The sequence below is a fragment of the Bidens hawaiensis genome, unplaced genomic scaffold, assembly GCF_021521415.1.
Source record: "Bidens hawaiensis isolate Kalapana, Puna unplaced genomic scaffold, B.hawaiensis_p1.1 tig00036186_1, whole genome shotgun sequence".
In the NCBI taxonomy this organism is placed as follows: domain Eukaryota; kingdom Viridiplantae; phylum Streptophyta; class Magnoliopsida; order Asterales; family Asteraceae; genus Bidens; species Bidens hawaiensis.
The window spans coordinates 1-72089 of record NW_027505398.1 but is presented as its reverse complement, the minus strand read 5'-3'; the positions used below and the strand labels follow the sequence as shown (position 1 = coordinate 72089).

Below are 72089 nucleotides of genomic sequence, written 5' to 3'. Positions count from 1 at the left end.
TTGATCCGCCACTATTTTAAACGTAACATAATTGTGAATAATACTACCAACTAAACTTGTAATTTAGATTATATAATACAAGCTAAACGGTGTAATTTGGAGTTTTAATAATGATAATCGTAATTACAAGTTATTAATTTATTGTAGTTTGTATTTGCATATTGAGGACAGCCGTTTACACTTTTACAGTTAATACATTCACATGGGACTTTAGAAAGAGACAAAGGGGAAGGTTAAAAATTAAAATAAGGTTAATTGGGATGCTACAAAAAAATTTAAATTATGTTTTAATTTATATATATTTAGTTAATCCGCGTGAGGTTAAATAGTTAAAAAGTTTAAAATTATTTTTAATTCCCATGTGATTTGATCCGTTAACATATAAAATGTTCAAACATATGTAATGTGGTTAGCACATGATAAGTAATGTTAGTTGTTTTACTAGGGTTCTCGTACATCCAATTAAAGTGGATTAAAAAAATGGTGTATAATATCAGTTGGAATAAGTTATGAAGCATTTGAAGAAACACGAGTTCAACTTGGGTCGAATGTGTCTTTCCATAGGTGGCAGTTGCCTTAGCCTTGAGCCCATCGATGAGTGTAAGACGGATTATTTGCATAAATCACGCCAGGCAATACCCTGAACCAACTTTGATATTTTGTTTTGCCAAAGAGGACAAACCCGATATCCTATCTAACTCCACTCTCCACATCAAAATTCCAGCTTAACGGGGACCTAGTTATTCCACTATAATTTATATTCAACCGGATTAAAACTAAATATAGAATATTTATTTCCTTTTAGACCCGAGACGGAGAAACCTGACATACCAACCCCCACACGTCCCTAAAATTTGGAGTTTATATAATGTCTCGCTTTTTTTTTTACCAAAGTATTTCAACGAGGGTATAAAATTGTCATACTTGTGAAATTATTAGCATACACATACCAAATTATGTGTATTTTCTTAACAACGTTTGGAACCAACTCAATATATGGGTGAGTCTTTGTGAGACTGAAAGTCACCCGTTTACACTGATTTTAACGCTTCAGTTAGATTAAAACCATAAAATTTCAAGCCTTAACCATTACCTCATACTGTTGAACCGAAAAACCTACTGTGTTTATGTGCATTAATTAGAAGATAATGGGAAAATTTTAGTTCGGTGGGAAAACCGGAAAAGTTTTGTTAATAATTGTCTTTTGGAATAATAAAATAAATCGCAAAAATAATAGGCAAAGTTGGAGGGTAGAGAGTGTAAACTAAAAAACTTCTGGAGCTGTGAAGTGAAAATGTGATATTTCGAGAACAAATGACACTTATCGCAAAGCAATTAATACGGCTGTTAAAAAGAAATTAATTAACTAATACGGCTGAACAAATTAAAAGTGAAAATACAATATTATAAACTATGATTTAATGAGAAAATTAACGTACAAATTAAATTAATGTGTTAAATATGAGAATCAAACAATATAATATAGTAATAAATAATTGAATTATGTAATTACATCGTGGGGTCATTACACTATGCTGTAATAGTTAAAGTGTTACACTATATTATAATTACACTACGTTTTCTATATAATTATTCTACTTGATTCTCACAGTTAACACGTTAATTTAATTTGTATTTGATTTACATCCATGATTTATTTATATAAGAAAATTGAGAATTGTATCAAAATTGATTAGCGTTTATTCGTGGTGTATTCCTGCGTCGCAAAGTAAATATAAACAAATTTGATTCTTATAAGGAATTATACGGTGCGTTGTTGCGTATTTTATAAAATACTTTTATATTTATAGTTTCTCTAATATATATACATTCTAGAAAACTTTAAAATATTTTTTTAGATTTTCTAAATGAAACTCGTGAGAATAATAATAAAGAAGAACGTAAACAAATATTCGACGGTGACGGTGACGTTATAATAATGTCAAATGTAACTTGAAAACGGGAAGAAGGAGATCATTAGTCAATGCGACTATACTTTATGATATCATCCCCATTGCAACTCTTGGTTACGCACGCTAAATCTTTTATTTTAAAGTTCTTTTTAATCAATAATTCTAAGATAAAAATAGAACAGCTTTTATCGAACCCCCAACTTTTTAATTATAGGACATTTAGCCATCAGTCCGGATGTCCAATTGAAGACCAATGTTTTATTTTTTCAACACCAATTTTGACCATAATGAGCATTCTTTTTCATTAAGTTGTGATTCGCCTAGCTAAGACGGAAATTTATAAGTATAAATTATAAACACGTTTTTAATTTCGAAGTAATTATAAAGTTTTCATGAACACAACATTAAGCGGACATGTAGTTATTAAGCATGTATAACTGAAAAAAGAGTATTAATTCACAAGCAAAGACTATATACTGATTTGAATGAATTGTTCAAAATATCTACAATAGTTGATATGCTATATCAATCATTTGTAAGTATTCTAAAGAGACTTTGGTCCTTTAGGGGAAAGTTTACTCGTCAGCCACCACTGAAACACCTAGAAAATTGACCTCTAAAAGTTTCATTAATAAATAATAAATTCCATACCAAGATTTACTTTCAGAAAGCTTGACACTTATTACTTTCATATACACAAATCTTTCTTTTCTCACAGTTTATATACATGCTCTTTTAATATTACTATGTTTAGGCCATCCAATATACATTATTGAGCCTCACAGGGTGGGTTACATGATGCAGACGTGATGAATGATAGAGAATGAAAGGAATAACTCATAACGGATGGTGTTAGTATAATCAAAAGACAACTTTATTCTATCATGTTACATTTGATACAGAATCTTTGTTAATTTGCAAAAATGTTGCTTTTAAAATTAATATCAGTTCTATCATAGCTTCTATGCATATATTCCGTAGCTTTTTTAGGGCCTGAAAGCCCAATATTATGAAAACTACGTCGCCGTGATAACAGGTTAGAAAATATAAATAATATCAAGATATCTGTTATATGCATGTCAAGGGAGGCCGGTGGCCATAAGTAGGGGTGTACATAACTGGGTTTTTCTCAAACTAGTCCGGTTTCTAAACCGGTCCAGTTTAGTCAAACATGGTCAAAACCGGTTTGACCCGAATTGGTTTAGGATTAAAACATGTTCAAACCAATCAAGCCGGCTTGGTTCGGTTTATAAATCGGTCAATAGCTAAAAACCGGTTTTAGGCAAAAGAAAAAAAACTTCAGTGTTCCTAAACCGGTTTTGTTATAAAATGTCCAAACTGCTATAAGAACCGATGGTTTGGGTCGGTTTGGGAACTGATTTAGGTTCGACTGGTTCACCGGCTCCAAATTAACTAGTTTTTCTACACATCTCTAGCCATAGGGGATGTTTTGAAATAGATCAATAATAGCATAAACAAGGTTTTCATTGTACATAAAGAATTGTGCTTAGTGGTTATTTATATGATTATTGGATATAAGGTTAGTAATGTTCTTGAAGAATGTTTTGCGATGGCCAAATAATCTTAAGTAAAGAAGAATAAGATATTGATGCTTAAAATGGTATATTTATAATGAAAATATTAAGAAAATAATTTAACAGAAGCTTGTCTCACAAAGAAGAATGTATAAACCCTGAAGTGATTTACGAGTAAGAATCTAACATGCTTGGTTAACATATTTAGTTAGATCAAATCGTATTAATCCATTCTAGGTAAAGTTTTAGGTGTGATATCAAACTCTAAAATAAATTCTAACTTTACACACTGCTCCGACTATTCTATCTAAAAGTGATGAATGTCTTTTAAGTCATGCAAGCTTAATAAACTCGATAGCTAAGGTAATTAGGGTATCGTATCTACAATGAACATGTGGTTGTATACTTGTATAATATGACTTGTTTGATTATAAAAGCAAAATGCAAAAACTTTAATCAAAGAGATAATTGAACTAAAACTAAACTTATTCCTAATTAAATATGAAAAAACAAGAAATATACAAGACATTAAGAGTCGAAATCCGTTACGAAGATAAGAAACAAACAATCACTTTCGATTTTCAGGTTTATTTACTTAGTTGCAAGATTTAATCGTTAATGATAATGCTTAATAGGCTACATAGACATAACTTATATTAATCCTACTTATCTTATTAATGAGAGAACTGAAAATACACTTAGCCATAATGATCTTGATCCACTAAATAAACACAAGCCAAATCCTACTATACTATTAAAACAAATTAGTTTGTCTTCACATTCCCCTTTTCTATTGGATTATTTCATTTCTTTCCAAATATTTCTTGCACTTCTCTATTTTTCTTACCAATTAAATAAATCAAAAATAAAATCAATCTATTCAATTGACTTTCTTGCCAACTCATCCTCTAACCTATATTTAAACAATAACATTTCTTAATTTTTTACCCTAATAATGTTTTTCTTTCTTTCTCTAATAGCCGGATCTTCTTTCATCCTCTCCCATATTCCGGCCAATCCAAATCTATATCTTTATTAATTATTTTCCGGTAAGTTTATATTATATATTAAATTCCGATTGTTGATATATGTATTTCCGGCAATATTATATTTCTTCCGGGTATTGTTTCCTCTAATCTTTTTATGTTTCTTTTAATTGTTAACTAATTTTATTAAAATCAGTTTAGGTTTTTAATAAAGAAAGGCGATGTCTACGGACGTGTTTACGTTTTTCCGGTAAGTATTGTCGCTAATTTTCTCCGGTTATGTGTTATACTTATAACAATGATGATTGTTTTATATTTATTAGTAATTTTTAATTTTTCGTGTTCTTTTGTTTAACATGTTATTAATCTATGTTCTAGATCAAAATTATGTTCATCCATCGACGGTATCAAAATCGGAGATTCCATGGTTAAAAACCATATTTCTTATTTTCAGGTAAGACATTCAATTTTTCCGCTTACAAATTAAAAATCAAATATTTCATAATATCAACATTAATATTCTACTTTCTAATTTCAGGTCAATGCCGAGACTAATAGATATTCATTTCTCTAGAAATTCTACAAAAAAAAAAAATCCGACATACCATGGTCATTGTCACAATATCGTTTTTCCGGTTACATCTTTTAAATTTTCCGGTTATTAACTATAATTCAAAAAACCATAATATCAATATTAATTTTCGATTTTATTATTTCAGGTTATTTTCCGACTCATATAATATGATTTCACGATTGATCAAGACTTTATAAGATGTATTTTTATTATATAATCATGTATAGATTTTCTTTTTTGAATATTCATGTATTTCAATATTTCAATTTCATAAATTTTAGTTAAAGCTAAATATTAATCTATACCTTGATGTATATTTTGTTTTCCGGCACCTTAATAAATGACACAATTAACTATTCCATTAATTCGAATTATTTAGTTTGACTTTCCTAATTTATAGTCATAACAGGATTCCCATTTTATATGTATTGAATTTCTCAATTAACTATTTCCTAATTTTGTTGCTTAATACAATTTATTTCATTCACATTTTATACACAATTTATTTCCTTAATTTTTAAAGAAAACCGATTTTACAAATTAACTTCATTTTTTTTCTCATTTACTATTTGGTCATATCAATGATAATTATAAAATAACATTTACACACACATATAACTTTGTTACTACCATTTATAATATAATTATTGTATCCCCTTTTATATAAAAATTTAAATCTTAACGAAATACAAATTAATTTGCAATCATTCACGCAACTCAAAGTTAATATGAATTTACCGTAATTGTATATAGTTTTGGTGTATCATAAAACTTAATTTTAAATTAATTATCCATAATTTACATAATAATAATTTATCTAACATTAAATATCCATAATCTATAAATAATAATACATAATAACAGGCTTACTAATTTACATAAATAAGTAAATCAAGATATCGAATTTATTTATGGTATCTCTCTACATTTTTAGTATATTATTTAAATTTAAATTTGAATTTCTAATTAATGTCCATACTAATTATTTGACTAACATTTAAACGAAATATTAACATGTTTCATATTTAACAGGTTTCGTTTAATTGTTTGACTAACATTTGAATTTCTAATTAATGTTTATTCGTTCCTTCATTTTGTATATATAACCGAATTAACATCAATATTGTAATTTATATACTTTAATACTTCTTTAATTATACATAATTTACATAATAATAAGTTCCTATAAATTTGAATTTCTAATTAATGTTCATAATAATGGTTTGACCAACATTTACATGGAATATATACCAACATTCAGATTATGTTTATGGTAACATATTAAAATTATACTTTACAAGTTTGTTATTATTTTTATTTTTGTTAAAAGATTACAAGTTACCATTCATACCATTATAAATTCAAAATTCGTTCTAAATGTTAAAACAACTCATAACTTCAATTATTTATTTTTGTTTACCGTAATTGTTTATAGTTTTGGTATATCATAAAAAATTAATTTGAAATTAATTATCCATAATTTACATAATAATAAGTTCTCTAAATTTAATGGTCCATAATCGGTAGATAATAATAAGTTTACTATTTTACATAAATAATTAATGAAGATCTCGATTTTCTCTGTAGTATTTCTCTAAATTTTTGGTATATGATTTAAATTTGAATTTCTATTTAATGTCCATAATAATTGTTTGTCAAACATAATTGTTTCTATATATGTTTTCCATTATTATATTGACTATAACCGTATCTTAATAATTACCAAAAACTATAATTCAGATTATGTTAAATTATTAAAATTATACTTTACAAGTATGTTATTACTTTTACTATTTTTTGTTCTAGATATTTCAAAAAGTACTACCTTAGAAAGTTACCATTCAGACTATTATTTTTATTTTTGTTATAAAATTACAAGTTACCGTTCACACTATTACAAATTCAAATTTGTAATCAATGTTAAAACAACTCAGAACTTCAATTCTTTATTTTTGTTTACCCTAATTGTATATAGTTTTTAATTTTTTTTCCACTTTTATAAACTCATTCCTTAATATGTTTGACCGAAATAATACCATAATTATCTCATTATTACAATTTATATGGTTTGACTTTCTTTATTTGTTAAAAAAACCCGAATGACGAAGTTATAAACTAAATAATTTTCTGACCAATTTAAGTATTTGACCATTCACATTAAATCATTTTCGACCATTCATATTAAATCGTTTTAAATTTTAAATAACATTTACATAGTAAATATAACTTTCTTGAAATATATCAACATGATTTAAGTACTTTTAAATTTAAGATTTGCACTCATAAATTATGTCCATATAAAAATTAACATACTTTTATTTTGACTATCGTAAAATTTTTAATTATATATTCTCTTAAAATCCATTATTATGTTATTACGAGTTACTATTAATTGTATTAAGTTTGCTTTTAGCAAAAGAGAAAACTTATTTTTTATTACACTTTCACTCTTTAACATACAATTGTAACTTTTTAAATTTATGTATGTATTATAAGTTAACATTAATTATAATATTATTAGCATAAATAATCGACTTTATTTAGCTTCATACCATTAAATACTACATTACACTTTATGGTGAAAGCCACTAATAATTATCTAACAACCACACATAACAAAACACATAATTTTACAAAATTTGATGAAAGCCATTAATAATATATAATTTAATGTTACAAAAATTTTAAAAGGAAATGATGTATTTCTTATAACCATATGTATTAGTTACCAAATAAGTTGAAAGAAATAAAAGTAAGTCAAATAATATTTATTACAATACTTATATGCAACACCAACGTTTATGTACGAGATTGTAGGTTCCCAGCCAGATCTACACGGAATATCTCGTTCTACGTAGGTGCGGAATCCCTACGTAAGACGTTACGAGTGTAGAAGACTATACGAGCTAACACGATTAAACACACGTTACAATAAACAAAGACACGTTGTATATTGCAACTGGAAACACGTGATATCAATCACCGATTACAGGACTCGTAAACTCGATACAATGATAACTGAAAAACTTATTGATTATCTAATCTGTCGTAACCTAGCTGATTATATAGGCGACAACTTCGCCTAGCATGTTCAGGCGAAGTTGTCCCTAACTTCGCTTGTTCCACAAGTTCGCCTATATCAAGCGAACTTGTGATAACTTCGCTTACATACATAACACAAATCCAACTAACACGATTACAGACACTTGACACTGAACTACTGACATCATGCACCAACAGACTCCCCCTTGGCAGTAGCTTCATATCTTTATCTTCAAACACGTGTCTCGTAATCTTCAACAATCTTGCGTCTTTCATCTTCAAGCATGAACTCCTTCGCGTACACAAACCGAAACAACTCTTTGATATTTCCTCGCTTCTTCTTTCCAAGCAGGAATATAAAATATCTTCTTCTCATTCAGCACCTGCAGATCAGCTTGAGACAAGTTCACTAGATGCATTGGATCATATACTCTCAGCAGCTCTTGTTCATCTTCGTCCTCCATTACTGCTTCAGCTGTCTCACAATCTACATACCACCACTTCAGATCTTTCAGCACATCCTTGGGCATTTGTTTCATCGGCACTTCTTTTAAACACCGGATCGGCTTATACTTCATAATCATCCAAGGCTTGCCATCTGTTCTCATCCCTCTATCTTTGTCTTCAATAAGTTTTCCCTTTTGTGGTTTTAACAGCTCGAACTTCTTTTCTTTTATACTTTCCTTCCAAACCATCTTCCCAATGACTCTAGCCATATTATCATCACTTCTGTTTATTAACCCCAATCTGGCTAAGTCTTTCACTTCACACTCAGGAAATTTATTCAACGATCTCAACAGCCTTTTGAAGTACTGAACACCATCATACCTTTTAATCACAAAGAGCCTCAACTGCTCATCATATATCCAGCAAATAATCCCATTTCTCGATTCAGCATAACCTCTAATGTTGTAACTCTTCTTAAACATAGTAGGGACCACCGGTTTCTTCGTTTTTACGAACCACTGAGCGTAGCCTTCTTTCCATCTAGGCTGCTCTTCCCATTCCGTCTCATCATTTCCCATATCTTTACTCATATCTGCCTTATCAACATCCGGAATCTCATGCTCCACATTCTCCTCTACAATCTCTCCCTCTTCTATCTCATTATTAATAACAATCTCTGCACCAATCTTCTCTATCTCATCAACTGGTAATACATCATCATCTCCTACAAACTCATCATCCATCTCCTCAACATCCACGACCACCACCTCATCACCTGTACCTCCAGCCGCACTTGTTGACTCCCCCTGAGATGTGGAAGTCCCAAGAGCTTGTTCAGTTCTTGGCAACTCTCCACCTGCACCTTTCGATGCATTGGGATCATCGTCTCTATCATTTCGCTTCTTAGTCCTCAACTCATCGCCTTTACAGCTCGTCTCCCTCTGAGATGCCAAGAACTCCTTCAAAGCATCAAACATTTTGCCATGTTCTATCAGCAGGGACGACTGTATCTGATTCTCTGCAACGAGGCGCTGAATAGCATGGGTCTGGATAAGATTCACCATTGATTGTTCTGCCACGACCCATTCAAGCGCTGCTATTCGTTCCGAGTCTGATAAGGTTGCATCGAAATCAAACCTCAGATGAGATATATCTTGAGTGTACTGAAGAGGGATTTCCAATGTAACCGGGACCTCAGAAGTAGGCGTAAACGTAACCGCAGGTGGCAACGTAACTGATAATCCTGCAGTCGCTACAACCGTCGACTCAATAAATCTTGCCACGACCTCCGTTGGAGTAAGAGTTGGAGGCGGCAACGATACAATCTCAGGAGTCGAAAGTTGGAATGTAGTGGGTGGGAGGCCGAATGCAGATGAGGTAGCCACCACGGGAACATTCGTGGCGCTTGGCCTTGTAACTTGCAATGATGAAGGGACCATTGTCATACCGGACAGTGCGGGTGGGGTGAAACGGACCATCCTTGAGCTCTCACCAGCTCCCGATCCTGCAATTGCCCGTTCCCTTCTTGATCTGCGAATCAACTGATGTACTTCTTCTTCATAATCTGACTCGCTGTCATCATCAGTTCTCTTTCTTTTCCCATGAATACGTTCTTGATTTACCAAAATTCGTCTCGCTTCATTCACATCATCATCAGAATCAGAATCAGCTACCGTTGTAGCTGTCCTAGTCACATTCACACTCGAGACTTGTGCAATCGAGACTTGTACATTTTCCTCTGGATCCACCCTCTCCATGTCAAAGAAGCCTTGACCACCAAATTCAGCATCAAGGTCTACATTCTCCTCCGGTGACACAACAGGAGCAGCAGGTATACCTTGAGGTGCTCCAGCCTGTTGTGGTTGAGGATCCCGAAACTCGTCCCCACGAGCTGGAACATACTCCGGGTTGATCAAGTACCCAAATAGTGGAGTATGTCGAGGACGGAGCTCAGGTTTACTCCTCGCAATGGAAGATCTGCACTGGGCGAAGATCCGTTTACTCACACTTTCTACATATCTGATTGGGCGGCGCTGAGGTAGCGTTGGAGCAACATGATTCAAGATCACTTGTAAGAATCTTGGATACATGAGAAATCTCTCACGCGCCACCGCTCTTCTCTGTCGATCTATCTCGTAGAAGACCATCTGACTAAAGCTGTAACGCTTATTATAAGTCAGAGCAGTCATCGCCGACTGCATGGTCGCTCCCATCCCATCAGTGCCAGCCTTTCTCCCTGACATGCACACTATCATCACATGCATGAGAAAGCGCCACTGGTCTAGCAAAAACCCCTTCCGTCTCTGAGTATCTCCCAAGGGACCAGAATATCCCATCCTCAGAAACACACCATCTCGGAATGGAGCCACAAAATCTGTCGGATCGTCTCTCGTTTCTTCTCCAAACCGCAAAGCCGCCCGGATTTGTTTAGATGAGAACTGAACAATCTGATTGTTGACCGTTGCTCGCATCACCGGGGGCTCGACGCGATAGTCATACTCCACGGTCTGCCAAAAATCCTCAATGTTTGGCAAGGATATCGGCAGTGTTGTGGTAATCGCGTGGAATATACGCGAGCGTAGTAAGAACGTGATGATCTCGCGGAAATCATCAACACCACTCGCGTCAGGGTCTAATGTTATGTACATGTTATGACCCGGGAAAAACTGTCTTTGGTTGTCTCCTCCATCATCACCACCTGCGCCTCCTACTCCAGCTACAACAGCCATTTCTGCAACAAACAGACTAAGTTAGATAAACGTCAAGGCAAATCACAAGTTCGCCTGTTACCATGAGCGAAGTTGTGATTTATTCTGTATAGGCGAAGTTAGTGGTGGGGCGAAGTTGGGAACAACTTCGCATCAACTTGAACTTCGCCGGATAACAGTTAAGTAAAAAGGGCTAGACGAAGTTAATGTTAACTTCGCCTAACCACAACATCGCCTCAAATACTGTTACATAATTAATTATAAGGCGAAGTTAAACCTCAGGCGAAGTTACGGATAACTTCGCTTAAACTGTAACTTCGCCGAATTCGAATCGGCAACAGTTAGTCTTTCAATTCGACGTGTAGTTGGTGAATTTGGAGATTGCGGATCTCGAAAAAACATGTTTTAAGATGATCTAGACGTCCAAGTTGATTACGACCACGTAATAACAAGTTTAAAATCGGATGTTAAGGTTTCGAAGGTCCGAGGTCACGAAACGGGTCGAAACGACCGTTGATTAACCATCAATGAAATCGATTATAAGTTTATAAGGACATTACACACCTATAAGTCGGATTAGAAACTGAGATGAAAATAAAACAGATGAGAATCGAAGGATAAGTTCGCCTAGGTTTCTGGAAGATATCTTCGCTTAGGGTTTCCGAAGATAAGTTCGCTGGTTTTGAAATAATGAATAGTTTGACCATTAAAATCCTTATATATAGGGTCAAAGTTATACAGGCGAAGTTATGGATAACTTCGCCTATTGCAGGCGGAGTTAAGGATAAGTTCGCCGATATATTAAACTTTACAAAACAAACCCCTATAATTTGAACAATTTGCAATTAAGTTTGAAAACATCATTTAAAGAGTTAAATGATACGATCAAGACCAAGTAACCAGGTATAAAATCAAACAACTACATAAGTAGAAAAATATTTTAACGATAAAGTACACGGGATCAAATTTCAGTCTCGACAGGGACTACTACATTTTAGAAAAGATCCGAACAGGAATCATACTTATTACGTGACTGTCACTCAGATCCGTGTTCAGCTGTATTATGACATAAAGAAACAGGTTGTAGGCAGGTAAATGACTTAAAATGGTTTTCATCGTTTCTGTGATACGGGTTAGGTTCAATTAAGCTCAAAATTTAAATGGGCAACAACTCAGAGATTATGATGCCTCCTATCTATTCTCAAAGCGTATTTGGCTTTCCCCAAGTCACCCCGAGTTGACCTCGACCCGTAGTGTCTGATGACATAGTAATTACTCTTCGAACTTCAGACTCTTCTTCCCGTTATCTTTCTTACATCTTGATTGAGAAGTATTAACATTATGTACTCTAGAATGTCTCAATAACACACACACATTTTTTTTTTAAGTATTTACACAACTTCAGAGTAGTAAACAACTGCAAGTCCCGAATCTGGATCATTGCAGTTTCTTGACAAGCTATCTTCACGGTAATTAGAACACTCACGGGCTCGTGTATGACTGGGTAATCGCTTTTCTGCCTATCATACGGAAAGAGATATATATGGAGACATGCACAACTCTTAAGGAGTTTCCACGTAAAATCGAGTAGATTTAGTTAGTATCACTTCTACTTTTACGCACCATAAAAAGCTACCATGACATACAATGACTGTTCTAAAGTCTTTTAGGCCTAATAACTTCACTAGTTAAGCACACAGAATCAGTATATCTATCACTTTCCAAGGTTGGATCAATTTTCTGTTAAACATAGTAAAGGAACTTCTTACGAAGTAGTAGACTTGAAAAATAATTTCATCTCCCACAAAAAAATTTTTTTTAACTTCAATCGCCCCGATCAAATTGAAGTTTTCAGGTAAACGGCTATCCTGAAGATTCAATGGATCAGCTGGACCGACCACATACAAGTATGTGTCCTTCTAACTAAGTATGATCGACTAATTTTCAGCGAAAGAATAAAAACTCATCATAAACCGCCCCGGTCACTTTCAGTCATCTGGTTAATGGCTCTCCTCATATTCTACAAGTAGAAATGAGGACCAAACATATCCGAAGATATGTCCTTCAAACTGAGGCAATCGACATAATTCTAAGCGATAGTGACGTTTTTTTTTTTTTTTTTTTTTTTTTTTTTTTTTTAATAAAGACAAAAACACGGTTACTCGGGATTGATCATCCCATTCAGCTCAACAAGGTTTTGAAAAAGATTTTTGTCAAACGTTTTAGTAAACAAGTCAGCGAAATTATCTAACGTATCAACCTTTTCGAGCACAATCAGTTTATTCTCAGCACAATCCTGTATAAAATGATGACGGATGTCAATATGTTTAGTTTTACTGTGCTTTACGGGATTGTTAGTTACCGAGATAGCAGCAGTGTTATCAATGCAAATAGGAGTATGAGTGAAATTCAGACCTTAATCGCGCAACTGTTGTTGAATCCAAAGAACCTGGGAGTAGCAGTTTGATGCTGCCATGTATTCTGCTTCACAGGTTGAAATGGCGACTGAGGTCTGCTTCTTGCACTGCCATGACACTAATCTGTCTCCAAGAAACTGACAACCACCTGTTGTTGACTTCTGATTCTGATTGCACCCTCCATAATCAGAATCCGTGTAGGCGACCAACTCCAAGTCTCCTCCTTTCGTGTACCACAACCCCAGCTTAGGCTTGCCTTTGAGATATCGCAATATCCTCTTCGCACTCTTCAAGTGAGATTCCTTTGGGTTTGCCTGAAAGCGTGCACAAAGACAAACTGCAAACATAATATCAGGTCTAGAAGCAGTTAAGTACAATAAAGAACCTATTATTGCCCGATATTGGGTTGGGTTCACGTCTGCATCGTTGTCTGAATCAGCACCCAATTTATGGTTGACGCAGACTGGAGTATCAAATGGAGTGCTTTGATACCAATTGTAGGTTCCCAGCCGGATCTACACGGAATATCTCGTTCTACGTAGGTGCGGAATCCCTACGTAAGACGTTACGAGTGTAGAAGACGATACGAGCTAACACGATTAAACACACGTTACAATAAACAAAGACACGTTGTATATTGCAACTGGAAACACGTGATATCAATCACCGATTACAGGACTCGTAAACTCGATACAATGATAACTGAAAAACTTATTGATTATCTAATCTGCCGTAACCTAGCTGATTATATAGGCGACAACTTCGCCTAGCATGTTCAGGCGAAGTTGTCCCTAACTTCGCTTGTTCCACAAGTTCGCCTATATCAAGCGAACTTGTGATAACTTCGCTTACATACATAACACAAATCCAACTAACACGATTACAGACACTTGACACTGAACTACTGACATCATGCACCAACATAGATATAACTATTTGTTTATTTACTTTTTTTCAAACTTATTAACATTAATATAACTATATGTTTATTAATCCTTTAATATTATAAAAAAATAAAGTTTTAACTTATCAATATTTAAACATCTTTACTTTACTAAAACTATTTTGATTGTAAAAATGTAACATTTAGATTTATAAAACCAACAAAAACGCGTGTTTTTTCACCACCGACTTCCTGTTTTTTGAAACTTAACATTATCAAACTACAAATTTACAAACGAGTTATAAATTTGAGATGTCTTTTTGAACTGTTTTTACTTTAAACGGTAAACAAACATATAACAATACCGACAATTATAAATGTTTCATAAAAACAAACTACTTAATTTTAAAAACGTCATATCATAAAAAAATATCTCATCGTATACGAAAATATACAATCTATATTTGTAATTCATATTAAATAATTTCTTACAAATTAAAGTCTAGAAAGTTAATATAATAATATTATAATATTACTATAATAAATTTATAACCATACTATTTAATGTCAACTCCTCAATTTTCAAGATCCCTTTCATCTTCTTCGACAGGCGGTGTTTACACATGGTCAGCTATATGTGGCTTTATCACGAGTGAAGAGTAGAGCCGGTGTTAAAATGCTTATATTAGATAAGGAGGATAATGTTACAAATAAAACTGTTTTACAAATGCGGTTTATAAGGAACTATTTAGTTATTTATGAAATTTTAATTTTCAAGGTTTTTTTATCTATCAAATAATTGTATGTTTATGAAAAGTATTATGTATATAGTAATTGTAGAACCAATGTTATTTTGGTTGTACTTATGTTGAAGCAACTTTTTGTTTATAATACGTTATAATAACAACTATATATCATGTTATTGTCTCATCGAGTGTTATTGTTAAACGTTTTATATATTTCCACCCGTATCGTACACGGGTCAATAACCTAGTAAATATACAAACCCAACTCATAATGATCTTAATCCACTAGATAAACATAAGCCAAATAAATATACAAACCCAACATAAAACTCTTAACTAATTCAACAATAAATACTAATAATTACATTGACTCTATTACCCTTAACACATCCGAACTCACATTTATTTCACATGTGAACAAACATTGATTAGTCTAACACAAGATGTGTAAGTATTTATAAAAAAAAAACATTACATACTTTACATGTTTCGTTCTATCTTGTTTGAAAGTTCAAAATCCTAAGGAAGGTGGCGTAAAGCAAAGCATAGAACACACAAAAGCCAACAAGAACAGCAGCAACAGGACCCATGAAATCCAATTCAAAACCATAGTAGTCCTTAATATAACTTGTCATGGTTGGGTTAGTTGTCATACCAGGCACCAAGATTTCGTGATTCGCATCATGATATTGCGAAACAATGCACCCGTACACTGTCCACGCAACTGGACATATCCAGTAGTACCAAATCCACCATCCGGGAATTTTCTAAAGTTTCAAATATATAAAATTATTGGAAAATACTATATTAAAAAAAATACAAGAATAAGTAACTAAGGTTGAAATTTTTACCGGACGTGGGATATAAAACCCTGCGAAGGTATTGCAAAGCAAGTAAAAGCCGGCAGCGAATATAGTTGCTACTTGCTCATTTGGTGAGATGGAAACAGTCATCATTCCGTAGTATGTGAAGTAGAGAAATGAAAAGAAGGTGATGAAGAAAAACCAAAAGAATTTAGGTACTGTCCATTCAAATGACACCATGGAGTATACAATCCCAGTGTAATATATTGCTTGAAGTAATACATATGGTATCTCCACAAACACCTAAAACATATTTCATAATAAGTTCCATTAGAATTTGTGAATATGTTGTAAATATGGTTTGGATCAAATACACATTCAATTAATATGCTAATTGTGAGAACCAAGTAGTGTAATAATATACACAACATAGTATAATTATAGTGTAGTTTAATTATAGCATAGCGTAATTACACTACGATGTAATTACATAATTACACTGCTTGTAGATATACACTACTTGATTCTCACAGTTAACACGTTAAATTAATTTGTATGCTAACTTTCTCCGTTGTAAACATACGTGTCTTTTGGAATTAAAACAGACCTGTGCCATGGCATATGGTAACGAAGAGTACATCCCTGCTGCTCGTTCACGATAGAAGACCGTTCTTTCCGTTGCCACAACCGGCTGGACTGTCTGGGAGTTATTAATACCAACAAAAAATACTGAAGAGTACATGGCCCCAATCACAATGCCCAAATCAGTGCTAGTGGATCTGAAAATGTAACACAAGAATCATGAAACTATGTTTATAAATAACTTTATATTTTTAATACTTACTTCTTGTTGCCAATTTTCCAAAATAAAGTCCCGAACATGAGCGCACAGAGTAACGTGAAGCAGAAACGTACAAGGTTATAATCAGGATTTCTCCAGTAACTCCACCACATCTTCCATAAACAAGACTTGAATTGTCCCCAAGAAGATTGAGCATATTGTGTTTCAAAGTGAAGATCAACGGCGCCAGGAGCGGGTACGCTTAACTCCTTCACCAAAGCCTTGTTCCTTCTAAGATTTTTATTTTAAATAATAACTATTCTTGTATAAAGTTATAACATTTATTTTTAATGTACCCTTATTATAATGCATAGGACTTACTTATGTAAAGATGAGGCAATGTAATGATCAGCAAAATCTATTCCTAACCGCATCTCTGCAACACTAGAGCTCACTTCCAACATCCATGTTGCTGGATTGTATTTCTCGGGAATCTTTGGAACTCCACGAACTGCCTGATAATACAGATAACCAAAAAAAAAAAAAAAACGATAAGTATTTCATTGATCTAAGTTATCTTTATTCGTTGATGGGGGTAAAACACGCAATATACACCTCAAAGTACTCGATAACTTGTTGTGAATGTTTTCCAAGAGGACCTGAATAGATAACTTGCCCCCCTCTTTTTAGTAGTAACAACTCATCGAAAGATTCAAAGATATCAATGCTAGGTTGATGAATGGTGCAAACAACTGTTCTTCCTGTATCAACCGTGTTTCTCACAGCTCTCATAACAATGGCAGCTGCTCTTGCATCAAGCCCAGAAGTTGGTTCATCCATAAAAATAATTGAAGGGTTAGCAACAAGCTCAACCGCAATCGTTAACCTTTTTCTTTGCTCCGTTGATAATCCGCTAACTCCTGGAAGTCCCACTATCGCATCTTTGATATTGTCTAGTTCAACAAGCTCCATAACTTCACTTACAAATATCTGTAATTAATCATAAAGCGAATTCCTATTATTATTAGTAATATAGTATCATACTAAATTAATAAATAACATCTATGTTATTTTACCATTTTGTCTTCCTTGCTAACTTCAATTGAGAGACGGAGAAAAGCCGAGTAAATCAAAGATTCATGAACGGTGATAGTAGGAGAGTGGATATCGTTTTGTTCACAATATCCTGAAATTCTAGCGAACGTTTCTTGTTTTTTCGGGAATCCTGATATTCTAATATCTCCTACAATATAACCACCGGTTTTTCTTCCTGCCAAAACATCCATCAAAGTAGTTTTTCCAGCACCACTTACTCCCATCAACGCAGTTAAGACTCCAGGTCTAAAATTACCGGTTACATCACGAAGTAATTGCAACCTAGTATCCGTCACCCCATGTTCTCTCATTTCCTATTTCGAAAAATCATCGTAGGATTGTATAAATATATACATATTATGGATAATATCTTAAATAGGAGCTTACACTAGGCATATCAACATAATAGTTCATGTCATTGAATGACATGGCGAGTGGAGTAAATGGAAGAACCATCCCTTTCTTTGATACACGATTAGCATCTAAAATGGAAGAACGAATTTGACGTAGTTTCTTCTTTCCATCTACAAAGTTTATCATTAGGTTGAAAAGCTGTTAAATCATTTGTGTGTTAATTACAAAACTAGTATTGATATTGAAATCTACATTACTCTACTCATCAATGTTTAGCATCACATATACAAAGATAAAAGTAAGAGTTAGGCTAAGCGTACTTCATTCTCCACTTGTCATACGACCTCACCTCTCCAGAACATTTAATTTCTCTAACAATTTTATTTGACATATTAATCCCTTGTAACATTTTTTTGTGTTTTATGGTCTTCTAAAATATTAAATAAAAAACTATAAAGTTTCTATTTTTCTATCTTTTTGTGTTTATTGTTCTTGATCATAATAATAATATTTATTATAATTATCAGTGTCATAATCATATACACACACACGCACACACACTAATAAAACAAATTAATAATAATAGCTTAATAGTTTATAATTTGATATATTTAATGAGACTATTAGACTGCACGCTATGGGCTTGGTCGATGGCGGCTTAGGGGCGGTAAAGAGGGGGAACACCGAATAGGGGCAGTAAGGGTGGGGTCGGTGTGGTGAAGACCGGCAGTAAAAGGGAAAATGGTGGGGGCCATGTGATTAATGAAACTACATAAGTTCAGGGCAGAGAATACATTCTGTAAAAATGGTATAGAGAGTGGTACAGTTAGCGGCACCCAGCTAAAAGTAAATGCTACTATCAACTACTACATGTACTACCCACCAAAATGTAATTAATGAAACTACATATATTAATACTACTCTAGTTCTTTGATGAGTAGATTTAATGTTTAGCTTGACAAACGATATGATACAAGGGTTGTTAGTAGTTGTCTTTTTGGCTTGTGTATTCTTCTATGTACACACAATAATAACCAACTACTACCAGCCAAAAACAGTTAAAGGGAGCTACCCAATATTCTTTGTTATTCTTCTTCCACATTATAGATTAATATTGATTTGTGTTGAGTTGTTAAAACCTCACCGGATATTAAAATATATAAGTGAATGCTACTACCCACCACGTTGTAATTAGCAAACTAAATAAATTCTACTTCAATTTTAGGAAGATTGACATCCTTAACAAATGGTAACTTTTGGGAATATGAATTTCATACTTGAACTCGCTCCTTCCTGAGTAGCATGACCATCTAAGGCTGCAACTTCTTCCTTAGAGATAATTGCTTGTGGTTTTCCAGGGGCTAGTTAGTAAATAAAAGAATCATCATATTTAGTTATTGAATTTGTGAAATCAAAACAACTAACTAACTTACCTTCTAAATACATGAGAGCCAACGTGAAAAGGATATTGAAGATAAACATATAACCAAGAAGAGCACCAATACCAATCCAATACGAGCTTTCTGAAGTTGGGATATCCAAGTTCCTTAACACAGAAAACCCTAGGTTTGTTGAATTGTCGGTACTCTGCCAAAATAATAGTGCTATTGAATTTTAATAATCGCAACTTTGACCTATTGGTCTGGATTAATCCCAACTGAAAAAATATTTTATGACAGTCCCAACTTTCAACATATTTTCCTCCGGTAATCCCATATTAACTCAAAAGTAACCTCGTTAGCTTTTTGATGATATGGAAAATACGTCTTAGATTGCTAGAAGAAAATAGGTTGATCAAAGTTGTGACTGCTAGAAAATATTTCTTTAGTTGAGATTAATTTCGGCCAATAGGTCTAATTAAGGTTATTAAAATCAAATAGCTAGCCCAAAATAATATCAAATATACCAACTTATTATTCCTATTAAATAAAAAGTTTAAGATTATAGCAAATTAAAGAGCTAGTGGCATACTCTTCGACTAGTCCACCTAGAACCAAGGAATTCATTGATGGCAACAGATTTGTAGCTATAAGACAGAGGTGATATCCAATAAGCCCATTCCCACCAGTTTGGAATTTTGGATTTAGGTAGAATAAAGCCACCTAATAGAAATATAAGCATAAGTACAACAGATCCACCGGTGTTTGCAATGTTCATTGTTTTACAAACTCCGGCAATCAACCTAAAAAGTCCTGCTGCCACATTCTGTATCAGAAACACCAACAGAAGATGCTTGAAGAACCTGTATTACACCATATACATTGGGGTGAGCAAACCATTAACTGTTAACTGAAATTAACTGATAACCGAACCGTCACCAAACCAAATTAACCGATAATTGAGATTAACCGACAGTTATGGTTAAGGTTATTTGATTAATCTATTCTAGTTATGGTTAACGGCGTCTCGTAACCAAATATTAACCGAACCGAAAATAATTAAGACATGCTTACACCAAGATGAATATATATGTACATGTATAGATTGGATATAAGTGTCAATTTTATAAGACCATGGGAATATGTATATATGTATATATTAACATTCATTCAATTCTCATTTGATGCATGCCACTAGTTTTTTTACAATGCTCATTTAATTCAAATTTATTTCAACCTTGCTTGATTAATTAACCGAAATCTAGCTAACCATAACGAAAGTTCAATTATGGTTTTGGGAATCCCATATCGAAGCTAGCGATTATGGTTATAGTTAAGGGTAATAACCAAACGGAACCACAATTTGCACACCTATAATACACACTAATATATATATATAGCATAAATTACAGAAAGTTTTATTTAATTATATTATAGAGAAATAGAATATAGTTAACATAATACCTGCTAGCATCTGGGGCAAGGCCAACACCCCAGTAGAGAATAATGGTCCACAGAATACTTTCTATCAACGATATCGGTATACGAAGCAAGAAAGCTGGAAGTGTGAAAGCCCATGGAGGGTGGAACATGAGGTCTCTTTGTTTGTAAACAACAGGAAGTCTCATAATAATGAGTGACAAGTCGGCAAACCCGTTAAACATGTTAACAAGCACACTACTCAATAGCGCACCCATGAGAATGAAACCATCTATTTCATTCCGGTGGTGCATTATGGTCCTAAGATATAGAGTCGTGGTAATAAATGATATAAACACGATTTGTATGGTTTTAAAAACATAAACAAACGCGTTTCTTTTCATCAACAACACTTCTTTATCCCATGAAGCCTTAAGTAGTTCCATTTTGGGCACCAAGTATTTCTTATACACTAAAGCGGCTTTGTGACTTTGGTTTTTGTCATACGGGACTGATAATTCGTGTTGCAACTTTTCGCCTACGTGGAAACTTTTGAACCGTTGACTAAATTCGCTCACTGGGATATATCTGTATGCTGTGTTTCTATCTGCCCAATATTGCTCTTGGTCCTTTTTAGATGTCACCTATGATTAAAAATACTATCAGTGATTTATGATCAAATTTAACAATATTGCATAGTACACAATAGTTGTGTTAGTTTGTACCTCTTGCAAGAAGTCAGCAGTACCCTTTCTTTCGGGGCATTTGAACCCACAACTCTCAAAGAACTCGACAACGTGTTCTCGTGGGCCCTGATACACAATCTGGCCCTCGGATAGCAAGAATATGTCATCAAAAAGATCAAAGGTCTCGGGGGCAGGTTGTAAAAGGGACATGAAGATTGTCGAGTCGGTGAGGTGTGCTACTTGTTGCATACATTTCACTATCTGAAATGTAGTTGAGCTATCTAGACCTGTTGATATTTCATCCATAAACAACGTTTTCGCGGGGCCCACAAGCATTTCTCCCGTGGTTACACGCTTCTTTTGTCCCCCTGAGATACCTCTTCGCATTTGGTCTCCAACGAGGGTGTCACAACATATATCAAGGCCCAATATCTGATTTTTGGTGTAACAAACGCATCGATTTAGGAAAGATTATACTAAAAGTATTAAAAACCGAACGGGTAATACTTACTCTAAGAGTGTAGTAAGTAATCAAATTACTTTCATCTCCTTCAATGGCAGTCGCCTTCATGAAGAGATCAACTTCTGCTTCTGGGAAGATCCCTGCTTCTTTTTCTCTTCTTGCAAGCTCCGTTAAGAGTTCTATATATCTCAATATATATAGTTATTATCTTGTTAAGTATAGAGTAGTTTCCATAATAAATTTTGTAGTATCGGTTAATTAGTATGTTCTCTATGTAGTAGCAAGTTAGTAGTTACTAGTAGTTAGTATGCAAATTATGTGTATTTTATAGTATAAAGTTGATGCTAGTCACAATATTTATGGAGACAAACACATTACAATTTTAACACAACTTCATAATGTGGGTTTTAATTTAAAGCTATGTTACCTAACCGAGATCCAACTCCTTGACATCTTGCTGAGAAATCTAGAGTTTCTTAACGGTCATTTCGCCGGCATGAATATCATACTGACTAATGTAGGCTGAAGTCCTTCGAGGTTCAAATTCGTTGAGTTTATGACCGTTGTATGTTATCTCTCCATCAACTCTTAAGCTTGGATCTAACCTTCCCGCCAAAGCCAGTAGAAGTGTTGTCTTACCAGAAGATGGTGGCCCCAATAGAAGAGTCATCCTGTGAATAATGTTTAACATGAAATTTTGGAAGACTTGTGTGTTTGATTACAAAACACATTTAGAATAAGCAAGACGTACTCCTAGAAATCTAAAATCTTATATCTTATCATATATCTAATAAATATAGAAATAATGAATGTCATGTGTTTGGTTTTTAAGTTAATCTAAAAGTTGGTTTTTTCGAATGTCTCAATGTTAAATATTAGATGTCATGTGCCAACTTTGATGAAATCTATTTTTTTATTTCTCGTCTCTCTCTTCTATTAAATAATAATGAACTTTTTTAATTTGATAATTAATATGATTACATCATAAGTCATATGTTTTAATTTTTTATAGAACGTTTTTGGGAAATATTTGACATTTTGTTTAAAATAAATATTTTTTATAAATATTTATTCAACCAGTGTGATATATATGTTTCTAACATAGTATTAACATATTAATATGCATACCTTCCGGGTCTGATAATTCCAGATGTATCTTTAAGAATCCGAAGCTTAGCTTTCTCAGAGAAACTGATGCCCAAAGTAGCTAGAAACAAATCAATAATATTCCGAGCGGTATTTATCAGTGTTGGAAGTGCCCTCTCTCCGACGTGGCAATCCGCTTCCACTGACAAATTCTGAAACCGAACTTCTACGGTTGGAAGGGAGATCTCAACCCTGATATCATCATTTCATATGATATATAACATGTTTTATTAGTAACATGAACAAGTTGAAACAAACGATAATAAACACAAACACTTACTTGTCAATCCTATTTCTAAACTTCCTCAAGAATATTTCATTATCTTCTTCAGCAACTTTAAAAACCTTATCAATAAAGTTTTGTCGAGTTTGTGGATCGAGAGCTCGAACATCTAACAACATCTGTTCAGTATGTGTTTCTTCTTGATCCTCTTGAACATATTGCTGAAAGATGGTGGTTCTTAATCGACTATACGTAGGTAGTTTCTCCAAAGCAGCCCATCGTAAGGCCTCTTCATCTTCCATCGAGTGACGGCTGTTACCACGGCTGTGAGCAAACACGTCTTCCATTCGCCAACTCGTGGCAGCTCTGCCGATACTTCTCCCCACACTCCGGCTAAAATTCATCTTTGGTTCTTTCTCCATTTTTGAAACTCCAAAGTGTCAACTTCTTAGAGTTCTATGTTATTTATAAAGTTGGATCATTTGTTAAACTATATATTACGAATGATATTATACTCGTCACAAGGTGAAGGTGGCCATGGTAAATTTGTCAAAATCTGTTTGATTTTCATGGTACATGTTAATATTAAATCCCTCAAAACAACCTTCTTATTGTCTTATTATGTTTTTTTAAGTGTCAGTAGACTAATATGGTCATTAATTTATTAGATTAGTACTATCAAGCTCTTAATTTAAGTATATATTCCATGCAATCATATAACAAAACAGAAATTTAGCACTTTTAACAGTTCTAGTTTGTTTGTTTATTTGTTTGAACTGGTTTTTAAGAATCGTCAGTATTAAAAATTATAAAATAAAAACGATGGTCTTTGAATATATATATATATGGAAAATTCTTAAAATAGTCCAATGGATGAGAGAAAAGAACAAAATAGTCTAAAAGTTGTTGAAATTACAATTTTAATCCAACTAAATCTATCTTCGTCATGACATTTAGATTCCCGCCGATAGTTTGTTCTGACGCAAACCGATGGTTTTCCAATGAAATTCATATGCCCCTTAAAGGGTTTGAACAACGAACACCCGACCTTCAATTTGTTATTAAATTACCTTTACCACCACACCAGATGGTATGGGGTCCTTGTATTTTTTAAAAGGTCCTTTAAAACATGAGAAATTTTCCAAATAGCCATATTTGACCAAAATTTTCTAATTCTAGCCCAACACCAAACCAAATTCCCAAATTAGCCATATTATTCCGTTGGATCCGACCAAAACAGTACCTGATCCGATGGAATTTGTAGCCTATCACGACGCACCACGTTGCCTGATGATCAGTCATATCCGATGTTTTAAGGTTTTGGCCGACCGATTAGCCGAATGAACCATCGGAGAAAAGACATTCGGATCCAACGGTTTAGTTCATGCTTCCATCGGATTCAACTGTTTAATTTGTCCGACGAACCTAGATTTTTCAATTAAGGGGATTTTGATTTTGAGTTCTAGAGTGAAATTGAACACTATGGTTGTGTGATCTCCTCGAAAAACTAAGCAATTTGCACTATTGATTTGCTTGATTTTGAGAAGAAATAAGAAAGATGGAGATGGAGGTTGGTTATGGAGGTTTAGGGTTTGAGAGGTAGAAGATGAATAATTTAGTCGGACTCACAAAAATTCAGTCGGACCCGACGGAATTTTAAGAAATTTGGTCGCATCCATTAAAACGTTGAAACATGGCACGATTTTAAAGGTCCAAAAATTCAGTCGGATCAGAATTGGTTTAGTCGAATCCGACGGAATTTTTTGATTAGTTTAGGTATTTAATTTGTTTGGTGTTGGGTTATTTTTGGAAAACCTTGGTAAAAAATGGCTATCTTGGAAAATTTCCCTTAAAACATTCTTAGTTGTAATGCGTTTCAAAATACTATTATATTAATTAAAAGCGATTAAGAAATTATATTAATTAAAAGTTTATTAGATTTTAATAATTCGTATTAAATAGTACTGCCTGATAATAGTCTCTATTCATTTTATCATCAACGATTCCAAATTTAAAAAATTTGGCCCCAAATGGTCTCTTATTAAAAAAAAATTAACGGCATTATACTTTTTCTCCTATTCATAATATCATCACTAGTGGTTCTAAATTTAAAAAAGTTTCCCCCTAATAGTCTCTTGTTAAAAAGGAATTAACGACATTATACATTTTTCTGAATTTCAAACTAATAGTTTATCGGAAGGGAGATACGAATCGATTGATGTAAAACTTAGCTCGAAACGTTGATTCAAACGACTTGATTTTTGTTAATTGTAAGTTTAAACACCCGAATTGAAGCATTGTTTCATCGTTTTGGAGCACCGTTTCGAACTAAGTTTTACATTAATCGACTCGTATCCTCCTTCCGATCAAAATCCCTAAAACATTAGTTTGAAGTTCGGAAAAAAGTATAATGCCGTTAAATCTTTTTTAATAGGGTTGTCTTTTTAATAGGGGCCACTGGGGGCAACTTATTTAAATTTGGGATCAAAAGTGATAACAAAACAAATAAAGATTATTATCGGCCAATACCATTCACTAGAGATAATTAAAATCCAATAACATTAATTAAAAGGTGTGAAAGCATTCTCCTAGATTTTCTTTTGAATGGCGGCTTTTGTTAAAAAGAAAAGAAAAGAAAAAAGAAAAAGGCTGCCTAGCAACTCCTTGGACGGCCAACAGAAAACAAATATACATGCTTACGTCAAAGAAATTAGCATTACACCATTTGATCCAATCTAAGTGAACGAATTTCGATATACTCTTCCTCTTCACCACAAGACACAATCTTTTGCACTCCTCTACGGATTTATAGCAAGAGGATCAAATTATCATTCCAAAAGTTAGTGTTTTTGGCCATTACCAATGTCCGCCTTCGGTTTCCTATGTATATCATATGTTGTTATTTGGCCAAATCCGGTTCAACTCCTCCGATTTGTTTCCAACTAAAGATCTACAATAAGTATTTTTAAATGATTAAGTTTGAAACATCTAATATTACCATGAATAGAAAGACTCTCACGAATCGAACCTTATCTCGTCACACATCCATTATGCATTTGAATAATGTTCTCTTTAATTACCATGAAGAAACTTTGTTGTAATGTGTGTGTGTAATATTGTTTTGAGTTTTAAGTTTCTTAAAGCCATTATTTTATCAAATTCATTACTTGCATTGTGTCTCAGTCATAAAATTATGTTAGCATGTTAAATATCCTACATATATCCAACACAATAAAAATTAAAGAAAATAATATTCATGCAAAGCAAATCAATAAACTTTTGGTGTTTTATGGGTTGGGCCAAATCCCAAAGGCAAGGCAAGAGAGGCCCTTGCTTTGGGCCCTCTATTTTCTAGAGCTTAGTCTACTATATGCTATATGTGATTATATGTTCTCTTTTTATTATTTTTGTTAGCAAAACTACAATTATATCTTCTAATCCAACACTCGGCTCCATTAAAAACATCCATATAATATTTAAGATAAGTTACACATGAGATAAATTGTGTTGTTATATTGGAACATGTGTTAGATAGGAAGTTTGTTAAGGATATTAGTATACAAAATCGTAATATGAACGTTGAACAGTTCTGTTCTTGTTTACTCCCAAACTGGATAGTGATACGAATATGTTTCAACTCTCAAGCGAGTCTCTATTTGACTTTTGAAAGTCAAAAGCAAACATCTTTCAAGTTGAAGGCCTATAGAAATTTATATTTCTCATATAAGGATTAAAGAAAGAAGAGTACTTCGTTTGTTTCTTAACCCAAATGAATCGACCAACTCAACGAATATAGTTTAATAGAAATATTCTAGGTTTTTTGGGCATCTGGTACGGCATTTAAATTCTTAGACACGATATTAGTCTAGATTAAAATATGTTTATATGATTCTCTTGACTACGGATCTATTATGAACTTATTTAGCATATAGTAGCTTTTCTAGATTTATACCCATTATGGCATGCTCTGATAAATACTTTGATTATAAAATTAGGTAGGAGGGTTACCTTTAAGATTTCGGTCATATGATATTTTGTTTAGTTACCCGAGCATACCTCTTTTCTAAGAGGATGATCACATACCTATCGTTGAGGCACCGATGATGTGGCACCAATCGTGATTGTGAGTTGAGATAATGGCGTATCCATGTAGTGCTTTGGAGCACTTGTCCATATTATTGTTATTGTTATGGGAGGGTATAAATCGATTCTAGGATATTTACATTAGCTTTCATGGGATGGTTGAATGTATGCCAAAACATGCCATCTCGCGTGAGTGGCGTATAGGATTGCTTGGTGTATATTATTCACTTCATTTAGTTCAAATTTGACTCTAGGACTTTCGACATAACACACGTACGTGTGTGTGTATATATTCAGATATACTGAATTGCAATATCCCATTATGATCTCGTAGACATTAATATTAAAAAACAAGAAAATAATACAATAAAACCAACAAGTTCTAGTTAAATTTAAAAATAAAACATAAAAACATATTTAGAAATATGTGATGTATGTTTATCTCACTTGGAAATTCAGGATCCTTAAGCAGAAGGCATAAATGAAAGCAAATAACACACAAAACCCAACTAGCACAACTGCAACAGGACCCATGAAATCTAATCTAAAACCATAATATTCTTTGATATACCAATTCATGGGCGGGTCAAATGGCATCCCAGGCACTTTGATAGGGTTCTCAACATCATGATATTGCGAAACGATGAATCCATAAACAGTCCAGGCTACGGGACAAATCCAGTAGTACCATACCCACCACTTTGGGATTTTCTGAAATTAATTCAACAATGTGTTAATCATTATAGAAAAAAAAATAGTGAAATTAGAGAAATAGAATTAGTGTTAGTTAAGACTTACGGGTCTTGGGATGAAAAACCCTGAAAAGAAATTAAAGAGCCCGTAGAATAAGACAGCTACTACAGCCGCTGTTTGCTCGTTTGGTGTGAGGGAAACAGTCATCAATCCATAGTATGTAAAATATAGAAATGAAAAGAAGTTGACGAAAAAGAACCAAAGAAATTTGGTTGCCGACCATTCGAATGACACCATGGCAAACACTATTAAACTGTAATATGTTGTTGAAACAAATACATATGGTATCTCTACAATCACCTGGATGAATAACGAGTCTCGATTAGTTTGAAGCAACTTAAAACAATGGATAAATCATGTTAAACTTATTCAAACTCTAACCTGTGCAAAGGCATATGGTAAAGTTGAGTACATTCCAGCTGCTCTTTCTCGATAAAAGACCGTTCTTTCTGAGGCTACTACCGGCTGCACTGTTTGGCAATTGTTCATACCAACAAAGAACACACCAGAATATAAGGCCCCAATGATTGTGGTTACATTGTTGCTACTCTCCCTGAAAATATAGATAAGATTAAGTATTAGAAATTTTGCTTTCCATAACAATGTCATATCTGTTGTTATGTTCAAGTGTTTTAGTGTGACCTTTTTTCACCAACTTTCCAAAATGTTATGCCAACCAGGAGTGCCGCAATCAACGTGAAGATGTTACGTACAAGATTATAATCAGGATTTCTCCAATAACTCCACCACATCTTCCATGTACAAGCCTTGAATTGTCCCCAAGTAGATTGAGAATATTGTGTTCCAAAATGAAGATCTGTGGCTCCTGGAGGAGGCGTGCTTAACTGCGCCACCAAATCCTTGTTCTTTCTATGGTTCATACATAAATACATACATATGTGTCATTATAACTTACAATCTTTAAATGATTTTCTATAACTTTATGATTTTTATAAGAAAAACTTACTGATACAAGACTGATGATTTGAAGTGCTCAGCAAAATCAATCCCAAGTCGAGCTTCTGCAACACTGGAAGTGACTTCCAACATCCACGTTGCTGGATTGTATTTTTCCGGCATCTTTGAAACCCCAGGAATTTCCTGAATGTATGATAACTTTTTACTATCATCTTAGTATATTATATATCAACTAAAACATTTTATTGTTTAGTAAAATACCTCAAAATAGTCAATAACATTTTTGGAATATCTGCCTAGTGGTCCTGCATAGATTACTTGTCCACCTCTTTTCAATAGTAGCAACTCATCAAAGGATTCAAAGATGTCGATACTGGGTTGATGGATGGTGCAAACAACAGTTCTCCCTGTGTCAACCGTGTTTCTAACAGCCCTCATCACAATGGCAGCTGCTCTTGCATCAAGCCCGGAAGTTGGTTCATCCATAAAAATTATTGAAGGATTAGCAACAAGCTCTATGGCAATTGTTAGCCTCTTTCTTTGTTCGGTTGACAAACCACTAACTCCTGGAAGTCCCACTATTGCGTTCTTGAGATTGTCTAGTTCAACAAGCTCCATTACTTCGCATACAAAAATCTAAAAAGTAGTAAAAACAATAAAATTAGTTTTCGTATTTTCTTAGCATCTTGCTTATTCAAAGTTGTTTAGTAAATTTAATGTACCAACTTCTCTTCATCACTGACTTCTTTTGGTAGGCGAAGAAAAGCTGAATAAATCAAAGATTCATATACAGTGATACTGGGAGAGTGGATATCGGTTTGCTCGCAGTATCCTGATATTCTTGCAAATGTTTCTTGTTTCTTTGGAAATCCTGATATTCGTATATCTCCTTCAATATAACCACTTGTCTTTCTTCCCGCTAAAACATCCAATAATGTCGTTTTACCAGCTCCACTAACTCCCATCAGTGTAGTTAAAACTCCAGGCCTAAATGCGCCTGTTACTTCACAAAGTAGCTGCAATCTATTTTCTGTCACTCCTTGTTCTCGCATTTCCTGTTTAATAAATAACAATTGGATTTCCAAATGAACATTACTCTACAATTATTGTAATATTTTTAAATGGGCGTTTTAAAATTGAGAACAATGTAAAAGAGATAGGATTTTACTCGGGGCATATCAACGAAATAGTTCATGTTGTTAAATGACATGGAAAATGGAGTAAATGGAAGAACCATTCCCTTCTTAGGAGCTTTAGAATCATAAGAGTTCGATTGACTTCTTACGAGTTCCTTTTCCGAGGATCCGTCTACAAAAGTCATACAAACATATATACAAATATCATAAATAGTAAAACATGTGTTTTTGTATGCAAATTTCTATCAATTGCATATAAGAGAAATTGTTTCTCCTTTACTTATGATTATTTTGAGTCTTGGTTGCTGATGGGTACCTTTTTTAGATTCCACTCCTTTGGATGATTCTTTGGGGATGATGGCTTGTGGTTTTCCAGGGGCTGGTAATATAATTGGAGAACTAACAAATGTTAGTAACCGGTTAAACTACACGGGTAACACTCTTTAATACTTTTAGGAGGTTACGAAAAACTTACGATTTAAATACATGAGGGAAAGAGTGAAAAGGATGTTGAAGATAATGCAAAAACCTACAAGAGAAGCAAAACCTATCCAAAACCAACTTTCGTTGCTTGGGATATCCACGAGTTCTAGTATTGCCGTGCCTAATCTTGTTTTATTGTCCGTACTCTGTGAACATCAAGATTATTAAATTCATACACTTCATTTTTAAGGAAGTTTGGTTTAGGTTAAGAATTAGTAACTTACCATTTTGCTCATCCACCTAGGCGAAAAGAACTCATTTACTCCAAATGCTTTAAAGCCATATGACAAGGGTGATATCCAGTATCCCCACTCCCACCAACTAAGAAGTTGACTTCTTGGAAGAATGAAGCCACCTAAAAGAAATATGAAGAAGAGCGCAAGGGTTCCGCCTGTGTTTGCAATGTTCATCGTCCTGCAAATCCCAGCAATAAGCCTAAAATATGCTCCTCCCACATTCTGGATCATTAAAACCAATATCAAGTGCTTGAAGAACCTACACATGAATGAAAATGTATATTCTTGTTAGTGATAAAAAGTAAAAAAATGTCATCGTACTCGTACAACTACAATAGTATATGTTACCTGCTAGCTTCAGGGGCAAGGCCAACACCATAATATACTATGGCCATCCAAAGGCTAGTCTCTAACAAACTTATCGGTACACGAAGCAAGAATGTTGGAAGTGTGTATGCCCATGCTGGGTAGAACATAAGGTCTCTTTGCTTGAAAATTACAGGAAGTCTCATTATGATGAAGGTAATTTCAGCTAAACCATTAAACATGTTTAGGAGCAAGCTGTATATAAGTACTCCAATATACATTACACCGTCTTCTTCGTTCCTCGAATGCATTCTAGTCCTAAAAAACACAGTCGTCCCCGTCAAGGCTAATATTATGAATTGTACAGTCTTGAAAACATATATAAAACTATTTCTTTTCATCATTAACCACTCCCTATCCCACGACGCCTTAAGCAGCTCCCTTTTGGGTACTGTGTATTTCTTGAAGACTAAAGCGGCTCTATGGGATTGGTTTTTGTCATAAGGTACCGAGAGCTCATTGTTTAGCTTCTCACCCTCATGAAATTGCTTGAACCGCTCAACAAATTCAGATACCGGGACATATTTATATGGTTTGCTTTTATTTGCCCAATATTGCTCTTGATCTTTTCGAGAGGTAACCTGGCACCATGAAGATATATGAAAATCTATTGATGAACTTTATATTAAGTTTTCTAGTTATTAATTAATGGTAATTTATACCTCTTGTAAGAAATCAGGAGTACCCTTTCTCTCTGGACACCTAAATCCACAACCCTCAAAAAATTCAAGTGCATTTTCTCGTGGTCCTTGATACACAATTTGTCCCTCTGATAGTAATATTATGTCGTTAAAAAGATCAAAAGTCTCGGGTGCGGGTTGTAGTAGGGACATCAAGATTGTTGAATCAGTGAAGTGCACAACTTGTTGCAAGCACTTCACTATCTGAAATGTGGTGGAGCTGTCGAGACCTGTAGATATCTCGTCCATAAACAAAGTTTTTGCTGGACCAACAAGCATCTCTCCTGTTTTAGTTTGATAATACAGTTAACGCGAATATAAACAACTTACATTGACATGACTTATAGCAAACATACAATGCAAGATTACCATAAGTAGCAAGCGTATTATGATTTTTTGATTTATATGTTTATATAAATTGATTTATGTCTTCACTAGTGTAAATTTATTTAGTTTCCATATTGAATACTAGAATCCTCAATCATTTTACATGATCATAACCAATTACACATTAAGCATTTCAGCGTTGCATAAAGCGCGCGTGCACACACATATAGAGAGAGATGGGAACTAATTAACCTGTGGTTACTCGTTTTTTTTGTCCACCAGATATTCCTTGCCTCAGCGGATCACCCACGCATGTGTCCCGACATATATCTAGGCCCAATATCTGTTTCCATTTAACAAACAAAAATTTTGATTCGTAAACATATTCCATAAATAATAATTAAATCAAGATTAAAAATAATTAATAGAATTTGAAAAGCTCTATCTTACTCTAAGAGTGTAGTAAGTAATCAAACTGCTGGCATCTCCTTCTATGGCAGTTCCCTTCATGAAAAGGTCGACATCAGCCTCCGGAAAAATCCCTACTTGCTTCTCTCTTCTTGCGAGCTCCGACAGTAATTCTATATCATTAATACGTTACACATGGTATTTATTTGTGTGAAGATTTAATGCATCATTATTTTCAAAAGGCATTACCTATTCTCGTTCCGACTCCTTGGCATCGTGCTGAGAAATCTAAAGTTTCCTTAACGGTCATTTCTCCGGCATGAACATCATACTGGCTTATGTAGGCAGACGTCCTTTGTGGTACAAATTCATTGAGTTTATGACCATTGTAAGTGATCTCTCCTTCAACCTGGGGTTTAGTATGTTTGTGAGTTGATTTAGTTACATCTCATATTCTACACTTAATAGAAGAACAACAAATAATGCACATCTTTATGTCAAATGTTTATATAAAAAACTTAGAGCACCAACTATTAATGTCACATTAACTTATTATATAAGAAATCAATATTTAGTAAAGTAACGTACTATCGGTGTGTATTTGTTATATGGATACAACCCTTTAAATTGCTTTTACACTAATATTTTTAACAGATTTAGTTGATTTTAATAAAAATCAGTTATAAATATTATATGTGAAAGCAATTTAAAGGGTTGGGTCCTTTATGGTACAATTTAATTAAGCTTTTGAGTTTTGACCCTTGTAAGTGATCTCTCCTTCAATCTTGAGTTTAGTATGTTAATTTCTGAGTTGATATAGCCTTATGAAAAGCGTCACACTAGCATGACTTCTATCGAGTCATCCACCCATCCGATTAGTATATATATTAAGGACTCAAATAGAATATAAAAGTAATACAAGATTGCAAATAGGACAAGCTTATAAAAGTGTGTGACATATTTTTAAATTTTGTATATGCCTTCTTTATTCTATGACGCAAAAGGTATCTCTTGATAGTCACTAATACTTATACTAGTGTTGGATAATTGAGATAAACCAGGCTATGGGCTTATATATGTATTCCTGTAAAATAGAATTACACATGCCTATGCAAAAATTTTAAAAATACCATCGTTATAATTATTAAAAAAATTCAAAATATAATTTATTAATGACAATTTTTATTATTAAAAAGTAGTGTTACATCGAAAACACTAACCTTTAAGCTAGAGTCGAGCTTCCCAGCCAAAGCCAACAAAAGAGTGGTCTTCCCAGAAGATGGTGGACCTAATAGAAGCGCCATTCTGTAACATAAAAACATTTTTAGTTACCTACAGTCACTAATAAACTACATGCTTTAATTGGTTTGGATCTCTATATGAGAACACTATGGTGTGTGTATATGTATATGTATATGTATATGTATATGTATATGTATATGTATATGTGTATGTATGTACCTTGAAGGTTTTATTATCCCTGATATATTTTTAAGAATGGTGAGTTTGGTTTTCTTAGACAAATTAATTCCAATGTAACCGAGAAGTGATTCGCCCAAATTTCTGGCTGCATTCGGTAGCGATGGAAGTGCTCTATCACCAATATAGCATTCTGCTTCAATCGCCAAGTTTTGAAATCGAACTTCTACGGTTGGAAGAGAGATGCCAACCCTGAAATACAAAGGTACAAGCCTCTTAGATGTAAAGTCTTGAGTTCATCCCCGTAAAAAGTAGGATGTGTAAAACATTTGCGGTTAAAAATAATAACAATAATAATAACTACACACTTTGTTTCTTTCAAAGAAACAATTCTACCTAAAAGTTATTATTCAAATTAAGTTGTTTTTTCCCTCAACTTTTTTTTTCACTAGCATTTAATAATTATAGATACATCCAAACTAAGAAAACAAGTAATCAAATAACTTAAAAGGCAATCTTAAACATCTTTAAAAATGGTTTAATTAGAGTAAGTTAAATACTTAGATTAATCATTCTAACAAGAAGAAAAACAAAAGGTAAACAATAGAGTGTAAGGCTTACTTATCAATCCGATCTCTAAATTTTTTCAAAAACCTTCCATTATCTTCTTCAGCATCCTTGAATATCTTGTCAATGAACTCTTGATGTGCTTTAGCGTCGAGCTCCCCGACATCCAACAATAACCTTTCAGACGGTGTTCGGTCTTGAAGATCAGCTGAAATATTAAAATTCTTGAAGATGGTTGTTCGTACTCGGTTGTAAGTAGGCAGTTTCTCTAGAGCAGCCCATCGCAACGCCTCTTCATCCGCCAAAGAACCCGGGCTACTCCGTTGATAAGGGCTGCTGCCCCTGGAGAACACCTCTTCCACTCCCTTACTTATGCTTCTAATAATGTTTGCTCCACTATGTTCCTCCATCACTCTTTTTTAGCTTAAGAACACTCAAGTGTTACAAAGGTTAGGGTTCTACGAGTTATGAGACATGTTGTGTTTGCACTTTGCATTGTTAATTCATTAGCTATTTAAAGATTCTAGCCTTTTGTCGTGCTACATTTATTTATTTATTTGTTTTTATTGCTACTTTTGTTCTTGTAGGTTTATGACCCACATATATTATATTATACTAAAAATGCAGCTTTTAATTTTGCCAGAAGAATTTCTTTTGTACAATCATTTTGAGATCGATCCAAACATATCTACAATATTTTTATTTCTTCTAACTTCGGTGTTTAGTTGTAGTCACGGGATCGGTTGTACTATGTTAGGTGTCTAAACAAACTGGGGTTGGGATGCATGTGTTGTTGAGCTGTTTCAACCGTCTTAGGGCTATCTTGCTATTAGGAACATAGCGGCACGCGACGAAAACAACACACAAGAATTTTGCATGGTTTTGTCCTCTCGGGGTTCCTACATCCACAGGTTACAGCTTTGTCATTTCAATATGATAACCAAAGGAGATTACAAATATATCTAGACAAACCTAGACATACATATACATTAACTTTTAACTTATAATGTACGATATGGTATGATAGTGTGTTTTGTACTCTTGTAGTAAGCATGGGTTATCCTTTCATTAATAGCTGGCGAACGTATGAATGTTATATAAGTTATAACTCATTCGGTGAGAACTACTTTAATATGCACACCAGGTTAGCGAGTGTGTGACACAGGGGTAGCTTGTGGGACAAGGAAAACAAGTTATGACTTTAGACTCACACTTAATTAAGGTCTCCAAATCCAAAATAAACATTATATATCTACTACTATAATAAACAAAAACAATTGTTATGCCACATGGCACATAATTGTCCAATTGTTTGCCAAGTGGCATCAAAATTGTAAAATTTTGAAAGTAACAACTATTTAATTAAAACAATTAATAAATATTTTAAACATTCCATATTAATGATTTATCTCTAATTTTATAGTAGTAAATAAAGTAAAAATAGTCATAAATAACTAATTAAAACAATTAATAAATATTTTAAACATTCCATATTAATGATTTTTTTATAATTTTATAATAGTAAATAAAATAAAACAATATTAGAAATAAAATAACATATGTAAACTTTTGACACTCATTTTAGTGTGTATAAATTTGCGCTGTATGTTTTTAGTTTATTAGTGATCAATTCAGAAGGTGTCACGATTCGTCTTACTCTAAGAAATACGAAAATGGTTCATCTTATTTAATTATATTTTTCTATTCATTGTATATAATAAACTTTTTTTATGTATTGACAACTTTTTTTGTATTAAAAAAAATGTATTGACAACTTTTGCTTAAGTGCCATAATTCAGCACTCAAGAAGAACAGTAGTTGATTATGGCGCATACATATACTCTTTCTTTCAGATCTAATAATTAGTTGTATTTTTTATATGTTAGATGATAGTAAAATTCATTGTGCTTGTTCATTGTCACAAACTTGCATCAACTAGAGTTTCGGGTCAAATTAATATAGAAAATGAGTTGTTTTGATCCCTAAAATACACTTGTGCCATGGGGAGTTTTGTTCCCTTGATGATATTCATTTATATCCATGAAGCAAAATTAATATCTTCTTGGAAGAGTATCTTGGTAGTGATGATATTGTGTTGTTTGTTATAGGCTCAACATTCATTTTTTATTTTTTAAATCTTACAAGTTTAGACCATAAAGTATACTTGACTAATATAAATGATAGGAAAATGGTTGTAATTACGGGTGTTGCAAACTGATTTTATACAAAATCATTATAAGGAGTAAGATCATGAGTAGGGTCTTTGAAATGCTAATATATTTCTTTTAAGCTGGTTGTTTATTATTATTATGATTTGTTTGTGTTCTATATTATATACAGGAATCTCAAAATTGTTTGATATATATGGGAGGAATGATGGTTTAGTTTTCAGTAATATACTTATTTGTTGTGAATAAAATCTTTGCAACACTATTTTTTTTACTCTGATTTGTGTAATGGGTTACAACAAGTTTCATTTGAAACATGCCCACTTTTAGTATCACTTAAAACATTTCAAGCAAGTTTAGCGTGTATTCGACCCTTTAAGTAAATGGGTCAAATTTGCTACTTGGGTTCTCTTATAACTGGCAAAAAAGACGGGTCGTGTCAGTCGGCGCAACGCATAAGAACCGGTTTGGTCGGTACAAGTTAGTGTCAGAACTGGTTATTTTAAGAAAAATATTACTTTTGGTTCCAAACATGTTTTCTTTACACTTTTTTTGCATTTACACACTAATATAAAACTCACTACAACGGTTTAGTTTCTTGTATGTTGTTGTAAATTGAGTAAAATGCGTTAATAAGATGACATGTTTGAAACTGAAAAAAGTTGTGATAAAATGTCTATAACTTTATTAATATTACAATTTCTTTGCCGATATTACCAAATAGACAACTGCTCTTGCTTCTAATTTTATAATCTAAGACATGGATTAGGAAAAAAAAGACATGAAGTAAGCCACACAAGTTTATTTTATTGGTTATGGATGGTTAATAATTTAATATCATTACATCCTCAATTTGAATACTTTGGTAAATTTTTTTACTGATAAAAACTCTTGCAACTGTTAATTCAGTAGCAATATATGATGAAACTAACATAACAATATAAATAGAAACAATTTTTTTTACATTTTTCAGCTCTTGTGACTTTTCAAGAGTTTTGATATGTGTTTTTGTACATGATTATTGCAACTTGAAGAACCGAAATCATATAATAAGATAATGAATGAGATTTAATTTTTCAAATCCGTGTAATACACGGGTTTATAACCTAGTATATATATATATATAAATTGGTTCAAATAAAAATAAGGAGTTTTATAGGAATGGTAAGAACCAATAGATTTTTGACATGTGTCTATGGTGAAAGAACAATTCTAAAAAACTATGTCGGTTATAATGGTGAAAGAGTAATTATAGAAAACTGTGTAGGTTTTTGGTAGTTTTAAATCTCAACCATTGATTAACATGATCCAATGGTTATGATTTATTCTTAGTATTCATAGGAAACTAATTGTTTTTAGGATAACCCTCCCATATATATATATATAATATATATATATATATATATATATATATATATATATATTATAATGGGTAAATTAAATTCGAAGTAATGTATTGTTATGGTGGTAGACTTGGTTGTTACTAAATAATATGCTATGAGTTCAAAACTTGTAAAAAGAAAAATAATAATAATAATAATAATAATAATAAAAATTCTTAACAATTGTCATGAAAAAGCCACAAAATTTTGTTTTGGTTTAGACCTCTATATTCATTGAGCTGAACCTGGTGCGACATTAAGGGCATGAGTTGAACTAGGGCAAGGGTTACTTGGCAAAAGACTAACATCTCGCCCGATCTCAGCTCAAATTATGTTATGTTTTCAGAAAATTTATTTATGTTTATGTATGAATCTGGTACCTCGGGTACGAAATATTTTATGTTTCCGCTGCATGTTTCTATTAACTCTTTAAGTTTAAAAACTATGTTGTATGTGTAAACGCAACCATTGAGACATTCCAGGTTCATGATCGTTTTAGTTAATTAAATAACTAAATATATTCTCTACTTTTTTATGTTTATAAATCTGATTATACATAAAAGTCATTCTCATCCTAATGTACATTACCATCTTCAAAGTTCTATTGAGAATTCCCAAGCCTACTATAAACAGAGTTATTAGATAAGCAACATAGTAACATACAAGAGAAATAGCAAACACTTTGATAAAGAATATCCAAGCAATATTCTTCATCCTATCTTCACTTTTTGAGGTATAATTTGGGCGCTTGTGTCCTCCAGATAGTACATGCTTCGGATGTTGCACCTTGGGAAACAAATGCATTATTTTGAGGTATAATTCGGGGTGCTTGTGTCCTATCTTCACTTCTTGATGGTCTCTATTTAGCTTTCTTGGTGAGCAATGACAAATAATGGTAAGATGGTGGTGGTTCTTGTTTTGAGGTAGATATGTTACCATCTTCCTTTCCATTATTAAGCAAAACTTTCTTAAAATAATTGTTTTATTCATCCACTTAAAGTTGGGGTGTAACAATTACTAATTTACATATATAGTCTTTTTGTGTAAAAGGATTTAAATACACTTATCAATAAAAATTCATTTCAATTGAAATAAGTTAAAATATCAAAAAGATTTACATTTTTTTATGCTAAAAAGTTAAGTGGGTCAAACCTATCACCAAGTGAGCCAAAGTGGTACTTTACTATATCCATGCATATGAAAGTAATGTATTTTGTTGGACAAAGTTTGAACAATATAAAATGTCTTAATTAGAAAATTTTTTAAAGTTAAGTAACCTAATTAGACATTTTTAAAACTTGTTACTATTCTATAAAATATAATATGTAAAGTTTACACCCACATTAACACATTTTGGTTTTTGAAGCTAAATCAAGACGATAAATAGGCTGACTAAAACAACTTGATGCTACTCTTTGTAACTCGCGTTAATTTAAGCTATACCTTTTCTAACCTGACTAACTCGTATCAGTTATACCCGTGGAAGACGTATCTCCTCGTTCTTTTTTCAAATGTACATAGTAATTTTGTGGTCTAGGAATTTGTTTTTCATAATTTGTAGTACTTGTCGATTCTAAATGGGACATTCTGTTTAACTTGCAACTCATTATTGATTGTCTTTCATGCGATAAAACTGCCTATTTTATGTGTGTACTTTTGGTTTTTTCACACTCTTAGTGATGAAAAATAAAGAAATTATTGTGTCGTGACCTTCGTGTCTTGATTGATAAAACCCGATAATCCTTTCATTCTTCTTGTCTTAGTGTGTAAAATTTCAACCCTATGGTTAGTAATTATTTGGTATATATCTTGATAGACTTGACAGAATGTCTTTATATTATAAAATAGAAATAAGATTCTTTATAACCACGTCCTCACATGTATGTTCTCTTGAGAGTAACGAGTTTAATTTGTATTCTCTATAATGCACACGTACTATTCTCAAATCAATAAATAATCTCCCGACAGATAAATATTGTTATTATTATTATTTAAGTGTTTCCATCGTTTTATCCATCTCCCTCATACTTCTATAAAACTTAACGTTTATGGTGCTATTATAAATAAATTAATTTTTGCTTGACCCTGATCATACTTTGGCTTAATAATTGAAGGGTGAATTTTTTTTAAAAAAATAATAATTTGAATTGGGTAGTATATCTAGTTTTATATAATATTCAACTTAGTGGTTCAAATCTTTTTAGATTTTCAGGAATTATTTATCAACGATTTTCTCTTTAGAGTATTATACTTAGCAAAAGTATAGAAAACCATAATTACGTTTGTCTCAGCTTTTACGTTTCAACCTTAAAGTTTAAAATCACACTAGAAATCTGTTATGTTTTCTTTTTATTCCAGTTTACATCCTTTATCATTAACTTTGTTAGTTTTCAAGGTTAGCTTATGACATGTGTAAAACATGTGAGGATATTCTAGTCTTGTACCTCTTACAGGTAATAGGAGAATGGTATTTTGAGAACTTAATTAGTTATAAGAACTTTAAGAACGAATATAAACCACAAAATTAATTAATTGAATAAGGAATTTGCGTCTGATATTAAATTTGATTAAAACATAATGTAGTAGAAAGAAAATAATCTTTTAAGTATGTGTAATGATTATTGTTACGTAAATATTTGTTACACTTATGTAAAAAGTTGATACGGTGTGGGAAAAAAATCTAAGTTTTTTTTTTCCGTACATGTAACTCACATAACGTATATGTGAAAAAAGTTTCAGAAAAAATTTGTTAAAGTGGTTCTCAATTGAAATCAACAATTTCTTATAATAACTAGAATTATAATTATAAATTAATACAACTAAGATAAGTCAAATAATCTATCGCTTAGAAATTTAGTATGTTGTTGATGGGTTGACAATTGTGTATTGACTTGAAATTAGTGAGCTAGCCATATATTGTTATATAAACTTATCCATCTTAAAAATTTTAACACGAATCCAGACAAATGTGTCCAACTTATCTAAAATTTAAACAGTTGATGGATTATAAATGTTTTGGTGGGTAGTACTCAAGCTTCAAATGCGTCTATGAATTGGAAGTACGCAAAAGAAAACTTGTATTTTATTTACTTTTTATTCTTCTATTTATTATAGGGAAGAAGTAATTAAAGACTAGAACATCCTCACTTGTTGTCATAACTCATAAGTTAACCTAACAAACAAACAAAAGTTAGTGATAAAGTATGAAAACTAAAAGAAAAAGAAAACATAAAGGATGTCTAGTGTAATATATAAACGTTGACGATAAACTTGAAAGTAGAGACAAACGTAAGTTATGTTTTATGTAATTTTGCCTTATAATTGTGTTATTACGATTCTGAGATTAATAGTAACACTTTGATCGAATTAAATGATTGAATTCTTATAATAGATTACATTGAGTAATGTGAATCACCGAGTTAACTACATTTTTATTTTATATTTTGTACGAGATATGTGAGTGTAGCCGTGTAGGTACGAATTTAAAAAAAGGTTTATAGTGGCCATTTTAATCTTAGTAAACCGTAGTGTCCAAAGTAATATGAAATTCATCATCATCATCATCATCATCGTACTCAATAAATTCCATCAATAGCAAAGCTATGAAAGAGTCTGAGTAGGGTAATATATAGACAGCCTTAAATCTACCCTCTAGGAATAGAGATGTTGCTTCCGGCCCCCGGTTCGATCAAAGTAATACGAAATTGTTCTCATAAAATGCATTTATATTGGAAAAGTTTATCCTACAAACCAGAAACTGGGTAAACTAACCTTAAGCATGGCCTGTAGAATACTATTAACTAATACCAAAATTAAGTCAACTTATATACCAAATAAGGATAAAGTTGAAATTAACAAAAGACATATATTCTAAGATATCAAGTATGTTACAATACCCAAAAAAAGATTCTCCATAGATATTAACTTTCAGTTAAATTTTAATAAACTCTCGTTGTGCGTTAAGTCAAAGTCAAGGAAAATGAAAGCATGTCGTTTCAGCGATTGTGTTTATTATATATGGAGCTGTCAAACTAACAACATTTTATAATATCTTATGATAAATAAACAATTATCTAAAAACGTGATAATGAATTTAGAGTGAAAAGATCTGATACATTAATCCTTAACGTACATTAATGTACGCGAATCCCGTTTTTCACGAATCGATCCATGTAATTACATCCCAACATCTCGGAATCGTCAATACATATCCAATTAATCATTGGTTAACCGAAAAAAACAGTTTGGATCGTTAATCGATCAATTTTTTTACTTTTTTCACGAAGACCGTTTTTTGAGCGTTTTAGGTTTTCGGCTGAGCGTTTAAGTATTTGTGAGCGTTTTAATTTTTTGCCTTTGAGCGTCTCGCGTACCTCTCGTACGTTAAGCATTAGCGTACAGTATCTCTACCCTGAATTTAAAAGCTATTTTAAGAATTAACCGAACCAGTTTCCTTCTATTTAAATTGAATTGTTTATGAAAATTTTGAAATTTTGTAAATTTTAGTTACATTTTTTTATTTTTGAAATTTTAATTATTATGTATTTAATATTTAGAATAAATCATAATAGTTTGGAATATTTATTCCTAAGTTTTAGAATATATCCTAATGCTTTAACGTGCTAAATAATGTTGAAGTATAACCTTTAAAACATTTTTCAATGTGCTGAAAGTATGTTCTACACATGTTATTATCGACAAACCACCAACCAAAATGAAGAATAAAAATAAATAAATTCAAATACACATATTGAATGCATTTGAATACCAACTAATCAAATCGTTCTTTAGCTCCAAAATAAAAAAATTGCATAGGGTAATATAGAATACTCACCAACAAATATAATCAACAAACAAATGCACTACAAACCCTTAACTAAAAGTCTAAAACCCAACTAATTAACGTGACTAAAGTGAAATCTACAATATTACTACCCAGATAACTTACCAACGAATCATATGAAACCTTTAAAACATGAAAAGGTTTGTAATTATCCATATATAGGTAATCCTCAATGAACTTAAAACTAGGAAGAAATTAATTGTCACCAACTATTTAATGAATGAATATATCGGCCTGACCTTTTCATATAATTTAAAGTTGTGGCCTAGGGCTCCAACATTTTGGGACACCGATTTAGAAAAAAGGTTACAGGACCAGAAGTTCCGTAGTGATTACGTACCGACGGGTTGCAGCGGACCCAAAAAAAAAGTTATTTATAATTTTTGTCAGATAATTTACCGAAGATTTCTGAAGGATGATCGTTGAAACCGATGAAATCCAAAGGATGGAAAAAGATTTGTTTTTTTTGTCGAAAACGTTACCGACGGATTATCGTAGGAACCCACGAAAAAACCCATGAAATAATAATATTTAGTTGTCGCTAGAAAGCTTCACAAAATTAAGAATCTGTCAGTAATTTGATGGATACACAAACTTATAAAAAATAATTATAAACAATATATAACTTTTATTTTACAATAAGTGATGGTCATTTAAGGTTAATATTGGTCAATGGTGTTCAATTGAGGTTAGCTTTGGTCAATTAAGGTCAATTGTAGTCAACTTGAGTCAATACTTGTCAATAATGGTTAGTTAGGGTCAATATTGGGTTGAAGTCGAGCTAGAAGCTAGTCATATTGTTTTCAATTATCTTATGAAACATAACAACTATTAAGGAAGAAATTTATTGCTCGATTCAGGATTGGAAATTGCAAAAGGAACGAAGAGATGTTAGGGTAGGCTATAGGATGTGGTGGCGGTGGTAATGCTTAGACCTTAATGTTGAAGAGAAACCTAATGGCGACGGTAACACTTAGGCGGGTTTTTTAAAATTTAATATATTTTGGGGATATCCTTCACCTTAAGGATGGAATGGCTTTGTAATGTGTTAGATGTGCACGTATATGATACGTTATGATAATAATCTAATAGACATCACTTTGTTTCTAGCTTTAGAAATAATCCTTTAATCACAGTTTCCACAAGTTCTTAAGTAGAAAGGAACTAAAAAAATATCTCATACGTTGTACTTTTTTAAATCTTTTTACATTGTGATCATTGACATGGAAACTAGTGATCCATAGGGATATGAAAACCGACTAGCAAATGATATGTTAATACTTTAAAGATATTATTTTTAAGTGTAAAATTCAATCCATTATGATAAAGCACACTAGTGAAATTTCATCTTTTAAAATACTGAAAAAGTTACATCCTGTAACATCTAATAATGCCTCATGTAATATAATTTAATACCACGTTTTGTCCCAATATACTTTTTTAATACCCCTTCGTTTCATAATTTCATGAATTAAAGTATCATGTAATGTCGCTATGTGAATTAATTAAGGAGCAAAAAAAAATACAACCGACTGGACCCTTCATTTAGTTTTTGTCAAATTTGCTAATGTGAAATTACTGTTTATTTTAAATGTATTATTATATTTATATAGAGTAAAAGACAGATTTTATAATCAGCGAGGCTTACCCCAATGGCCGGGAACATGATGGGTGACCAGATGTCCCGGGTTCGAATCTTGATTCCGACCGGATTTTACCAGAGCATTAAAACCTGTCGTGCCTTCGGGCGGGGTGAGCCAACTGGGTTTTATCGGGATCGCAAAGCCAAACTTGGATGCCAGCGTGGATCTCTAACATGTCAACATAGTTTGCCTGAGTGGGGTGGCGAGGCGCGGCGTGTTCGCGCAGTAAGATAACTCTAGTGTGAAAGTCACCGATCGAAAAAGAAAAAGAGTGATTTGATGTTGTCCTGACGCAAAGTCACTATTGGGACCTGGCGGCACCGTATTAGTTCACGGGTATTTGTTCATTTTAGTTTCGGTACTCTAACATATATATACGTAACTGAACAAATTTTTTTTTAGTTCCGAAACCGTAACGAACATGATGGAAACCAACCAAATTGTTTTTGTTTTAGTTCCGGTCCCTATTGCCCAAAACAAACGATCCTAGATACGTACTTGAACTTGGCAGTGAAATCACTTGGCCTTTGATGGATACATGGACAAGTACACCAAATAAAAGACAAGATCAACACTTATACATCCTTGATCACTGTAATCAAGTTCAACAGTAAAATGCTTATTTTGTTATATTTTCTTGAAAAAAACAAAAACTAATAACTTGTCCAAAAGATAAAATACATTGGGTTTATCAATTAAGAATATTGCATACGTATAATTAGTATTATGAAGCACGTATATATCCATGCAAATATTATTGCTGGAGTAGTATCAAATTATTCCACATCATGTGTCGTGACAGCTTTTTCGATGGCACTTATATTTCTTTAATATTATATTTTTGTGTTTTTTGTGTCGTCACGTAATGTGTTTCAACTTTCAACAGCTACAACTTGACAGTTTGTCCAACTTATTACAACCATAGTCAATAGTAATTAATTTAATTAATCTGATCGATATGTTTTTTTGGAGTAGTTTCAACGTTTTTGTTGTCAGTTTGTTGATAAGCTAGCTTTTCAATTTTGTCACTTTTCACAAATTATTATTTCTTATATGTAATAGCATCTAACTGGACCCGTTATAATTTGATTTTTTGCTATATTTTATAGCAATAAATAGAAAACAGTTCATAATTAGTGCATTGACAATATATATTAGCTTAATAATATTATATGTAACTTTGATTTGGAAATTGGAATATGCTTGTTAAAAGGCTAAAAGGTGTCATTGACCTTATGAACTAATGACATAAAGTTATGGTCAATTTTAAGGTGTCAAGTTTGAAATCTAATTTAAGAAAAATTGATAGTATTTTTTGATAAGTCAGACCTGAAATGTTAAAAAAAGTATAGATGGTTGACATATACAAATATAGTTAAAAGAAAAAAAAAGAAGGCTAAAAGGTATCAAAAATCATAAGGTAACGATGAATTGTAATTGTGTTTAAATGCAACTAACTCTTAAATAATTTGTGTTTATCGTATATTGTTAAAGTGCAAATAAAAAATTAAGGTAATCAAACTTTTCATTTCTTCGTTTCTTTCTTTTAGTAACTCATAAAGTCGAGAAAAAAAAAGTAATAAATTCAATTAACACCGGAAACGGCAATTTTCAACGATACCCACCCACCAACATTTTTTGAATTGATGTTTGTAACTATAAATTAGAATTAAAAAAAAGCTGAAAAATAGAAATCTAGCGCGTATTATTTATAAATTCTTGGTTTTTTAGTGTTGTCATATTTTCATGAAACTTTCTTAATTAATTACTCTAGTAGTATTCATCATCATCATCATCGTACTCAGTATATCCCACCAATAGCAAAGCTATGGTAGGGTCTGAGGAGGGTAAGATGTAGACAGCCTTACCTCTACCCCGTAGGAATAGAGAGGCTGCTTCCGGTGAGACCCCCAGCTCGATGGTAGTTTTGCATCAAGCCTTGGACATAAGGCACATAACACTCAACCATTGGGACACCGGCCGATTGGTGCATGTACCCTTGTCTTTCGGCTATCAACGCTACCACATGATGCCTGATTAACCTTCCGCCACTTTTAATGTTATTTTCACGAGATTAGTAAAATAACGTTAAAATTAGTGCAATTTCACTTTAGCCCACCTGAGGGTTCACACATATACACATTATGCAATTTCACAATAATACTCTAGTAGTATTATTGTATTAAAATGTGTATATAGTGGTGTTTTCTTAAGTGAAAGCGGCTTCTAATCTCATAGCATGCAAATATGTAGATTTGGACACAATGATATTTTCCCTTAACATTATGAGTGTTTTTTTAGACGAGGAATTAAGACAGTGAAAACATTTTTGTGTTTTTACTGTTTTCGTTTTTTTATTAAATTTTGAGTTATAATTTTGTAGGAGCTTTGTTGTGTGACTAAATTCTTCTCATTTTTATCCTCATTTGCAGAATAACTTGACCCGTTAAATATTATCCTTTAGTTATAATAAAAATATAATGCTATCCTACTAATATTGTCTTGAATTAGTTATTAATGAATACAACTTTAAAGTCAACTTATGACTTAAATAAATTTATTTATAGAAATGTAAAGGTTGTTCGTCCTAGAGGATGTGACGTATGACTTCTAGAAGTAACGTAACCATCACTATTCATTCTATATTTGTTAGGAATATATCAAATGGTGTAATGATTTTTAGAACTATTTATATTAAGGTGTTTTTACAACAAATAATTAAGAACACAAAATTGGGTTAAAAATTGTCCTGGACTCTACAAGTGTGGCATTTAAGCCCAATCCCAAGCTTTCTTAGTGCCCAATCCCTAGATGATATAGTAACTCAAATCATGATCCAGTTAACATCTTAGGGTGTAACTTATGCAAGGCAATTATGAAAGAAACCATGATCACCATATCATGGGGCGGATCTAGCATAGGTTGTTAGCCCGTGTTACTTAACTTTCTTGGCGAAATACATTTTAATGCAAATTTTTTTCTTCTTCGTTTTTATGTAACGGCAATTGGTTACCATTGAATAAATTTTTTTAGTCGGTGTTATCACTCAACTTTTCTTCTAGATCCGCCACTGCACCGTATCGTATGCTTTCTGAATATCTGTTTTAAATGCAACTATTGGAGAATGAAGTCTTTATTTTTTGTGTGGTAATTGTTAGAATGGTCAATGCACTTGATTAGCATTGACCATTCTATCAAAGATGGTTTTGTATCTAGCATAGAGGTGGTCAAAAAAACCGGTCCTCGAACCGGTTTGCCGGTTTAAACCGGAAACCGGTTATTTAAAAAACCTGTTTTTTTAAAACCGGTTTGACCGGTTTACAAACCGCCGGTTTGTATATCGGTTATACTTTTTAGAGCCCAAACCGGTTTTCAAACCGGTTATAAAAAAAAACCGGTTTTTTTAAATAACCGGTTACTTAAAAACCGGTTAACCGGTTTTTTTTTAAACCGGTTTATGACCGTTTTAAAAAAACCGGTTAACCGGTTTTTTAGTAACCGGTTAAAAACCGGTTTATTGCCGTTGTGAAACGGCTATATAGCCGTTTTTTTTCAATTTTGACCGTTTTTTTTTATTTACCATTCTATCCCCACAAACATCTATATATAGTTTAGGTTGGGTATTGGTTAGAACGCACTCGATTATACAACTCCAAACGCTCCAAACGCTCTAAACGTTTATTTCATACGCGATTATTTTGTTATCTCACGCTCAATTATACCACATTACCACTCCATACGCTCTTATTTCGTAGTCGATTATCATGGCCTCCCAAAGTGCTGCTTCATCCGTCAACATGGGTGCCTCGAACACGGGAGAAACGGTCGTTCGGGTCATCCCCACGAAACGAAACCAAGATGTTTGGCAACATTTCGACCTATGCGAAATGTCTAACGGTAGCCAAAAAGCTCGATGCAAACATTGTTTGAAGTTTTATGGCAAAGATGCAAACTCCACTTTAAAAGCGCATGTACAAAGGCCCTTTTGCAAGGCCTTGAAGGACGAATCGGGAAGTAGTTCGCAGCCGGAGATGACGAATCAAGGAACGGTGTTTACGTACGACCTTGAAGCGGTGCGTCAACAGTTTTCAAACTTTGTGATTCAACAAACACTTCCTTTCAACCACTTAGACAACCCTCAATTCACGGAGATGATGCAAAAGTATGTTCAACCACGCTACCAACACGTAAGTCGTTCGACCCTTAGAAGAGATTGTCTTAAAGCATGGAAAAACGCTAAATCCGAACTAATTTCATACTTTTCAAACTTACAAACTGGTGTAAACTTAACAACGGATGTGTGGTCGGTACCTAATGGTTCGCCCGACTCATACATTTGTGTGACGGCTCATTGGGTTGACCCCGAGTCGTGGCAAATGATGAAACGAACCGTTGCGTTTCAATTGTTTGATTACCCGCACACGGGTAGAAATATTTTTAAACTCTTGGATAAAGTCATTCGACAATACAAGATTGAACATAAAATCTTTTCAATTTCGTTTGATAACGCGTCCAACAATACGGCCGCGGTTGGCCATTTAAAATTAAAGTATAAACCTATTTGTGATGGAGCGTTTTTTCATAGCCGATGCATTGCACATATTATCAACTTGGCCGTGCAAGATGGGTTAAACGTGATCGAAACGCAAAGAAACAATTTTAAAAGAATGTTACGAGATGTTTTTAGCAACAATAAAACATTTTCAAGATACAAAAAATTTTGTGTAGAAGCTAATTGTCAATGGTTGGGGCCAAATTGGGATTGTCCAACAAGATGGAACTCGACTTGTGATATGTTTGAGAAAGCCATCCAACAAAAAGAATCACTAGTTGCGTTTCATCAAATTTTGTCAAGTAGGGGTAAATGTGCACCGTACGATCCTAGAAACTGGTTATTGATTGAGATCGTTACGGAGGTCCTTCAAATTTTTAAATCTTGCACAACTAGTTTATCCGGGGTTTACTATCCAACAAGCCCCATTGCTTTACCAAAAATTGCTGTCATGTGCACAAAGTTGAGTGAACTTCATTGTAGGGGTGCACCTTATTTTGATATGGGTGTAAAAATGAAAGAAAAATTTAGAAAATATTTTCAACAACTACCCGCTGTTTTGACATGTGCTGCTGCGTTAAACCCTTGCATCAATGTTGGTGGTGTTGAAGCTTTAATAGAAAAAATTTGTGACGAGCTAGAGTTAAACGACGATCAAAACCCCTATTATAACCAAACTTTAAAGAATGCTTTCAACACCACCTTGTCTAACATGTATGATGTTTACCTTACAAAATACGGGTCGTCTTCCCAAATTCATGACTCGTTAAGAGCTGTTGCCCAATCCCAATCCCAAACCGACCTTTAAATGGGGATGTACTACATGATTTGGGAAGACGCCGGTAAACGTCAAAAGGTAAACACCCCAAGCAGTGAACTTGGAAGGTATGGTGGTACCAACTTTGTGAAACACATGACTCCGGATGAATTTAGAAGTCTTGATTTGCTGGCTTGGTGGAGAGGTAAGGAGGATGAGTTTCCGATCCTCGCCGCCATGGCCAAAGATTTACTAACGGTCCAAGCTTCCACGGTAGCTTCGGAGTCTGCTTTTTCTGTTTCTGGCAGGGTTATATCGATTAGGAGGACTCGACTCACTCCACCAGCTGTAGAGATGTCGATTTGCTACAAGGATTACTTGGACTCTTTAGATAGGGCACAACATCAACGCTCACTCGAGGGGGAAATGGACTATGAGGCGGGCTTGTATGAAGACGAGGTCAATCAAGGACACACTCAACCAATGACCGATGAAGAAGCCGCGTACGACGATTACCTAAGGAATAGTTCGGGATCGGGTAGCGAAGAAAATAATGAGTAAGAAACAGCAAGTTGTTAATGTAATCGTGTCTAAGCATTCTTTAATGTTTGTATTTTTGAGTTACGAATATGCGATAACGATTTAATATTTGTATTTTTAATGTAAAAGCTATAAATGAAAGTTATGTGTTTTTAGTCTTCCAAGCAAAGAACCCTAACTACGAAAGCAAAGAATGGAGTCAGTCCGTTTTGCCTTGTAGTTACCGGTTTGCCTTGTAGTTACCGGTTTGTTTATACTGTGAAAAAATAATGGTTATTTAAAAAAAAAAAAAAAAAAAAAAAAAAAAACCGGTTAACCGGTTAGACCGGTTATTAAAAAACCGGTTAATAAAAAAACCGGTTTATTAACCGGTTCTAACCGGTTCCTAAACCGGTCCTAACCGGTTAGACCGGTTAGGGTTTTCAGATACAAAAACCGGTTATTAACCGGTCCGGTTATTAACCGAACCGGTTTTTTTCCGGGCCAAAAAAAACCGGTTCGGTTAATAACCGAACCGGTTTTTTTAAAAAAGCCGATTTGTGCACCTCTAATCTAGCATGTGTGGGAGAGGATTTGATTGTAAAGTGTTTCTTTATTGGTGAAAATCTGTATGATGCATTAACATGTATTTAAGATACAAACAGAAATATGCATAGTGAGATGGCTATATAATCCCAATCTTTCTTAGAGCAGTTGCTTGATATGGTGAGTTTTACTTTACCCATATAATTTCAACATGTTTGCACTTCTTATTTCAAGTATATGAACCTACAATATCCCTTGTAAAACCATGAAAAGAATGTTTAAAATACAACATGATTGGATCATGTGGTGTAGGCTTATCTCATTTGGAAGTTCAATATCCTTAAGCACAAGGCAAATACAAACGCAAATAATAAGCAAAACCCAACTAGAACTGCGGCAACGACACCCATGAAATCTGATCTATAGCCATAATGATCTTCGATATATGAATTCATCGGCACTTTATACGACATCCCAGGAACCGTAATCTTGTTCTCAATATCATGATACTGTGAAATCATGAATCCATAGACAGTCCAGGCCAATGGACAAATCCAGTAGTACCACACCCACCACTTAGGAATTCTCTGTAATCCAAAGTTACATCAACTTTAGCTTTCGAATGAAGCGAATATTGTTAAGAATAAGTATGGAAGATGACATACTGGTCTTGGGATGAAAACCCCTGAGAAGACATTGAAAGCTGCATAGAATGAACCTGCAAATATGGCCGCCACTTGCTCGTTTGGTGTGATGGAAACAGTCATCATACCGTAATTTGTGAAGTACAGAAATGAAAAGAAAATGATGTAGAAGAACCAGAAGAATTTATCTGCTTTCCATTCGAAAGACACCATGGCGTACACTATCAAAGTGTAATATGTTGTTTGAAACAATACGTACGGGATCTCTACCAAGACCTGAATGAATCATTATATGTAAAAACTATATATAAAGTGTTTACATGTAAATGATGTAATAATATGAATATTTGTTCAAATTTTACCTGTGCCATGGCATATGGGAATGATGAGTACATTCCGGCTGCTCTTTCTCGATAAAAGACTGTTCTTTCTGTGGCAACTACCGGTTGCACAGTCTGGCAATTGTTCATACCTACAAAGAAAACAGCACTATACATGGCTCCGATGATGGCGTTCACATTGTTGCTGCTATCTCTGAATATATGAAATTATTATTAACGAGATTAGGTTTGCAAGTTCAATATATTAGTGTTGTTAGTGTTTAAGAGTGACCTTTTTTTGCCAGTCTTCCAAAATATTGTCCCAACCATTAATGCGGCGGCTAAGGTGAAGATGTTACGAATAAGGTTATAATCAGGATTTCTCCAGTAACTTAACCATGCCTTCCATATACAAGACCTGAATTGTCCCCATGAAGATTGAGAATATCGTGTTTTAAAATGAAGATCTGTTGCTCCGGAAGGTGGCGTGCCTAACTCTGTCACTAAGGCCTTGTTCCTCCTATGTATGTAGATTGATTTCGTAATATTTTCATTATTTTGTGTCAACTAAACAACATTCCTAAACTTACATATACAAGGATGAAGATTTATAGCGCTCAGCAAAATCGATACCAAGTCGGATCTCTGCAGCACCTGAACTCACTTCCAACATCCATGTTGCTGGATTGTATTTTACAGGAATCTTTGGAACCCCGGGAATTTCCTAATCATATCACAAATGACTAATTGATATCAATACATGGAAAAAGTTATTTAGTGACATAAATAAACGTCACTACGCGTGAGTATTAGTGTGTTTTCTAATAGCTATATCTTATTTACTATTATTGAAAATATAGGTTTGCCACTAATTAAGTAACACTTCATGTTAAATTGTCTCCAAATATCTAGCTTATATACCTGGAAATAATCTATGATGTTTTGAGAATTGCGGCCTAATGGTCCTGCATAGATCACTTGCCCTCCTCTTTTCCTCAGCAACAACTCATCAAAAGATTCAAATATATCAATGCTAGGCTGATGAATTGTGCAAACAACAGTTCTCCCAGTGTCTACAGTGTTTCTTACAGCTCTCATAACAATGGCTGCGGCTCTTGCATCAAGCCCAGAAGTCGGTTCATCCATGAAAATGATTGAAGGATTAGCAACAAGCTCTACAGCAATTGTAAGTCTTTTTCTTTGTTCTGTTGACAAACCAGTTACTCCTGGAAGCCCCACTATTGCATCCTTGACATGCTCTAGTTCACCTAGCTCTATCACTTCATGTACAAAAAGCTGAAAAATACACAAGAAAAACATGAGTACTACGCACTTTCTCGATATCTTGTTTTTACAAAAAATAAACATTCCCTACCATCTTCTCTTCATTTCCAACTTCTTTTGGAAGCCGAAGGAAAGCTGAATAAACCAAAGATTCATGGACAGTGATCTGAGGAGAGTGGATATCTGTTTGCTCACAGTATCCCGAAATTCTTGCAAAAGTTTCTTGTTTCTTAGGAAATCCTGATATTCTAATATCTCCTTCAATATAACCACCGGTCTTTCTTCCTGCCAAAACATCCATTAATGTTGTTTCACCAGCTCCACTGACTCCCATTAGTGCAGTCAAGACTCCAGGCCTAAAGACACCGGTTACTTCACGAAGTAACTGCAATCTATCTTCTGCCACCCCTTGCTCTCTCATTTCCTGTTTAATCAAAGGGGTAATGGTACAACCATTGGATTTTAATAGAAAACTTTAAAAGAGAACATGTTCAAGAGGAAAGGAATATACTTGCGGCATATCAACAAAATAGCTCATGTTGTCAAATGACATTGCGAGTGGAGTAAACGGCAAAACCATTCCCTTCTTATGTGCAACACTATTAGAATCATGAGACTCGGATTGACTAGTTGCGAGCTGCATTTCCATATTCATGTCTACACAAGTCATATATATATTTCGTTACTAGTAATCACTTGAGTATAGTATATTAGTTTGTGTACTAATTTATATATTTTTGGAACTCTCATGATTTATAACTTGGATCGAGTACCTCTATTTACAAAGGATTGGGGAATTGTATCTTTCTTAGATGCAATTGCTTTGAGTCTTTGACGTTGTTGGGTTCTTTCTTGTTTAGCTTCCATCCCGGTGTCTCCATCTTTGGAGATAATCGCTTGTGGTCTTCTGGGAGCTGATTAGACAATTTGAGAACAAAAAAGGTGTCGCGAACTGAATATATTAAGGGAATTTTTGTAGTTAATGCCTTTTAGATAAGAATATAGAAACATACAATTTAAATACATTAGAGCAAAAGTGAAGAGAATGTTGAAGAGAAATACAAATCCTAGAAGAGATGCAACCCCGATCCACTACCATCTTTTTTGTGTCGGAACATCCATATTTTCTAGTATCACTATCCCCAATCTAGTTACATTATTCGAACTCTGTGAACATCAAGACATAATTAATATTTGTCTTCGTGTTATAGCATTCAGTTAAGAACTAATGACTTACTATTTTCTTCATCCACCTAGGAGCCAAGAACTCATTTACCGCAAATGCTTTAAAACCATAAGACAACGGAAATACCCAAGTAGCCCACTCCCACCAGTTAGGAATTTGAGATTTAGGAAGGATGAAACCCCCCAAGAGAAATATGAGCAAAAGTGCAAGGGTTCCACCCGTGTTTGCAATGTTCATTGTCCTACAGGCTCCAGCGATAAACCTAAATAGCCCCACTCCTACATTCTGGGTTAAAAAAACTAACAAGAAGTGCTTAAAGAACCTGTACACCATATGTTGGATGCATATTTTTGTTAGAAAACAGTTTCAAATTAAAAAGAAATCTACATAGCAATATATAGCAATTAACGACTACCTGCTAGCTTCAGTAGCAAAGCCGACACCATAATATAGTATGGCCATCCAAGCAATACTCTCTAACAAGCATATTGGTAAACGAAGTAAAAATGTCGGAAATGTGTAAACCCAAGTTGGGTGGAACAAAAGATCTCTTTGCTTGAAAACTACAGGAACCCTTGCTACTGTGAGTGATATTTCAGCTAGACCATTATACATGTTTATAAGAAAGCTTAACAAAACTGCACTATTATAGATAGAACCATCATACTCATTCCTTGTGTGCATTGTAGTCCTAAAAAATAATGTCATTGACATAAAAGCTAATATTAAGAATTGTACACTTTTGAAGATGTACGCAAAAGCGTTTCGCTTCAAAAGTAGCCACTCCTTATCCCATGAGGCCTTGAGTAGCTCCCTTTTGGACACTAAGTATTTCTTGAAGACTATAGCTTCTTTGTGACTTTGGTTCTTATCATAAGGAGTTGCCAACTCACTCTTTAGCGTCTCGCCCACATGGTAATTCCTAAACCGCTGAACAAATTCACTTACTGGGATATATCTATATGATTTGCTTCTGTCTGCCCAATATTGTTCTTGATCTTTTCTTGATGTACCTGCAATGAAAATATAAAATATAAACAAACTTGCAAGCCTGAAATTGATCACTTTAATGGTAAGCGGTACCTCTTGCAAGAAGTCAGCAATACCCTTTCTCTCAGGACACATGAATCCACAACTCTCAAAGAACTCAAGTGCATTAGCTCTTGGTCCTTGATAAACAATCTGGCCCTCTGATAGTAGTATTATGTCATCAAACAGATCAAACGTCTCCGGAACAGGTTGTAGTAAAGACATTAGGATTGTTGACTCGGTGAGATGCACAACTTGTTGCAAACATTTCACTATCTGAAATGTGGTTGAGCTGTCTAGGCCAGTAGATATCTCGTCCATGAAAAGAGTTTTCGCCGGTCCAACAAGCATTTCTCCTGTTTTTATATGGGGTTAAAGGAAACTTATCACCCAATTAAAGTCCAATATAAATAATCGTTATGTAGATTTTTTTTCAAAATGGGAAATTTGATGCAGTGGAAAACTAGAAATGGTTTTTAGGTGATCCGCCATTTGAAACGACGGATTTCTGATTGATTATAGGAGTTGTCAGTTGGACAAGTACGTAGCCGGTATTCTATCATTTGAAATGACGGATGTCACTTATTTTGATCCGCTAGTTTGACGGGCGGTTTACGATACCCAAAGTAGCCTACCCCTATTAGTCAAAATGTTTTTTTGACAAACATCTGTCATTTGAAATAACAAGTGCCGTCTGGACATCCTTCATTTCCTATGACAATTGTGAACAGTATCTGCCAGATTTGACATTTAATTTGACGACTCCTGATATTTCAATTTTCTTTTGACAACTGTTGGGCTGATAATTAGAGTGGTGTTTATCGGTTTGTTTATTTGAATATTTTTAACTGGTTTATTAGTTTTCATAATATAGTGATTAATCAGTGTTTTGTATAAATACAGGTCCATGTAACTCGTTTGTGTCTATTGTTTATCGAATACAGTCTGGGCCAAAGTCATTTTTACACGACTCAAGATATTCAAGTTGTTTCCAAACTATAAAACCAACACATAGCAAAGTAAAAAATATCTTTATATTTTTTACCAACAACTTGCAAAAGAGTAACAGAAAGTATTTATTCACACTTTTTAAATATATGGTGGGTAAAGATACTTGTTTACAAAGACATATTTTATTCTCTTACCTTTCTACGTGTAGAGAAATATTTTGGCACTTGGTGACATCTTTTCACGTTATTATGACACTATATGTTTGTTAGTGATTTTTTTTAAAACAACAAATTTGACATAACGCACTGTTCCAATTACAATAGAGAGGCAGGTAAGCGGTTCTAATTTTTTTTAAACGGCCGTGAAAAGTGAAAACATATAATTCTCTAAAATTATACGGAAGCGTAATAACCTGTAGTTACTCGTTTCTTTTGCCCTCCAGAAATTCCTCGTCTCATTGCGTCACCAACAAAGGTGTCACGACATACATCTAAGCCCAAGATCTGTTTTTGTTTGGCAAAAACATGTACGTTTTTGTTATTTAGGCAAAATTTTCAAGTATACCAATATCAAATTTATTAAGTTTATTAAAGTTTGAGAGCTTGAAAAGCTTCATCTTACTCTAAGAGTGTAGTAAGTTATCAAATTGCTTGCTCCTTCTATTGCAATCGCCTTCACGAAAAGATCGACTTCAGCCTTCAGAAAAATCCCTGCTTGCTTCTCTCTTCTTGCGAGTTCCGTCAACATTTCTATATTTTATTAGATTGTAAAATTATGCATTTATACATCATTTCCTTTTTACGTCCATATTTAATATTATAGAAAAAATACCAAATCTAGAACCGACTCCTTGGCACCGTGTTGAGAAATCTAAAGTTTCCTTGACAGTCATTTCTCCAACATGAACATCATTCTGGCTGATATAGGCCGATGTTTTTCGAGGTACAAATTCACTAAGCTTATGACCGTTGTAAGTAATCTCTCCTTCAACCTGTTTAGTGCTTATGTTACACCTCAAAAGGCATCTAATTTGCACCACAACAATAACTAATATGATCATTTTATGTTAAAGGTTTATACTAACCTTTAAGCTTGAGTCATGCTTTCCAGACAAAGCCAACAATAGAGTTGTCTTCCCTGAAGATGGTGGACCCAACAAAAGTGTCATTCTGTAACATATAGCAAATGCATTGATACTAATACATAGTACTCAACTATTGTTATGTATATACCTTATGGTTTAATGATTCCAGATACATCTTTAAGGATGGTAAGTTTAGTTTTCTTAGACAAACTTATCCCAATAACATCCAGAAGAGATTCAGCAATATTTCGGGCTGCATTTGGTAGTGATGGGAGCGCTCTATCACCAATATAGCAATCTGCGTCGATGGTCAAATTCTGGAATCGAACTTCTATGGAAAAGAGATGCCAACCCTGAAATAAACAGGGGTGTTTCATGATCAAGTGAAAAAAATGTTAGTTAATTAACTACTTCTCATTTCTCAATACAATAATAAATAAGAAAACTATATAACTTAAATTTGTTTACATGCACGGCTAGAAAAAGTGATGTTTTTCTACAACTAAATTCGTATGAAATTTGTTGAAAAATCCAGTTTCTAACAATATTTCAACAAAAAGTTATGTTAGAAAAACACATGTTTGAAAATCGTTTTCAACCGTTTTCCAACAACTTTTCTTACAAAATTGCTACAAAAACATGTGGTTGTAAACTTCTTACAACTTGTCGTAGGAAATTTGTAGGGAATTTTTGTGAGAAAAATGACTTGTTTTCTAGTAGTGATGTGTGTTGAGTAAACATCCTATACTACATTTTCTCTCTATAAATTTGTGTTTCCATTATTTTTCATCACCAAAACAGTTTATTTAGAAAGGAAAAACATTTTTTTTCTAGTTATATATGACAATTTAAAGACTACTCAAGGCATATCTATGAAGATTATGGGGATTTTTAACTAATGTTTTTTTTTTTTTCAAAAATGGTGTTTAGTGATAAATCCTTTTGTTTGGTATATATATATATGCGTGCGTGTGTGCGTGCGCCTTTCCGTGTTCACATATAGTGTTTTTGTGGTTTAAAACCACGGTTTGTTGAGAATTGACCACGTGACACGACTATGAAGCTTACAAGAGATTGTGACAAACCGTGGTTTCAAGTCACGAAAACAGTAGATGTGAAAAGATCTCAAAGACCATACACAAAAATGAAACGATTTCTCACAAAAACCCATTTTTGAAAAAGAAATTCCCGTTATGATAGGAATACAACCGTATAAAACAGCTCAGGATTATTAGATGACAACCTTGAACATGTAGAGAATTATATGTATTTTTGTTATTCCAATACATAAACATAAATAGTTAAAATAATTTCGTGTATATATAGTAAGTTTTGACATGCATATATATAATTTTGTAGTATGAACTACAAACATAAATAGAAAAGCTTACTTATCAACACGATCTCTAAACTTTTTCAAGAACCTTTCATTATCATCTTCCGCAACCTTAAACACCGAGTCAATAAACTGTTGTCGCGCATTCGGGTCCATTTCTCGTACATCCAATAACATGTTATCTGTAGACATGTCCTGTTGATCCGCCAGAATATTAGGGTCGAAGATGGTGGTTCTTAACCGGTTGTAGGTGGACAGTTTCTCCAAAGCAGCCCATCGTAATGCCTCTTCGTCTTCTATCGATTGGCGGCTGCTCCGCCTGTGATGGCTACCGCCACCACTGATCGAGAACACATCGTCCATTCTTAAACTACCAGCTGCTCTACTCAAACTTCTACCATGCTCCTAACAATGCTTACTCTATTCTCATCCTCCATCACTATTTGCTTTCACAAGTTCTAAAAAGATGTTTTTTTTATATTTGTTAGGAGTTTTGAAGATGTAGAAGTAGGTTTATATAGAATTGAGAAATGTCTTAAGAAAAGGATTATAGAGGAATACCAACAAAATGGTTATGGTAGTTGTTAATTGTTGTCTTATCTACTAATTTAATGTAAGCATTTTAATGGGCGGGTTATTTTTTTACAAATTTTCTTAGATGATAAATATACGGATTTTCTAGAGAAACCGTATGGTTTTGCTAAAAAAGCCTTCCATACCCGACATATAAAGTGTATATAGGGGTTTTTATCAAAACCCTAACTTTTTTTTTCTTATTATGTTTTTTTTTTCTTTCTATTTTTTCTTCTTTTTATATAAATTAAAAAAAAAAACATTTTTTTAATAATTTTTGTTTTTTATGCATTATTAATATATTCAAAATGGTTGTTTATAAAGGAATTCGTTCAAAACAATAAATACATATATTACCAAAACAAGTAGTTCATACAAAACAACGAGTTCGTACAAATAAAACATATATAATATAATAAACGTCGCATCATGAACATCGTCACTGTGGTCGCCACTGCGTCTGACGCCTGGTCAATGACCGGCGTCGTTCATGTCGTCGCCTCGTCCGCGTCTGATGTCCGATGTGCTTGCCTCATGCGTAAATCTCAGCACGTTGAGTGGCGGCCAAGTAATTAACGATCCATGTCAGCTAACGATGCATATGTAGCATCCGCCGCTCCATGAGCTGAAATCGGGCCTCAGTGCTGGTATCCAAACGCACGACATGATATCTGCGAACGTGCCGCGACGATGGCTGATATCAATACAATAATAAAACGTTTAATAATTAGACGAATTAAAAGTAACCTAAACGATAATAATAAACGTACCTCATGTGCGTCCAGATCAGTAGTCGCGTCCGAACCAACATCTGTGCTGCCCCCTCCTACTTAACACCCTCATCGATTGGCTCGCGAAAATTTGCACCTCCGTTGCCGCAAGTGGGGATGTTGGTCTAAAGTCTGCAAATCCCCGAACGAGGTTGCAGGGCGTGCCGGTCAGCAAGCTGCCGTAGGCTGTCTGTTCCATATACGCCCCGTATAGCATTATATAGAGCTTATTTGGTACAATAGAAAAAACAAAAAGGCACCTATAGTCGGCGTGTAATTCTATACTCCGTGCATAGAGAGGTGTCTAGGGTGTCCCCAACAGGACCCTAATATAAGTAAATAAGATGGTCTCTTGTTATCATTAGACCCAACGCAGTGTAGTGCTTCCCACCTTCATGGCGCCCCATAGTGTAACACCGCCCCCGCGGAGCTATGGGGGGGGGGGGGTTGGTTTTGATTGATGAGCTTTTATTTAAACTTTTTTTTAATAATAATAAAGTAATGATTATCAGGGCTCCATCCATTACATTCCTTTTAAATTTGTAAATCTTTATTACTATCTTTTTTTGGTTCTAATATTTTATATAACACAAAGCGAGCTACATCTGGATAATGGGTAAGCGAGCAACAAGCTGCGCCGCTATCCCCTTTTGAAACGCAAAGCCTATCCTACTAAATATAAATCCTTGGTTCCTCGGGCTCTGCGAGTCACTGTGGACCACCTTCTACACTCGCTCCAAGAAGCGAACCGCCTCGGGAGCTAGGAATCCAAATGTGTCGAAGGCAAAGGGAATGAACACGTGCTGATTCTCCAAACACGCTGCCTCATGCTTAGCAACCTTCCTAGATTCCGCTCTCAAAACCACATGTCCCCGTACGAAGCCACTGTCTCTCAGCCCTACCAACAGGGACACCCTAGTGAGATCAAAACACGCATGCTTACCCCCTGCCCAGCCAAACACAAGAACGTCCGCAGGACGCAAGGTAGATCTTCCATCTCGCGGATCAGACAGAAAGTTAACAGGTGTCTCTTTCTTGGCTAAGATCCCGGCACGCCTAAGCACATCCCATAAGACATCTCTAACCCAGTCATGAAGATACTTGAATCCCGGCAATTCCTTACAGTGGAGGGCATGCTCACCAAATCTATCCAAACAAGCTTTTTTACAAATGGGGCATGATTCATCTGGAGGGAAAAGTGGAATCATAAGCCGGTATTTAAGGATGGCTCTGTATTCAACTGCCGACATCCGTTGCCCAAGACCTTCAATGGGCACAACAGTCAAAAAATCCTTGGCATGAGCCTCCTTGAGACAAGCTAAAACTGCCTTTTGTCTCATGGTCATATCGAATCGCTCCTCCAAATCATGAACGTGTTTACCATAAAGAGCACTCGCCAAAGTTTGTTGAGGTTTCTTTGGGGCGGTCTCCTTATAAGTAAAACCGCCTAGATCAAGGTCCAGGAGAGTTGTTCCAATATTACCAAGTGCATAAGAGTAGTCAGGATCTACCCCCAAAACATCAGCGTTTCGCAGGATGTGGTCCTGCAATTTCCACGACTGGGACCTGGAAGCCACAAAGGCATATGCGGAGACATCCTCACCCGAGAAAATTCCTAAGCCTCCGCAACGAATAGGGAAGGAAGCCAACCTCCACTGGAGGTCCCCAAAATGCGGTCCTCCACACACAACAATATCTTCAATTGCCCTCCGCAGGCTCGCATCATAGATGGACACAACCTCTTTGACATGTTCAGGTTGACAGGTCCGGAGCCCAAACACTAACTTAGCAACCCCCATGCACGAGCGCAACAAAAGGAGCTCACTTTGGGGGTCCCTCAGGTCCGGCAGGCGTTTCATAAGTTCAACCGCCCTCAAAGCTCTTTTAGTTGCCAAAGACCGAATAAACCCTGCATCCCGACTAACCGCTCCCCCCAGGAGTTTAACTCCCGTCACAGGCCTGCTAATCTCGCCAGGGAATAAACCCGGCACTTTCTTCGAATCATCACATGACGGCCAAAAAATCTCTGTTTTTCGAATCTTAAGCCTAAGCCCTAGAGACGCCCCCTCTGATCGAATAATGCCCAACGCTCTAGCAACCTCCTCAGACTTACCAATGATAGTGCCATCGTCTAAATACCAAGCATGGAAGGGCAAGGAACATGCCCCCTGCACCCTAAGGATGAGCGGATGAAGGACCAACGCAAAAAGAAGAGGGCCAAGGGGGTCCCCTTGCTGCAACCCAGTAAAAGCCCCAATATGAGTATCCCCCACATATAAACGGGCGGGACGTGCATATAAAAACTGGACCCATGGGAAGATGGATGGACATATGCAGCTAACTTCCCTGAGAAGGGTCGTCCGATCCACTTCGTTGAAGGCGTTAGAAAAATCAACAGTGAGCATAGCCAGGGACCCGTCAGAATGAAACGCACTAAAAAATCTGTTAGCACTATGCAATACCGCTTCTGCCCCATTAGGGATCCCAACCCTGAATTGGAAATCCCCTAGATAAGCAACCACCTTTTTCCCTACTTTACGCATAGCGACTTTCGACACCAATCTTCTCCAAATGGCCCCCACTGCGATGGGTCTAATTCCATTGTCAGGTTTCAACAGGGGGGTCAACGGTACCGAAGCAATGAACTCTGCTAGAACTTTAGGACAAAGCCCCCCAAGCCACTGCAATGGGTCTACTATCTTTTACCTTTTCGCTTTTGTTTCTTTACTTATTAAATAATTTTGTTTTTTTCCGTTTCTTTCATCTACTTTCTGAATCTTTACTACTATTTAATACGTAGTTTAATATATATTTTTTTCATTCAACTTGTACGTGTACCATAAAGGTCGATGGGACCCGAAATCCAATATTTCTCTTGCCGATGAGAAATTAACTGGAAAAGGTATCTTGAGCCAAAGACATATTTGCCACCGTATTGTTTTAGACATACATGACACAACATTATTTACTAAATGTGTGTATATATAAATGTAAAATAAATTAAAAAAAGTTATTATTATTTCTATAGTTGATCACAAAGAATCTACAAATAGAAACAAATCTAAATCGGATTATATAGTCTTATCATACAATTCATAAGTTATGTTCAATTGTTCATAATAAACACATCTAGCAAAAGTGTGACATTAATTGAATTATTTAATAGGTCAGCCATTTAAAACCCTATAACCGTCTAGATGTTCACGTAACTAACTTTTCAGCCACACTTCCAAACTATTTGGTATTAGTCTTTTATACGTACAGTTTTAAACTATATATACTTTTTAGCTTAAGTATTTTTTATAAAATTGTAAAGTTTGGATTGATAAGAAAAAATTAGTTTCAACGTGTGTAATACATGACTCTTGACATTGAACCATCAGTCTTCGTCTTCTATTTGTTAGGAATCAATCAAATCATGTATCTGGTTTTCTTTTCACTAATAATCATAAACAATGGAAATATATATTTTTTAAACGAAGAATACTACATCTTTTTTATTTACCATAAGACTTGAACTCTCATCATTTAGAGGACCTACACATTATCAAACTCCATGGTATCTTTGATCATAAGATGGATATGATGAATTACAATATGAAGAGGTATGTACCCGCCTCAACACCAACCAAGGCGGGTCAACCCACAAGATAAAGACATTATGAAGGCACAAAGCCAAAACCTATGCGCATGGCGCATACAAAACATGCTCAGGCATCATATGCTCAGGCACACATATGCTCGCGCATCACATATGCGCGCGGCGCATCGGCGTGCGGCGCATATCACATGCTCGTGCATATCACATCTGCCCAGGCACACATATGCTCGCGCATCACATATGCGCGCGGCGCATCAGCGCGCGGCGCATATCACATGCTCTTGCATATCACATCTGCGCATGAAATATCTGCGCGTGAGAATAAAGAGAATACCTCGCGCATCCTCAGGATTGGCGCATATCACACATGCACATAATCGACCTCGTCCTTATCCAAATCAGGATTAGGGCAACCTTGATTGTGCACGTCAGACAACCTTCCAGAAGGCATCTTTTTAAGGAGTAAGAATATGCTGATGTTGACAGCTGCCAAATGAAAGGTCGACAACTCAGCATGACACATGTGCTACCACGTGATTACAACCAACGAGAAAGCGCCAGGTGTCCCAGAGAACACGTGGCGCAGTGCGATTGGAGGAGGCCAACGAGGTTGAGCCCAATCAGTGGAAACCCTAGCACTATAAATACAGCATCAACTCCACTTTGATGGGACATTCATACTCAATCATTGACAGTTACAGGCAGTGATATCACATTCAATCATATTGAATTACATTCACTCACAGTCAGTTACATACAAACACACAGTCACACAATCATACAGTATTCAGCTATTGAGCAATACTCTGGAGATTCCCTTACTCTCACACATTATTATCTTCTCCACCATATACTTATTCTCACGCCGGAGGGTTACCCCAAAGAGGACCCCTCTGTCCCTTTCTGAGGGGTAAGTTAACGGCGTTGTTCATTTTGTAGGTGGAAGAACACGGATCCAGAGAACCATCGATGAAATAGTACAATCAAAACCCGAGGAAAGTAGATCTGCTACCAGCGAGTAGATCCACGTTTCTTCATTGGCGCCATCCGTGGGACCAAACGGCAATCAGATCTCATCAGATCTACATAAAAAAAATCAATCACCATGGTTTCTGGCGTTCGTAACGCTGATCAAGCTCTGGAGGATATTGAACGTGAGGGTGTCAATGAGGGACAGCAGTTTCTGAGGGTGCCGCGTGATTCTACGCGCACCACCAGTAACCGTCCCCTCATCACAACCCCTCACGGCCAGACTGAAACTCCTCCAGACGATCTCACGTTACAAAATCTTGCCGGCGCGAAACTGAAAGGACCAATGGGTCCAGAAGAAGAAACAAATGATCCGAATGAATGGCTCATAAACGAGCAGCGGCGTTTAATGGAAAAGTACAATGAAATGGTCAAACAGAAAAAGCTAGCCGACCAAACACAAAGGCAAGCGTTTGATAAGCAGACTACAAAAAGGCAGCGCGCGCCGGAAGAAGGACATTCTGTTCACACTGCACACACTGAGTTCAGTGATGAAGAAGTGCATAGCATGAGGAAGACGCGAGATACTCATGCAGGAGGCTCACAACTCCGCGCGCCTGTGAACATGGCGCCTGGAGCCAGAGCAGATCTGGATCTGCACATGCCGTACAGCCCGCCAGTGAGGGGGCAAGTGGACGTAACCACGCCGTACAGGCCGGCCATCTTAGTGAAGCACTCAAAATTTACTGAGCGCATCGCTAAGGCCCCCATCCAGCACAAGACCAAGATGCCAAGTGGTCTGGGCAAATATGATGGCACAACAGATCCAGATGCCTTTTTGCAAGGTTTCTATAACATGGGAAACCTAGAGAGCTGGACGATGCCAACATGGTGTCACATGTTTGCCCGCTGCCTTAAGGGCGCGGCGCGTGTCTGGTTTGAGAGCTTGCCAACTGGGAAAATTGATGGGTTCGAGGAACTATTGGAAAAGTTCCAAGCCCACTTCGTACAGCAGCGCAGACACACGCGCGATCCTGATGACATCATGCACTGCGTGCGCAGGAATGATGAAACGATTGAGGACTACATCACTCGTTTCAATCAGGAGTCTCTGGCAATCGGGGGTATAACTGAGCAACTCCTGCGCGTGGCTTTTATACAAGGCGCGCGCAGTGATCAACTCCGCCGAGCTCTCATAAGCAGAGATGGTATGCCCACCACTTGGGCAAAACTGATGGAAGCATCGCGAGTCTTCGCGAGAAATGAAAAACAGATTGCCCAAGATAGGGCAAGAGAAAGAGCGCATCAGGCTGAATCACCGCGCAGCAAAGAGAAGAGGGCCAAACAGAACTCTGTATGGTCCAGGTTGCAACCAACAAGTTTTTCTTCCGCAGAAAAGCAAACGCAACCAAGCTCACCCCAGCCCCAAAAAGATGTTCGTAATCGCGGGGAGGGTGACAAGAGGGAGGGCGGCAGAGATCCTAGCAGACCTCTGCCAAGAATATGGACTCCCCTCACTAAAACACCTTCACAGGTGTTAAGTACTGAGAATGTCCAATTCAAGCCCCCCAAGCAACTACACTACAAGGGACCGCAAAACAGTGGCAAATATTGTGAATTTCACAGGTCCCCGGGCCACAACACCGACGCATGCCATCATTTAAAGGATGCGATCGAGAAGGATGTAAAATCAGGCAGGCTGGCTCACTTGGTGAAAAACCAAAGAATAGAAGATGAGCAACCGGAAGGAGCCTCTGCCAGCAAGAAATACAAAAGAATCTGTGTGGCTGAGGGAGGACGACAAGGGCAGACGTCAAAAAAGAGAAGCGAACAAATCCACGGAGACTGGCGCGAGCAGCAAGTTATCTTCCCAAGAATCAGGGGAGGCCCTTCAATCAGCAGCCCTCTCGTCATCACCACACACATTGCTCATTACGAAGTGTCAAAGGTCCTGGTGGACACTGGAAGCGAATCTGACATTATGTATGAGCAATGTTTCAGAAAGTTAGACCCGGCAGACCAAGCACGGCTCGAGATGGTGAACGCACCAATCTGTGGTGTTTCAAATGAAATCATCCATCCCCTAGGTCAAATTCAGTTTGAACTAACTATGGGGGATGATGAGCACAAGCGAGCAGAAGTTGTCAACTTCTTGGTCTTGCCCACCACGTCATGCCACAATATGATCTTGGGTAGGGGAACGATTGCACAATTTAATGCTATACCGTCACCAGCGCACGGCGCATTGGGGTTCCCTACACCAACGGGCGTAACATTTGTTTACCGCGATCATTTGTGCGCAGTGACAAGTACGCCGCGGGAAGGGAGAATGAAACTTCCAATGGCGGACAATGCGCCAGAGAAGTGGATTTTAAACCCAAAATTCCCAGAGCAAACGGTCACAATTGGCGCTACCATTTCAGACGAAACGAGATTGAGAATGAAAAGGTTGCTCACAAAATACACGTCGGTCTTCGCGTGGCAACACTCCGATATGACTGGGGTCCCGCGAGACTTGGCGCAACATTCTCTTAACACGTTCAAGTCGGTGGAGCCAATTGCTCAGAAAAAGAGAATCATGGGGGATGAAAAGGCGAAGGCCATGAATGAGCAAGTTGAGGACCTGTTGCGCGCAAACATCATCCGCCCGATCCGATACCAGACGTGGGTAGCCAATCCTGTGATGGTAAAGAAAAGCAACGGGTCATGGAGGATGTGTATTGACTTCAAGGACCTCAACAAAGCATGTCCGAAAGACTGTTACCCCCTCCCAAACATCGACGCAAAGGTGGACTCCGTGGCGCCATTCAAGCTCAAATGTTTCCTGGATGCCTACAAAGGCTATCACCAGATTCAAATGGCACCACAAGACGAAGACAAGACTGCCTTCAGAACCGACAAGGGTGTTTTTTGTTACACAAAAATGCCCTTTGGTTTAAAGAATGCGGGCGCCACTTATCAGAGACTTATGGATTCGGTTTTCAGTGAACAAATCGGAAGAAATCTAGAAGTCTACGTTGATGATTTGGTGATCAAGAGCAGGGAGGAGAGACAAATGCTCAAAGACATCGAGGAAACTCTTCAGCGCTTAACGGAAGTCAACATGAAGCTCAACCCGAGCAAATGTACTTTCGGCGCGGAAGAGGGGAAATTTCTTGGTGTAATGGTCACTAAGGATGGTTTCAAGGTGAACCCTGAAAAGGTGGAAGCCATCCTTGACATGCCTTCACCATCCACCATGAAAGAGGTTCAGAAGCTGAATGGTAGATTGGTGTCAATCAACAGGTTCCTAGCGAACCACGCCAGCAAATCTACTCCATTCGTTAACACTTTGAGGAACTGCTTGAAGAAGAGCCAATTCAAGTGGACGCCTGAGGCTGAGCAAGCTTTCAGTGAGATAAAAGAATGTCTCATAAAGCTGCCCGCGCTCACAGCTCCACTTCCTGGCGAAACCCTTACATTGTACTTGTCAGCTGGAGACCGCGCCATCGGCGCAGTATTATTGGTGGATCGCAAGGGGATCCAAACGCCAATATACTATGTGAGTCGGGTGCTGACAGACCCTGAGACGCGCTATTCCATCATGGAAAAGTTAGTTTTGTCACTAACACACGCGTCGCGCAAGCTTCATAGATACTTCAATGGTCATCCTATTGAAGTTCTGACAGGTTACAACATCCAGCAAGTCTTGCGACGCCCCGCGCTCTCCGGAAGGCTGACAAAGTGGGTGCTGGAATTAGGTGAACACACGATCACCTATAAGCCCCGTCCAGCAATAAAGGGTCAAGTTTTAGCGGATTTATCACGGAAATCCCAGAGGGAAAGATTGAAGAAGCTCAGCGCGAGGTAGACCCTCCGCGAGCAAATGATGAAGAAGATGTTTGGAGGCTATTCACTGATGGAGCCTCCAACAGCGAAGGGTCCGGCGCAGGCCTCAAACTGGTGGACCCTGATAATCATGAATATACTTATGCTATTAGGTTGGACTTCAAGAGTACCAACAATGAGGCTGAGTATGAAGCCCTGCTGGCTGGCCTGCGCATTGCGCGCAAGTTTGGAGTTAAAAGGCTAGAGGCACATGTTGATTCTTACTTGGTAGCTGCACAGGTCAATGGCCTTTATGATGCCAAGGAGAACACCATGCCTCTATATCTAGAGCAGGCAAAAAAGCTCGTTGAGCAGCTTGACTTCTTCAAAATCATACACATCTCGCGCAGCGAAAACAAGTCCGCTGACGCGTTGAGTAAGATGGCATCAACTAATTTTGATCACTTTGGCAAAGATGTCAGGGTGGAAGTGATGAGCAACCCGTCAGTGCAAACGCAATCTGTCCTTGTAATTCATACAACCCCTTCATCCTGGATAACTCCAATAATGGAATTCCTGAAGGAGGGGAAGTTACCGGACGATCGCGCACAGGCGAGAAAGATAAGACACAAGGCGCAGAACTATGAACTACTTGATGGTACATTATATCGACGCTCTTATCTTGGACCGCTCATGAAATGCCTGGATGCTGAAGAAGCAAGCTATGTGATTAGGGAGATTCACGAAGGAATCTGCGGAATACACGCTGGCCCGCGCATGGTGGTTGCCAAGGCAATGAGCTCAGGCTACTATTGGCCAGGCATGTACTTGGATGCGCTAAAAGAAATACAAAAATGCAAGGCATGTCAGAGCTACGCGCCAAACACCATGCGGCCAAAGAACAACTTGATTCCAGTGACCTCCGCATGGCCTTTCCACAAATGGGCCATTGATATTGTGGGGCCCCTGCCGCAAGCGCAAGGGCGAGTGAAATTTTTGGTAGTGGCGGTAGACTATTTCACAAAATGGGTTGAGGCCAAGCCACTAGCAAAAATCACAGCTGAGGCGATGAAGCAATTTATCTGGAGCCACATCATTTGCCGTTTTGGCCTTCCTATGGAAATTGTGAGCGACAATGGCAAACAATTCACTGACAGGAAGATATCCAGCTGGCTCAAAGAATTGCACATCAACCAAATCTTCACTTCGGTCTACCACACTCAGGGGAATGGCCAAGTGGAAGCGCGCGAATCAAAGTTTGTTAAATGGACTAGAACATGGCCCATTGAATAAGAGGCTGATATCGGAAGACTCAAGACGTTTATGATTAATGTTTTGCTTATTTTAAAAGACGAGATGTTGTTTAAGACAAGTTATGGTTTGTTATGAAATGTTGTATTGAAAGTTTTTATTCCTCGAAATGTTTTTATTAACCCTAATGACTAGAACTATGTGAATGAGTAAAATCCAACGTCCAAAATGTGAGGCATCCGACAATGGGGCCTTACAACGGGTAAAAAAGAGTCCTCATACAAGGATAATGGAAGAAGACCGAGTTATACATATATATGAAAGATAACTTTACATTTTCGAACTAATAAGTATAAAAATAAACAATATTTAAAAATCTAAAGTATCTTAATTCGCATGTTAGAAAGCTACAATAATCTATTTCGGGGAGTAGTAGCGGTATATTCTAACTAATTTGGGATGAGTGGATTATGTAGAATTTATTAGAATTGCACATTTCTGAAGACATGATCGATGATAGGATTTCGTCAAGTCATATGGTTAAGTTAATGATTTTAGGGAGTGCATGGGTACAGTTTTTTACTTCACTTTTTACGTAGGGACTTGGTTTTCCTTTACTTTTAGTGGTAATTTGCATGTTTACCTCTGCCTGCATTCACCTCTCTATCACTCTATGATGTATGTTCATATTATACTTTCTCACTGAAATTTTTTTTAGAAGTGTGGGCTTATTTCAAACATATTATCACAAGGGGTGTTGGGTATTACTTTTAATCATAAGAGGGGTTTGGGGTTAGTATTGGCGAATAACAGAACATTTAACTCTTATTCACCACACCCTTGTGATTGAACACCCCTTGTGATTGAACACCCCTTTTAAAAGAAATTCTTTCTCACTAGGATTATTTTGTTGCAATTAGGCTTCTAATGGTTATTTTTTCAAGATCATTTACGATTTTGCTACGAAATGTCTCTTTGAAAATAGTCTCTCCATCCTTTATAACAAGGGTATGTGTGTCTACATGTCACCCTTGAGGTCCCTCCCTATAACTTGAGCACTCAAAGGGTGGGATTATTCGTTGTAGTTGTGGGAAAAATAAAAGTTAATCAACATTATATAAAATAGAATTGTGATTTTTGACCTAATAAAGATCACTAGTTATTATTTTTTTTTTAAATATCATCTATAAACTTTAGTTCTCTCATTCCAATAAATTGATAGAAGGTACATATTAACCATGGAAGCCTCAAGCTTCAAGCTTGTTGGTCTTATTTATATAAGAAATATACCTAACTAATGACTATCTACACTTTGTCGCAACTAAATTAAAAATGAAACAAAATGAACCACAAAATTATCCATGAAATCCTAATGTATATAATGTAGGATGCAATGCAGACTCTACCCTAAGTCCGTATAGAGTTAAGCTCATATTATATATATATATATCTAACAAATAGCTCTACCTAATAAAAACAATGTTATCTCTATACATTTTGAAAGGTGATTTATTATACAAAACGGTCACAGCTAGAAGCTAGAACATAAAAAAGAACATTACATAAACTAGAGAGATTCTTAAGATAATGACTTAGTGCGATACATTGAGAAGTCAATTCTCGTAAGAAAGATTTGATCAGGTTGATTATTTATGTCACTTGGTGGGTATTTGGAGATTCAGAAACGACTTGGTTTTTGAGAAGAGTCGTCATAATAAATAAACGTTATTTGACTTAATTAGACACTTTTCTTATTTGTGCTATAGTACTATGAAATCGAAAAAACAAAGCTATCTAGAGCCTTAGTTTTGTGATTTTACTAGGCTCCAAATTTTGTTTTTCTTTCTTGGATTATTATTTACAAGTTAGACATTTTTTAAATACTACACAAGCACTCA

At 35.3% G+C, this 72089-nt stretch overlaps 1 protein-coding gene and 2 pseudogenes across 3 annotated transcripts; all 3 read right to left on the bottom strand.

The window, feature by feature from the left end:
* Nucleotides 1–15696: 15696 nt before the first annotated feature.
* LOC143612932 (ABC transporter G family member 35-like) lies at nucleotides 15697–59287 on the bottom strand (annotated as a pseudogene). The gene is made up of 17 exons (XR_013150025.1): nucleotides 59276–59287; nucleotides 23360–23569; nucleotides 22659–22902; nucleotides 22280–22410; nucleotides 21808–22200; nucleotides 21128–21726; nucleotides 20256–20526; nucleotides 19718–19871; nucleotides 19562–19645; nucleotides 18318–18454; nucleotides 17912–18244; nucleotides 17451–17825; nucleotides 17217–17350; nucleotides 16899–17126; nucleotides 16662–16833; nucleotides 16103–16357; nucleotides 15697–16018 (listed from the first exon to the last, which is right to left on the bottom strand). The product of XR_013150025.1 is annotated as an ABC transporter G family member 35-like (transcript).
* LOC143612931 (ABC transporter G family member 35-like) lies at nucleotides 28072–35903 on the bottom strand. Its single transcript, XM_077086787.1, has 19 exons — nucleotides 35031–35903; nucleotides 34452–34661; nucleotides 34211–34295; nucleotides 33240–33399; nucleotides 33033–33163; nucleotides 32835–32925; nucleotides 32238–32539; nucleotides 31558–32156; nucleotides 31198–31468; nucleotides 30966–31119; nucleotides 30807–30869; nucleotides 30523–30662; nucleotides 30077–30409; nucleotides 29616–29990; nucleotides 29404–29537; nucleotides 29079–29306; nucleotides 28818–28989; nucleotides 28482–28736; nucleotides 28072–28394 (listed from the first exon to the last, which is right to left on the bottom strand). Exons 1-19 carry the CDS (start codon nucleotides 35384–35386, stop codon nucleotides 28122–28124), a joined length of 4332 nt encoding a protein of 1443 aa, XP_076942902.1. The 5' UTR covers nucleotides 35387–35903; the 3' UTR covers nucleotides 28072–28121.
* On the bottom strand, nucleotides 51701–59583 carry LOC143612933 (ABC transporter G family member 36-like; annotated as a pseudogene). Its single transcript, XR_013150026.1, has 17 exons — nucleotides 59276–59583; nucleotides 57885–57969; nucleotides 57632–57791; nucleotides 57422–57549; nucleotides 57213–57303; nucleotides 55236–56205; nucleotides 54872–55142; nucleotides 54648–54801; nucleotides 54408–54548; nucleotides 54146–54291; nucleotides 53726–54058; nucleotides 53272–53646; nucleotides 52941–53074; nucleotides 52643–52870; nucleotides 52393–52564; nucleotides 52052–52306; nucleotides 51701–51973 (listed from the first exon to the last, which is right to left on the bottom strand). The product of XR_013150026.1 is annotated as an ABC transporter G family member 36-like (transcript).
* Between the last annotated feature and the right edge of the window lie 12506 nt (nucleotides 59584–72089).

Bases quoted from the DNA above. Each gene is read 5' to 3' on its own strand.
- LOC143612931 (XM_077086787.1), bottom strand. From the start codon at position 35,386: ATGGAGGAACATAGTGGAGCAAACATTATTAGAAGCATAAGTAAGGGA. The intron at 31,469-31,557 runs GTAACATATACT...ATTCATGTGTAG, and splicing joins CTTGCCCCTGAAGCTAGCAG to GTTCTTCAAGCACTTGATAT. The intron at 28,990-29,078 runs GTCACACTAAAA...CTATATTTTCAG, and splicing joins TGGAAAGTTGGTGAAAAAAG to GGAGAGTAGCAACAATGTAA.